The sequence below is a fragment of the Chanodichthys erythropterus genome, chromosome 3 (assembly GCF_024489055.1).
Source record: "Chanodichthys erythropterus isolate Z2021 chromosome 3, ASM2448905v1, whole genome shotgun sequence".
In the NCBI taxonomy this organism is placed as follows: domain Eukaryota; kingdom Metazoa; phylum Chordata; class Actinopteri; order Cypriniformes; family Xenocyprididae; genus Chanodichthys; species Chanodichthys erythropterus.
Window position 1 is genome coordinate 28214938 of NC_090223.1, and position 72089 is coordinate 28287026.

Sequence of the window (72089 nt, forward strand, 5' to 3'; positions counted from 1 at the left end):
GAATGTGCCGCGCTGCCACGCCCATCTCGGGACTCGGCCGTGAAGCCAGTGCTGAAGCGGTCTCATATGAAGCAGACCGAGCGGTGTTACAGCCGCAGCAGCCGCCATATGCCCCAGGAGCCTCTGAAAGAACTTCAGTGGGACCGCTGTCCTGCCATTGAATGTATTCAGGCAGTTCAACACTGACCGAGCACGTTCCTCTGTGAGGCGTGCTATCTGCTCGACTGAATCCAACTCCATACCGAGAAAAGAGATCCTCTGCACCGGGGCGAGTTTGCTCTTTTCCCAGTTGACCTGAAGCCCCAACTGGCTGAGGTGTCTGAGCACCAAATCCCTGTGTTTGCACAACTGATCCCGGGACTGTGCTAGAATGAGCCAGTCGTCGAGATAGTTGAGAATGCGAACACCCTGTTCTCTCATGGGAACAAGGGCTCCCTCCACGACTTTCGTGAAGACGCGGGGAGACAGGGCCAGCCCGAAGGGTAGGACTCTGTACTGATATGCTCGACCTTCGAACGCGAATCTCAGGAATGGCCTGTGTCGCGGAAGAATTGAAACATGGAAGTACGCGTCCTTCAGGTCAATCGCTGCAAACCAATCTCGGGGACGGATGCACTCGAAAATGCGTTTCTGCGTGAGCATTTTGAATGGCAGCTTGTGGAGGCTCCGATTCAAAACTCGCAGGTCCAAGATCGGTCGTAACCCGCCGCTTTTCTTGGGTACAATGAAGTAGGGGCTGTAGAACCCCGACCTCAAATCGGCTGGAGGGACCGGCTCTATCGCGTCCTTCGCCAGTAGGACTGCGATCTCCGCACGCAGGACAGGGGCATCGGCATCTTTCACTGTAGTGAAGAGGACGTCCCTGACCTTGGGGGGGGAAGCCGGGCGAACTGAATCGCAAAGCCGACCCTGATGGTCCGAAGGAGCCAGCGAGACGGACTGGGGAGCGCTAACCCGGCTCGCAGAGACCGTACAAGCAGGACCAAAGGGACCACCGGTGTACCCGCAGCAGGGCAGCGAGGTGGAACACAGGGACGCGGCTCGGGGGCTCTCTTTGTGAGGCGGCCCGAAGCGGCGTCACAGTGTGCTAGGCAACACTTACCTGGCTCCACGGATGGACAGAGGGAGCAGTCGAGGCTTTGGCTGCCCGCTGCTCGCTGCTGTCCGCTGGCGACAGAAGAGGGGGATGAGAGTGGTGAGGTTTTTCTCCTCCCACTGCTCTCCAAACCCTCTTCAGACCTGGAAATGGAGGAACTGCTCTTTAAAATTTGGGTACCGCTGCCTCTTGGGTCAGTGGCGGAACAGAAACAAACCCAATAAAGGATTTACCACCTGGCCCTCCTCCAGGGGTGGAAGAGCAGCCCCACCCATCTGTGGGTCGCCCGTCTCAGGGGTGATTCTCACCAACCAGTTAAACAGCTGCAGAGACGGGAGGCGTCATCTCCCCGCAATGGATACAGCAGAGCCTGCTGGGCCGGAGTTTCTTGCAGGGGACGACACCCTTGGCGACGAGCAGACTGAGGGGCGGCCCAAGAGGAACTCAATGGTTTGTCATGGGAAGCTCCCCGATCCGCTACTAACTGAGGAGAACCGCTGGGCTCAGTCCTCGACAGTGTCACCGAAAGGCCACCTCGTAAGATAGGAGCATTGAGAAAGCATTTAGCTTGACAACCTCTCACACCTCACAAGGTAAGCCAGGGGGCACTTCTGGACCACGGAGGTGGACATCGTCTGGCTGAGGGCCTGCGCCGTGACTTTGATCACGGTTAGTCAACAAGCGCAGCTCAACCCCAGCACAGAACTACCCTCATGCAAAAAGAGTGCCTTGGCCTCACATGCAGGGTGGGTGTGGTCTGTGTACAGCCACCCCATCCAAGAGGGTAGTGAGAGAGGAAAAACTTATGCAGATTGGCACCTTTGGCATTCCATATTTATGGCACCAATATACCCCCATACTGCCAAGTTTTCCATGCACATCTGGAAGACCCAGGAAAGCATGGCTGTAAACTCTGAATCTGAGTCAGCATAAGCACACACCATTACAGTGGGCAGCGTCACCCTCATTTCCAGAGCATAACAGCACTCTCTCCGATGCTGCAATCGACGTCTGTCCCTCAGCTGGAGCTCTGAATGAAATGCTAGGTTCCCCTATGAAAAGGACCAGCAATCCAATCCAGAAACTGCACAGCTTGCAATGCGCTAGAGAGGGAGGGGCCCTAGGGGGTTGGTTCCCCGAAGGAACCCCTCAACCTCATGTCACCCAAGCCATATCAGCAAAGTAGACCTCTTCTGGTGCACCAGAGAGGGCACTACAATGGAGATTACGCAAGGGAACCGCGCATCTAGAGCGCCGAGCGAGCGCTGGGTTGCCGTGACAACCCGCACTGCAGCCCGGCAGCTCGACGGCACACGACACGCAGAGGAGCGAGAGGTTTGCTCTCGCTGATCTCCACGGTCTCCCAGAGTGTCGGGCAGACCCGCGGCTGTGCTTTTACACACAAGCGGCAGCTGGCCAACAACAGAGGGGACTCAAGCTTCCCGGAGAAAGAAGAGTCACGACCGGCGTGTCGACGTGATCATGTTCTCATATGAAAACATGAACACCCACGAACATCATTTCAGCACGCGCCCAGACATGCGAAACGGTGATCGTGGCCGTCAGTGAGGACAGGAACGATCGCATCCAGAAACACAAGTAGGATGTTGTCTTTAAAAAGACGCGAATCTACTTGTGTAAGCTCTTTCAGGGACTTTACTCTTTTAGAAGTGCTGAAGCACGCAGGGGAACGGCCACCGCAACACAGACAGGGATTGTGTGCAGCCTGTCATGTGCTTTCTCTCTCTTTGAAGGCGCTCACTCTTACCAGCCGTAAAAACGGCTTTTCAGCGCTCAAAAGCGCACCGTACCGGCCGTGAGAACAGCCTTCTGACGCTGTCAAACAGCTATTTGCTCAAAAACGGCAAACGAAACAAAAAACAGAAAAAGAGAGGACTTCGACCCCGCTGCTGTGCTGTTCGCCCGCACTCGGAAAAAAAGAGAAGTTCAACCAAAAAGCTTGACTCGTCTTCTAGCAGACACTCGCTTGCAGAGAACAGGAACAAACACCGTTCGGCTCCGAAGCGAAAAGCTGAAGATGCAACGCACCTGCTGCTCATTATATACCCGCGCTGCGAGGCGAGCAGCTGATGCATATGATTGCATGCCAATGTGCATTGGCTCGTTTTAGTTACACTCGAAGTAGATTGGCCTCTCTAGCGAGATTCCTATTCGTCGGTCTGTCCGACGTACGTCGAACGTGACCGACTGAATGGGAACTTGGAGTTTTAATTTCTACCATAACTACAGTAACAAGGCCTAAATATTTATGTAATGGATTCTACAAAATGTAGTTAATGTCACCTAAAATGACGATATAATATTGTCAAGACCTTTTGACACAAGTAGTGTTTCCCAAATGAGCATGATAAAGTATTTTAGTGTATATGGGCACATTTACTATAGAGAAATATGCTAACCAATTAACCGTTGTGATAACTTATTTATATGGTTGTGCCATTAGGGTAAGAAGATTTTCCACTGCTCCAATTCACATTGATCTCATTCAGAAGATAGCATAGCATTACATAATTCACAATTCCTCAAAACTTTTACTGTAATCACATAGTTACCTTTATCTAGCTGTATTGTTCTAATATACTCATATTGTCATTCATATTATTCACCGTTAGAATAGAATATAATTTTTATGTATGCATACAGATATATCATCTTTATGGCATTGTTATGTTTCACTTACCTATCGGTCAGTGGGGCAGCCGATGGAGGGAACAGGTCACTCTCTGCACTTTAAAGGTGCCCTAGAATTAAAAATTGAATCTATCTTGGCATAGTTAAATAACAAGAGTTCAGTACATGGAAATGACATACAGTGAGTCTCAAACTCCATTGTTTCTTCCTTCTTATATAAATCTCATTTGTTTAAAAGACCTCCGAAGAACAGGCGAATCTCAACATAACACCGACTGTTACGTAACAGTCGGGATCATTAATATGTACGCCCCCAATATTTGCATATGCCAGCCATTCAAGACATTACACAAGCCAGTATTAACGTCTGGATCTGTGCACTGCTGAATCATCAGACTAGGTAAGCAAGCAAGGACAACAGTGAAAAATGGCAGATGGAGCAATAATAATTGACATGATCCATGATATCATAAACACTTGCAGTCTGTATAGTTCATAAACACAACTTCATTCTTTATAAATCTCTCCAACAGTGTATAATGTTAGCTTTAGCCATGGAGCACTATCAAACTCATTCAGAATCATATGTAAACATCCAAATAAATACCATACTTACGCGATTAGACGTTGCATGGCGAACACTTTGTAAAGATCCATTTTGAGGGTTATATTAGCTGTGTGAACTGTGTTTATGCTGTTCAAGGCAAGCACAAGCTCCATGGGCGGGGAGCGTGAGGAATAAAAGGGGCCACAGCATGAATCGGTGCATAATTAATGATGCCCAAAATAGGCAGTTAAAAAAATTAATTTAAAAAAATCTATGGGGTTGAACTGAAGCTGAAACTTCACAGACACATTCAGGGGACACCTTAGACTTATATTACATCTTGTAAAATCGATGGCACCTTTAAGGGACCATGTACAGGGTTTGTGGTCTGGAGATGAACTGAGCGTTTCGGTCTGGTGCCGTCGCTTTTTCAGGATCACCTCCATATGGTAAGAGGTGAGGGGGGTGGAGACTGATCCCCAACAAGCACACTTCCTTCATCCAGATTTCTGATCAGCTTAAGCCATTTTGGTAATTAAGGAGTTCAAATCACCCGGAATCAGGGCAGAGCGGTTTATTTGTTAGGCAAGGCAAGGCAATTTTTTTTTTGTATAGCATATTTCATACAAAATGGTAATTCAAAGTGCTTTACATAAAGAAAAATAATAAAAATAGAAAATAAGGAATAGAAATAACAGTAAAAACATAGAATTTTGCTATCTGGATGGATGAGCTAGGAAGTCTCAGAGAGTTTTGTTGTTGTTGTTGTTGTCCGTCAGATTGGATCTAAAAGGATCTATCCATCAGAGCAGATCTGAATGGATCTTCCTCACACGACAGGACTGCTACCTGTTAAGGCACTTCAAACTGATACACAAAGTTTCAATCTCCCCTTTTGCCAAGACATTTCAAACTGCACCACACAGCCCTAATCCCCCTTCCGGAGATATCTTGTCTATGCAACGCAGTTCAAATTTCCCCTTTGGAAATTTCCCCCTTTGGAAATTGTCCTGACTGTAATCCAGAGATATCTTAACCATGCACCACAGATCAAATTTCCCCATGGTTTGTCCCTTTATCCAAATTTACCAAATTTTAACCTTATCACAAATGCTTTCTTCCTAATTCTCCCAGCTCTTTAAACCAGACAGCAGTATTTAAAATGCATTAAAAGTCAGAAATAACAAGATGATACATAAAAAATATAAAATACATTAAAAATTAAATAAAAACAGGAAAAGGAATTAAAAGAATAAAAAGATAATATGTATAAAACAAAATGCAAACAGTTTGGACATAGCACAGTGCTCAATCAGCAAATGCGTTGATAAAAAGATATGTTTTGAGTCTGGATTTGAATGTGGCTACTGTTGGAGCACACCTGATCTCTTCTGCAAGCTGGTTAAACAGTTAACAGCTAAAAGCAGACTCTCCTTGCTTTGAGTGAACCCTTGGTATTTCTAAGTGACATGATCCTGATGATCTGAGTGATCTGTTAGGTTTCTATTCTATGAGCATATCTGTAATGCATTGAGGTCCTAGGCCATTGAGTGATTTATAAACAAGTAACAGTATTTTAAAATCAATTCTAAATGCAACTGGAAGCCAGTGCAAGGACCTGAGGACTGATGATATGTATTCATGTTTTCTGATTCTGCTCAGAATCCTGGCAGCAGCGTTTTGTACGAGCTGCAGCTGTCTTATGGTCTTTTTGGGAAGACCAGTGAGGGGGCCATTACAATAATCCACCCTGCTGGTGATGAAAGCATGAACAAGTTTCTCTTGAGTAGGGTTGGGAACCGAGAACCGGTTCTCATCCGGAACCGGTAGTGTTTTTTTAAATGAACCGGAACCGTGCAAGATTTCTAAGTTTCGGTTCTGAAAACGGTTCTGGTGTCATGGGTGGTCGAAGTGCGGGGAGCGTATCTCATAGAGACGTCTCACATCATGAATATTTTAGCAATGAATACACTGAAAAGCCCTCGCGCAGCGCTACTCATAAACGCAACATTTCAATAGAGAGAGAGAGAGAAAGAGACGTGCCCAAACCTGCACGATTAATCTTTAAAAGACTGCGTTCTCGATTTCATCACCCACATGATCGCCCCTGTATATTAAACCTTTGACAAAAGTAAAATCGCGACATTCAAACCTGCATTCGCGCTGCCGTTGATCTGAAGAGAGTTGTAATGTGTATATAAACAGCTTCACAAACAGTCTTTTCAAAAGCACAGTAAAAATTTTTTCTGTGTGACAAATAGGCCTTTTCCAATTATAACAGAAGTATACAAAAGTTTATTATTCAGATAGAAACGCTGATGTTTATTGTATAATAAATTACCTTCTGTTCTGAAAGTGATGACTGTATCGATTGCATTGTTACACCACTAGGTGGCAACAAATTTACTGTTAAAAATGTGTCTATCAATGAATCCAACTTAAAAAATATTTTTTCACCTGTCTGAATCTCACATGTTTGTTCAAGCATCTTATCTAATTTGTGGTAACACTTTATAAGGTTCATTTATGAAATAACCATCAGTAATACCTTTGTTACTGTATTTTTAATCTTTGTTAATAAATTTAAATTTAATAAAAATACAGCCATTCAGAGTTTGTTCATGTTACTTCACAGTGTATTAACTAATGTTAACAAATACAACTCTTGATTTTAATAATGTAAATGTTGACTTGAAATTAACATTAACAAAGTTTATAAATGCTGTAGAAATGCAGTTCATTATTAGTTCATGTTAATGTAGTTAACTAATGTTAACTAATGAACCTTATTGTAAAGTGTTTGCGAATTTGTTGAGATTAACAGTTTGATAAATTAATTTTACACAAAAAGGACTGTTTGAGACAAGTATTGTGCATTTTTCCCTTACTACTATTTTTTATATATATATTTTAGTTTTGTCAGTTTTGTCATTGTTTAACTGAAGGAAGTTTAGGCACATCCAATTTTTTATTTCATTAATGCATTGGCACAAGGAGTCAATGGGGCTGTAGTCGTTAGGTGATAGGGCTAGGTAAATCTGGGTGCCATCTGCATAGTTGTGATATGCAATTTGGTTCTTTCTCATTATTTGGCTCAGTGGCAGCATATATAGGTTGAACAGGAGGGGTGCAAGTATTGAACCTTGAGGGACTCTGCATGTCAGGGATGTCCATTCAGACTTATGGTCACCGATACTCACATAACCTCTCCCTTCTAAGTATGACCTGAACCATTTAAGGACCATCCCAGAAAGCCCAACCCAGTTTTCCAGCCTGTCAAGAAGTATGTTGTGATCGACAGTGTCAAATACAGCACTGAGGTAGAGTAGAACCAGCACTGATAATTTACCTCTATCCGTGTTTAGGCGAATATCATTTATCTTTATGAGTGCCGTCTCTGTGCTGTGATGCGGTCGGAAACCAGATTGAAAGTTGTCAAAATATCCATTCAAGCTTAAGAACTTGTTCAGCTGATTGAAAACAACTTTTTCAATGATCTTGCCTACCCTTACAGAAAAAACACATGAACTTCACATGTGATCACATGTTTTCCACATGTGATCACATGTGAACTTATATGATCACATGTGAGCAACATGTCACCACATGTGAACAACATTTCACCACATGTGAACAACATGTCACCACATGTGAACAACATTTCACCACATGTGAACAACATTTCACCACATGTGAACAACATGTCACCACATGTGAACAACATGTCACCACATGTGAACAACATGTCAACACATGTGACAACATGTCACCACATGTGAATCACCACATGTGAAAAACATGTCACCACATGTGAACAAAGTTTGAACATAATGGAGTAAGTGGCACATATGGAAAACATGTTACTAGCCTATAGGTTATAATGTGGAGCACATGTGGAATATATTTTCACATGTTGTAATTTTTTGGGCGGCACAAAGTCAGCGGCTTGAAACGGTCGGACCACCGTCGGCACACCATCGGCAAGCTGACCAATCTGAAAATGCCGTCAATCTGACAGCGTTTTTTGGGTGGCACATCACCAGCGGTTTGCCGCTGCTGGGTCACCGTTGGTACACCAGTGGCAAGCCGATAATCGGTCCAGTTTCTACTAAGCGCTTACAGGACATCTTTTTTGATAAGTGTGTATTTATTTTATATTATTTTTACAGTTAAAAAATCTGAAAGTCTGAATAAAAAATATTAAGACTGACTTAATATCTATATCAAAAACTTGGTATAAAAAACTGCCTATGGGCACGCTTTCAAATAAAATAACGTGGTTGAATGTTTGTAAAAAAAAAAAATAATAATTAAGTTATAAAAGTTACACACTTATTAAGTTATAAAAGTGCCACAATTGTCCCACTATGCTGGGGTGGCATTTTGCTCCTATAGGGTCATAAAACTACAAAATGAGTTTTAAATTCATGATTTAATATTAATGAGATTTTTTTATGTAATGTTTTAATTCTAGATGTTTATTTATGTAAGTGCTGCATGACTGTGACGTGTTTTAATGCGTGTGCGCGCCGAACCGCTTTCAAACACTGGAGCGGCGCAGAGTTGCCATGGAAACGGAGAAACAACAACTGACAAGCAGCAAAAACAGCAGCCTCTCGCTGTTGTTTTCACTTCTTTCAGGTGAGTTTAGTCGCTAAAATCACACGAATAACACACACAACTGTTCTTGACACTTCTCTAACATGTAATTGACACACTTATGTTGAATATTTACTTTACAGAAACAGTTTAGTGTCTTCGAAAAACTCCGTTATCATCTCTGTTAGCATCCCGTTTTCAGAAGAGGTAGGCTAACTCTAACGATCGATTTGTTTATAATAGTTTAGGCTTTTAATCACATCTTTATGTGTAGATGATGTGTAGAGGTTTATGTGTAGAGGTTTTGATAGTTTTGTAAAGGTTTTGCTGTCTATGGGTGATTAGAAGCTGGCTAATTTATAAACGTAAATGTAGCCTACTGTTAATCGGTGACGTAACTTGCAGGGAGCACAAGTTTTCAAAAGAGTTTTGATCTCTCATGGTAAACAAATATTGATAAACATTGTTCTGTGATTTCAGCAGCGACAAAATAACCCCTCTACAACAGAGGGAAAGCTCAGAAGATTTCAGCATTTCTGAAGGAACCTGCTGACAGGAAGGAAACACAGGTGAAACTCACCAATTAACTCCATATCCATTTTTTCCACAATATTTTTTACCTATACCATGCATCTGTTATTTTCTTCTTTTATTTTCTCAAATTTACAGTTTTTATTTATTTAATTTGTTTTAAGAAGGCTTTGACATCCAAATGTAAGTGACACTGTATGAGCAATATTTAATGAATAAGTAAACAAAAAAACATAAATTCAGTTTATGTGTATTTTTCTTTTCCTGCTGTAACGTTAGCTTCTTTTCTTTTAATGAACCTGGCATTGAATAATAATATTGTTGGCTCTGTGACAAATTGTTTATGTTCCTAGATCCTTCCCTGTTGATGCCCTGCACCATAGCAGAGTTGGAGCGGATAAAAAAGTTCCTGTCGGACCAAATGACTAGTAAGTAAAGCCTCTTAAACATACACTAATGTTCAAAAGTGTGGGGTCGATAAGATTTTTAATGTTTTTAAAGTATCTTCTGTTCACAAAGGCTGCGTTCATTGGATCAACATACAGTAAAAACAATTCTGACTTTATAACTCGCAATTCTGACTTTATATCTCGCAATTCTGACTTTATATCTCGCAATTCTGATTTTATACCTCGCAATTCTGACTTTATAACTCGCAATTCTGACTTTATATCTCGCAATTCTGATTTTATACCTCGCAATTCTGACTTTATAACTCGCAATTCTGACTTTATATCTCACAATTCTGACTTTATATCTCGCAATTCTGACTTTATATCTCACAATTCTGACTTTATATCTCGCAATTCTGATTTTATACCTCGCAATTCTGACTTTATAACTCGCAATTCTGACTTTATATCTCGCAATTCTGATTTTATACCTCGCAATTCTGACTTTATAACTCGCAATTCTGACTTTATATCTCGCAATTCTGATTTTATACCTCGCAATTCTGACTTTATAACTCGCAATTCTGACTTTATAACTCGCAATTCTGATTTTATACCTCGCAATTCTGACTTTATAACTCGCAATTCTGACTTTATAACTCGCAATTCTGACTTTATAACTCGCAATTCTGACTTTATAACTCGCAATTCTGACTTTATAACTCACAATTCTGATTTTATATCTCGCAATTCTGATTTTATACCTCGCAATTCTGACTTTATAACTCGCAATTCTGACTTTATATATCACAATTCTGACTATCTCGCAATTCTGACTTTATATCTCGCAATTCTCACTTTATATCTCGCAATTCTCACTTTATATCTCGCAATTCTGTCTTTATAACTCGCAATTCTGACTTTATATATCACAATTCTGACTATCTCACAATTCTGACTTTATATCTCGCAATTCTGACTTTATATCTCGCAATTCTGACTTTATAACTCACAATTCTGACTTTATTTCTCACAATTCTGACTTTATTTCTCACAATTCTGACTTTATTTCTAACAATTCTGACTTTATATCAAGCAATTCTGACTATAACTCGCAACTCAACAGACCAAAAAAAAAACATAAAATCCTTAAAAATTTGAGCACTTACAATGAATTATTGTTGAATTAATGTTTTATTGTAATTTGCTTGCTGAGCCAGATGACTGTTGTTTTTGTTAAAAAATTATTATTATTGTGTTAATGTTGTTTACTGAACAATATATTATTATTATTACATTAACTTATGTGTATTAATGAAAGCTTGTATTTTCATGATTTTCATCATAACAAAATTCAATGTAGTTGTAAATAGAATAAAATAAAACTGTATACCAGCACCAGCATCCCATTCCAGCAAGACCAGCATATGTTGTGTTTTGGTGCTGGTATGCTGATGACCAGCATACCAGCACCAGCATCCGGAAACGGAAAAGATTAGTTCATTTCTCGAGTCCTCGGGTCCGAGTCGTTCGTTCAAGTCCCCATAGGCTGAATACAGAAACAGAAATGATTAGTTCATCTCTCGAGTCTTCGGGTCCGAGTCTCGTTCTTTTGTCACGTGACCGCTTCCCGGTCCAGTGTCTTGCAAAATATACAACATTACATTCGGATTATAGACTGTATATTTTACTATATTTAAGAATTATCATAAAATTATCAAAATAAGTCTGCAATAAACATCTGAACAAAAAGAAAGTTCCATCTTGTTTGTGGAAGAATATTTTTATTGTTAAATGTGGTGTTGTTATTATTTAAATTATTTAAAATAAATATTATTACAAACGAGGACTCGAGAGATGAACTAATCATTTCTGTTTCTGTATTCAGCCTATGGGGATTTGAACGAACGACTCGGACCCGAGGACTCGAGAGATGAACTAATCTTTTCTGTTTCCGCCAGTACAGACTGCATATCCGTGCCCTAATATGGAGCTGTGACTTGATGAACGAACGACTCGGACCCGCGGACTCGAGAAATGAACTAATCTTTTCTGTTTCCCGTAGTATGCTTATGAGATGTTGCGCATGCGCGGTCAACACAAAATGAACGAATCGCTCTCTGAGATGACTCGTTGTCCCGAGTCATATTTAAGACTCGTTCAAAATGAACGAATCGTTCATGAACGACACATCACTATTTTACGGTCTATGCTCGCAATGCGGAGCCAGGTGAAAATATAAACGCGCCATTTTATTTCTCCATTTAATAAACAGATAGGTATTTGTTGTAAAAGAAATACAGTTACAATTTCAAGGATTTTCAAGCACTTTATCCAAAATTCAAGCACTTTTCAAACCTTGAAAACACATCATCAAAATTCAAGCACTTTCAAGGATTTCAAGCACCCGTACGAACCCTGCATATACGTAGACATAAATAGAATACTCTGAGTCAGATACAAATCTTTATATGTTATGTTTTCACCTCACTAGAAATCCTTAGAGTCATTAGAACTCCCATTTTGGATGGCTTCTAGAGGGCATGCTGTAGGTGCGCACAGGATATGATTGGCTACTACCAATATAACATATCATATACGATCCTGAAATCCATAAAGAAAAGAAATAAAACTTTACTTTATCAGGATAGTTTACTTTATTTATTAAGTTTACTTTATCAGGATAGATGTTTGCACTGCCCTAATCTGATTGTTTTACTATCCCAAAACAGGAAACCTGCTGAAGGAGACACAGAGGACTGAAACGACATTCCACACATTCAGAAACTCACAATTCATATTTTTATATTTGGTTTTGCTTTTTTTGTTTTAAAAATTCATATTCACATTTGTATTTCTAATTAAATAAAATAAAATAATTGTTTATAAATAAAGAATTGTAAATAAATTTGAATTGTTTGTTTTAATGTTGGGAAACATGGCTATAGGCCCTACATAAGAACATGCTATCATTTTCTGTTGTTGTTTTGTTAGAAATGATTGTTGATGGGTTTCAAATGTTATTCCAAGGATCGCACATGGGAATGTACATGTTTCACATGTGATCTCATGGTTTCACATGGGAATATACATTTCACATGTGATTACATGGGTTTCACATGGGAATTTAAGGGTTTAACACGTGATCACATGGTTTTCACATGGGAATATGCGTTTCACATGTGATTACATGGGTTTCACATGGGAATATAAGGGTTTAACATGTGATCACATGGGAGTATACATTTCACATGTGATTACTTGGGGTTCACATGAGACTTTATGGGTTACACATTCCATCACATGGGTTTCACATGGGAATATACATTTCACGTGTGATTACATGGTTTTCACATGGGAATGTATGCGTTTCACATGGCTATTTTATACATGTTTCACATGTGATTTCATGGGTTTCACATGGGTTTCACATGGGAAAACATGGGTTTCACATGTGTTTCACATGGGAAAACATGTGTTTCACATGTGTAAATGTTCCAAAAGCACACATTTCCCATGTGAAAAACATGTGATCACATGTTAAATTTCACATGTGTATTTTGTCACATGTGATCACATGTGCTTTTCACATGTTTTCACATGTTAAATTTCACATGTGCAAAATCACATGTGCATGTGGTCACATGTGACCACATGTGTTTTTGCACATGTGAAGTTCATGTGTTTTTTCTGTAAGGGTATGAAAGGAAGATTTGAGATTGGCCTGTAGTTGCTCAATATGGTGTTATCCAGATTGCTCTTTTTCAGGAGGGGCTTAACAAATGCAGTTTTCAGGGATTTTGGAAAAGTCCCAGAGAGAAGTGAAGCGTTTACCACTTCTAGGAGATCTGTTTCTGAACAGTTAAACACGCTTCTGAAAAAAGATGTGGGAAGTGTGTCAAGGGAGCAGGTTGATGTTTTAAGGGGCTGTACTGTTTCTTCCAAAATTTTACCATCAATTGCTTCGGAAACAGACATAATAGCTACTTTCTGAGGTTGTGATCTGATCTGTTTTACCTCAGTGCAGCTCAAGGATGTGCTGATCGCCTTTCTGATATTATAAATTTTCTCAGAGAAGGAGAAAGCAAACTCACTGCATTTGCTGTCTGAGAGCATTTCACTGGGAATCTGACTTGGGGGGTTTGTTTGTCACTCTACAGTAGCAAAAAGAGTGCGGGTGTTGTTTAAGTTTCTGTTTATAATATTTGAGAAGAAGGTCTGTCTAGCTTTGCCTAGTTGCATATTGAAAGCATGAAGGATATCTTTATAGATGTCATAGTGGATTTCAAGTTTTGTCTTTTCGCCACATGCGCTCAGCTTTTCTGCATTATCTTTTCATATTTTGCACTGCTGTTGAGTTTCTCCACGGTGTTTTTTGTCTGCTACCTTTCTTCCTGACTTTCACAGGAGCAATGTTATCAATAACATTCTGTACTTTTGAGTTAAAAGAATCAAGGAGAAAATCAACAGAGTCTGCAGATATGCTTGGTGTTAGCTATAGACTTCATAAACAGTGCACTAGTATTCTCATTTAAGCATCGCTTTTTGACAGAGACAGATCTAACTTCAACAGTCGGAGAGATCAATATATCAAAGAAATACAGAAATTATCAGGTAGCGCTACATCCTTAACGACAATGGATGAAATGGCAAGAAACAGGAATACTGTGACATCTGATCTCTCTTTACAGAGGCACAGACCAGTAATATGTGACTGCTGACATGGAGGTCTCCTTGATCCAGTTCCTTGTCCCGTAGCACAATCCACCTAGGTGTGTGTAAACTGACAAGTCACACCATTTCAAAGCATTTCAAATAAAATCAGAATGTTGTGATATACATAATGATGGAGAAATGCACATGTTGACCTACAGTCTGAAGGATCTTATATTTGATATTTTACCTGTGTGATGTATACGCCAATTCAAAGCCTCAATGGAGTGATCTGTTAACCTGGAGACAAGCCTCTTATCTAAATCATCAGCAAATTTCAATATAGTCCTATTTAGATGGTTACTTTGGCATATTCATATACAAAATTTAAAATAAAGTTGAAAGAACACAGCCCTGGGGTGAACCAGTGGATGAACATAATACATCTGACAAAATGCCATTTACTTTCACCCTCTGTGTTCTATTTCTTGACAAATAGAACTCAGAGGGTGAAAGTAAATGGCATTTTATCATGACAAATCATGTCTCAAACTCTACGCTCACACAGGGCAAGTTACATTAAACTTTATGCTTATGTATTTATTTTGAAGCTCTTCATATAAAGCATTCTTGTGTTTAGGGTAACTTAGGCTGTGCACTTCTCCCGCAGCAAGTCACTCTGTTCTCTGTTATTCTTCAGGTGCATTTTGTCCATTGAAATGCTTTTTTCACTACATAAAATGACTGGCAGATGTTATCTGTTCACAGTGCACAGATGTGATTAATCGTTTAATCATTTCCCCAAATTATCAGAACTAAATACTAATCAGTACTTGATACATTTGAGATAATTCTTAAAAAAATGGTGGGCCAGTTTTCTCTCCTCTTCAACTTTCTCTTGAGTCCGGTATGAGTCATATTGTTTCTGTTCCCGGTGTGTCTGGTGACCGATAGAAAGACCCTTGCATGAAACAACCAGCAGTTTTCCAAGGGCATCAATGAAGAACTCTGGAATAAAAAAATACATGGAAAAAAACGGATGGATGGAGATGAGAAGAAAAGGAAGAATTAAATGTGCTAGGAATCAATCAATGAAGATGTTTTACTAAGGTAAAATTTAGAATGCTTACCGGTGTGTCCAACTCTTTTAAGGAATGGGTCAAAGCCAATTTTTTGCACCGCTTCAGTCCTCCCCAAGAAAAAATTTGTGACGCCATCCACAAAAAAGCATCCGTTATAGCCTGAAAGTGGCTGATGAAACCCTCCTTTAATACGCCTTAGACAGCCACCTTCTTTTTCGGTTCCCTCATCATACTCAAGAATGAACTGGAACTGGTCACCTGAGACCTCACCACCAATCTAACCAGAGAAAAAGAGCTTGTTTAACAAAGCCGTTTTGCTCCAAGACTTTTCACCCCCCTAAAGAATATCCTTTCATACTTACAACATCTAGATCTGGAATCGCTTCCATAATCTCCACAAAACTCTCGATCCGTGTCTCCTTCAAGAACTCAAAGTCATCGTCGACCCACAGAAAGTATTTAGTTGTGAGTTGGGATAGTGCCAGATTTCTGCCTGCAAACCAGCCCTGAGGAACCAAATAATCATCAGCAGTGATTAGTTTCCAGGTAATCTACTCTTGTGTGACATACAGCATTAGATCAATTGAAGTGGTAGGGAAAAAGTGTGTACCTGTGCCGGAGGCATGATGTAGTGCTCTATGTTGTTTCCAGACACATCCTCAGGTTTCAGGCTGTCATCTGCAACAATGATCTTGATATTTGGGTAAAACTCTCGGATACTCTCGATGAGGACTTTCAGCTCCTTATACCTCAGAAATGTGTTGGTAATTATGGTCACTTGTGAGTTGATATCTGAATGGCAAGAGAGAGAAATAGGTGCATTTCATTAGCAGGTTTTACAAACTTTACAGATGTTTAGGTATATTAAATATAACACATTTTGTTATAACAAGGATATCTGATGCCATGTCACTGTTTTGTAGTGTTTTAATTAGTGTGTTGTGGTCTTACCTTTTCCGGGGTCATAAAGAACAGGAACGGTTGGTCTCCTAATCATGATGGGAAACATGGCCTCATGGTCCTCAAAAGAGAAATGAACTAAGGAAAGAAGACATTTATTGTAATTTGGCCATGTTCACACAGCAACAGAATATAATTATTGATTACTTAATAAGAAACTTCCTCAGTCTTAAATTTGTCATTTCTGGTGGATTAGTTAATCTGCTTTCCATATTAGTTAATGGTAGTAGCTGAAGTATTAATGTAGTACTACTCATTTTTCCTGCATTATTTACTTATCTATTAATGATGTATCATAAAGGCTGGTTTATACTTTTATGTCGAAACCTACGCCGGAGCCTCGGCGCCGTAGGCTATGCGTCTGTTTTCATTTATACTTCTGCATTATTGTCCACGTCGACATGCATGCAGGCCACTAGTAGGCAGTGTCCGCAGCAGGCCCGGCGTCAAGGGGGGGCTTGGGGGGGGCTTAGCCCACCGTGCAATGATCTCAAGCCCCCCCTTTCCCAAGCCTGGCAGGAGAGAACATAAAAACATAATTAAATAAGTACACTGTGACATAAAATGTGATTTGTAATTTCAATTAAAAACAAAAAACAAAATGTTATTCATTTTAAATTGAATCGAGTTTTAATCATACCATAACCACTAAAAAAATATCAGGCAAAAATATGACATGAATGTAGGACTGAAGGGGCTCGCACACCGGACGTGAAGCTCAGCGCCGCGACACGTCTTTAAAATTTGAACGCATTGTTTTCTATGAGTGTTTTCTATCATCGACATTCGGCGCCTGTCCGCGGCGCCCAGCTATGACTCAGAAAACAATAGAAAACATTGTATTTGAATTTGAAAGACTTATCGCGGCGCTGAGCTTCACATCTGGCGTGCGAGCCCCTTGATGGTTGGCGGAGATTTGTCTCCTAGCAGCTACGACTCTACTGAGAAGTAAAGAGAGTATGCGCCAGAGACTCCAGCTGTTCTAGCAGGTAGGTGTTATATTTTATTTATTATAGAATGCGTTTATAACGTTTGTTTATAACGTCATCTTATTTTAATCCTGACTTTTAAAAAAATGTTTGTGTAAAGTTTGAACCAGTTCTGATGGCGTCGTCAATCATAATACATTTTTCTTCTTTGCGAATAGTGACATAATTAGTAATACTAATCACTTTGTTTTATAGGCAGAATTAAATTATATCGATACCAAATGCCCACTGACACTCATGCTATGTGCCCCCCGGGCAGAAGGGGTAGCCCGCCCTGCTAAAATGTCCTGGCGCCAGGACTGGTCCGCGGTCATGTTGAGTATCAAGGCAAAAGCCGAAGAAGAAGCAGCTTGTCATGTATGTTGTCAGAGAAGCTTACAAATAGAAATGGCAGAGAAGCAGCAAACAGAGCATATTTCATTCTTATGGTAGTTGAAAACACTCGCTCTTGTCTTATTGCTCAGTGCCAGTTCCCTTTCAAGGGAACTCGCGTTGCGTCGAGAAATTGACGCTGTGGGAACGCAACGCGTTATGTCGTCATGAAGCACGTGTGAAATCCGTCCAATGGAGTGACGAGACGTCACAGGCGGGTGACGTCACGACCAGGAAACTATAAAGCACGCTCAAACAAAGCAACGCTAGCTTCTGTGTCTTCAGTAGCGCTTTGTGTGACTTGTCTGTCTTATTTGGTGTTGTTTGTGACTTATATATATCTATATATTCACTATTATGGCGGAAAAGCAATTTAGATCGTGTGTGCATCCCTGCCCTCGCTACATCACGAGTGGGGACACACACAATCTTTGTGTTGCTTGTTTGGGAGCGGAGCATGCACGGTCAGCACTCGAGGGTGCTGGCTGTGAGCACTGTGAGATGCTTCCTTTACGGACGCTCCGCTCCCGCCTGGCGCTCTTTGATGAGGGCGCTCAGGCTCGCGTTCCCCAGGGTTCGGGTCCCGCTGCTGCCGAGGCACAGCGGCGTTCTCTATCCTGGGGCTCGCAAATGGATCTATCAGAGGGGTTTGAGACGGGCCCAGCCTTATCTCAGCCCTCACCTGATAGATCCAGTGCTTTTTCTCAGTGTCTGGAAGCACGCTCTGCGGTTCCTTCCACACTGGGTCAAGCACCGATGCTCAATATGTCCAGTTCCGAGGAGCTGGATGTGGAGAGCATCGATACTATTGAGAGTGAGGACTCGCCATCCCACTCGCCTGCTTTTGAGGAGTTGGTGGAGGTTGTGTCTCGCGCTGTTGCCAGATTAAACATCGACTGGCCAGCAGAGAAGCAGGACGTTCGTCCTAAAAGCAAATTGGATGAACGTTTTCTGCCCTCTAGAGCGCAACCTCCGCGTCGGGGTCTCCCGTTTTTTCCAGATCTCCACACCGAGGTGGCGAGATCTTGGAATAAACCAGCCTCATATCGGGTGCATAGTGCTCAGACCACGCACTATGCATCGATCGTGGGGCTTAAAGAGCACGGTTATGGGGCGATGCCAAAAGTGGAGGAGACGCTCGCGAGCTATCTCTCTCCACAGTCGGCGTCGTCCCTAAAGACCCCGACGCTGCCCACTAAGCCAGTAAGAGTCACCTCTGGTTTAGTGGGCAAAGCTTATTCGGCTTCTGGTCAGGCGGCAGCATGCCTTCACACTATGGGTGTGCTGCAGGCCTATCAGGCTGAATTATTAGGTGATATTGATGAGGGCGGGGGAATCACTCCCGACGTAGTCGATGAGCTACGTCGGGCTTCAGACCTTTCTCTCCGTGCCACCAAGGAGACGGCCAGATCCGTGGGTCGTGCTATGGCAGCACTGGTGGCTACGGAGAGGCACTTATGGTTGAATTTGAGTTCTATTAAGGACAAAGATAAGAACTTCCTTATGGACGCCCCGCTTGCGCCCCTGGCCTCTTCGGCGATGCTGTTAACACGGTCGTCGAGAGGTTTCAGGAAGCCAATAAGCAGGCGGCGGCGTTCCAGAAACTCCTCCCCCGTCGCTCTTTCACCCCTGGGGCTGTTCCACAACACCAGCAGCCCCAGTCATCAAAAGCCAGCTCCTCACAGCAACACCGTGCCAATCAAAAGCGGAGCGTTTCTACCCGTACCCCTCCTCAGAGATTCGGGGGTCGGGAGGGCGCTCACAGCCGCAGCCTTCAAGGGGTAAGACGGATCTGAGGAACGTCATTATCGCCAAGAAGGCTGCAGCGAAGAAGTCCTGACGCTGTGAGTGTCAGGGCTCAAATGAGGGCAGCCCCCGCTGGAGAGAAGTGGCGCACACCTCAGTATACGGTGCCCAGTTCTCTTCAGTGCCCTCAGGGGGCCGTTCTGCCAACCCTGCCACCTCGTGTGCTTCAGGGCGCGGTGGTCCCCAGCGAGCAAACACCCAGGTGTCCGCCCGGAAACGTAGCGGCCCTGGGGCGCTCGCCCCTCTAAGGAGGGTCTCCGAACAGTCAGCTCGGTTGCCCCCTGCTGGTGCGCCGCTTCAGGGCACCGTTTTGGCTGTTCAAATTACACCAGAGGCCAGTCTCGAGAGACTGGTTCCCTTAGTAGAATATCTGACAGCATGGAGGCTACTGCCAAATATTTCTCAATGGGTCCTGCGTACAGTCGAAAAGGGGTATACTATTCAGTTCGGGTCTCGCCCACCCAGGTTCGCGGGGGTCCTGCCCACTGTGGTGGGCCCCGAGCAGGCTCTGGTTATGGAACAGGAGGTAAAAACTCTGTTGGAGAAGGAAGCCATAGAGCATGTACTTCCTCTCGACAGAGAAAACGGTTTTTACAGCCGTTATTTTATCGTTCCGAAGAAGGATGGGGGGTTGCGTCCCATTTTGGATCTGCGTCTGCTGAACCAGTCAGTTATGAAGCTCAAATTCAAAATGTTAACGTTGAGACAAATCGTGTCACAAATCAGGTCCGAGGACTGGTTTGTCACGATCGATCTCAAGGACGCGTATTTCCACATCTCCATCCTTCCGCATCACAGGAAGTTCCTGAGGTTCGCTTTTGGGGGCAAAGTTTACCAGTATCGGGTTCTTCCGTTCGGCCTAGCGTTATCACCCCGCACTTTCACCAAATGCATGGATGCAGCCTTGGCGCCACTGCGTTTACAGGGCATTCGCATTCTCAATTACATCGACGATTGGCTAATATTAGCTCAATCGCAACAACTTGCGGTTCGGCATCGAGATGTCGTTCTCGCCCACATGAGAAGGTTGGGGTTAAGGTTGAATGCCAAGAAGAGTGTTCTTTCTCCAGCTCAGAGAACCACTTTTCTGGGCGTGGTTTGGGACTCTGTTGTGATGCAGGCGCGTCTTTCACCTGCTCGCATAGATTCAATCCTTTCTACCGTAAACCGGATAAGGCTAGGCCAGTCACTCACTGTGAAACAATTTCAGAGACTGTTGGGTTTAATGGCAGCAGCGTCCAACGTGATTCCCTTTGGCCTGCTGTACATGAGACCCCTGCAGTGGTGGCTCAGGACCAGGGGGTTTTCTCCAAGGGGAAATCCATTTCGCATGATCAAGGTCACGCGGCGATGCCTACGTGCCCTCGACATGTGGAAGAAACCTTGGTTTTTATCCCAAGGCCCGGTATTGGGAGCTCCTTGTCGTCGCAAGATGCTAACGACAGATGCCTCCCTCACGGGTTGGGGGCGATCCTAGACGGACGCCCAACTCAGGGTCTGTGGAGCGAACATCATCTCTCCTGGCACATCAACTGCCTGGAGATGATGGCTGTCTTCTTGGCTCTCAGAGTCTTTCTCCCAGATCTCAGGGGCCACCATGTTCTTGTCCGGTCGGACAACACATCGGTGGTTGCCTATATAAATCACCAGGGAGGTTTGCGTTCGCGTCCGCTTTACAAACTGGCGCACCAAATCCTCCTGTGGTCCCAGGGGAAGTTGCTGTCGCTTCGTGCAGCATACATCCCCGGGGTTCAAAACATAGGAGCAGACGTCCTGTCGAGGCAGGGGCTGAGGCCCGGGGAATGGAGGCTCCACCCCGAGGTGGTGGAGCAAATATGGGGGATGTTTGGCCGGGCTCAGGTGGATCTGTTTGCATCTCGAGAGACGTCTCACTGTCCACTCTGGTTCTCCCTCACCCATCCAGCTCCTCTCGGACTGGATGCTATGGTGCAGACATGGCCGAGGCTTCGTCTGTACGCTTTTCCTCCGATTGCTCTGCTCCCGGGAGTCTTAGAGAGAATTCGCCGGGACCAAGTCCGGCTCGTCTTGATAGCCCCGCGGTGGCCGGGCAGAGTTTGGTTTTCGGACCTAGTATCTCTCCTAGACGGCTCTCCCTGGGAGATTCCAGTCAGGAGGGATCTTCTGTCTCAGGCGGAGGGCTCAATATTTCACCCTCGCCCGGAACTTTGGAACCTGTGGGCTTGGCCTCTGAGGGGACCCAGCTCATAGACTCTGGTCTCTCAGCCGAGGTTGTGGGTACCATCCTTCACTCTAGGGCTCCCTCCACGAGGAAGCTGTATGCTTTTAAATGGAAGCTGTTTTCTACTTGGTGCAGTGTTCGTCAGTTGGATCCTTTAAACTGTTCGGTTGGGGCAGTGTTGGAATTTCTGCAGGAGAGGTTCACTGCAGGGTTATCTCCGTCCACCTTAAAAGTCTATGTGGCGGCTATTGCGGCTTACCACACACCTTTGGCTGGTGGCTCTCTGGGGAGAGACCCTCTTGTCACTCGCTTCCTTCGTGGCACACTGAGGCTGAGGCCTGCGGTACGCACGAGGGTACCGGCTTGGGATTTGGCTGTGGTGCTCCAGGGCCTTTCCTTAGCTCCCTTTGAACCCATTGAGGAGGTTCCTGTTAAGTTCTTGACCTTCAAGACTCTGTTCCTTCTTGCTATCTCCTCTCTTAAAAGAATAGGAGATTTGCAAGCTCTTTCGGTTGCCCCGTCGTGCTTGGAATTTGCACCCGGTATGGTGAAGGCTTTCCTTCATCCCAGACCTGGTTATGTTCCTAAGGTCCCCACCAATGTGGTGAGGCCCATAGTACTGCAAGCCTTCTGTCCTCCTCCCTTCAGGGATTCAGACCAGGAACGCCTTAATCTGCTTTGCCCAGTTCGGGCGTTGGATGCTTATGTCCACAGAGCTGCCCTGTGGCGTAAGTCGGAACAGTTGTTCATTTGTTTCGGGTCCCCTAAAAAAGGGGCCCCGGTATCTAAGCAGAGGATGAGTAAGTGGATAGTTGAGGCTATCTCACTTGCTTACGAGTCGGCCGGACTGCCATCTCCTTTGGCAGTTCGAGCCCACTCCACTAGGAGTATGGCGGCCTCTAAAGCTCTGCTCTTCGGAGCATCTTTGCAAGATGTTTGTGATGCGGCAGGCTGGTCCTCACCGCATACATTCATGAGGTTCTATGACCTTGATCTGAGCTCCACTCCTGGGGCCAGGGTTCTGTCTGGTGTTGACGAGTCACACTAGACAGGCATTGGTCATTATGGCGGCGTGGGTATTAACGTTCCCACAGCGTCAATTTCTCGACGCAACGCGAGTTCCCTTGAAAGGGAACGTCTCGGTTACGTCTGTAACCTTAGTTCCCTGAAGAGGGAACGAGACGTTGCGTCGTCCTGCCATACTTCCTGCATGCTTGTCAAGCGACTACTTCAGACACTTTAAGCTAGCGTTGCTTTGTTTGAGCGTGCTTTATAGTTTCCTGGTCGTGACGTCACCCGCCTGTGACGTCTCGTCACTCCATTGGACGGATTTCACACGTGCTTCATGACGACATAACGCGTTGCGTTCCCACAGCGTCAATTTCTCGACGCAACGTCTCGTTCCCTCTTCAGGGAACTAAGGTTACAGACGTAACCGAGACGTTTTTTGACCCGTGGGAGGGGTTCTAGCAGACCAATCACAGCGCTTGCAGTCCGTGTAGAATTGAAGTGTTGTTACATTTTTGAAGAGGTGCACGTCAGGCTACGCATGGTAGAAACAGCCTATGCCATAGCTACGGCATACACTCGGCGCAGAAGTATAAATCAGCCTTAACTCTAAAGTGTGTCCATTAATCTTCTTATCAACACTGTGTGCTTGAGCAACACACTTTACATACTGTAAGAGTCTCTTCTGTGCATTTATATACAGATAGCCCTTACCCATGTCAATTGTATAAATGTGATAGATGGTACTGGTGTATGTCACTCTAGACAGCAGATCATTGAGTTGAATGAGGTTGCTGGATGAGATGTTTAGTTCACTCTGACCCTGTCCATCCACCTGCTGTCCATCCAAAACATTCTCCACTGAAAGCACTCCACTCTTCACAATCAAAGACACCTGCAGACAACAGTGTGTTTAAAGGATTAATTCACTTCAGAATTATAATTCTTCTTTCAGTCGAAAAAGAAATTAAGGTTTTTGAGGAAAATATTCCAGAATTTTTCTCCTAATAGTGGACTTCAGTGGCTACCAAGGGGTTGAAGGTCCAAACTGCAGTTTCAGTGCAGCTTCAAAGGGCTCCACACGATCCCAGGCGAGGAATAAGGGTCATATCTAGCGAAACATTTAAAAAAAAAAACATGCACATGCTCATTAAATCTGCCTATAGAGTACATCACGCATGACCTTTCCAATGTGATTATGTAATGTGTGGCGCATTGCAGAGCTAGTGCAGGGGGGTGGTTAGAAAATGACAGATTTTTTTGCTAGATAAGACTCTTATTCCTAGGCTGGGATCACGTAGAGTCCTTTGAAGCTACATTTGGTAGCAGGTCCACTGTATGGAAAAAATCCTGGAATGTTTTCCTCAAAAAACAGGATTCTAAAGTGCATGCATACTGAATAAATACCTCATACTAGGCATTTGAAAGTTTTACTTATGGAAAAAAAATCACAAAGGGCATTGTTTGATCAAGGTTAAACTAACCTTGTACACCTCCCTCTTTTTTGTTGTTACCCTTCTTTTTTGTGTTTGAAGAGCGAGACCTGAAATTATGATAGAAAAACAATTCACTTATTAAATCAAAGAAAAAAATACAAGGAACGAATCATCTCGGTTATGTATGTAACCCTCGTTCCCTGAAGGAGGGAACGGAGACGTACGTCAGTAGTGACTGACAAATTGGGATATCGCCAGAGAGCCCTATCAGCTTCGAATGAAACTAAAACAAGCCAGTGGAATTGCTGTACGATATTTGCATAATACGCACTGCCCCCGCAAGGCGGGTATAAATAGGGAAGCAGATGCACTCTGTTTTTCAACCTTGAGTCTGCATTACAGCGAAGGCACAGGAACTGTGGCGAACAAGGGTTACATACGTAACCGAGACGTTCCCTTTCAGTCGGTCACGTTCAACATACTTCAGTAGTGACTGACATATTGGGATCCCAAATAAAATGCCATAGTTACTGACCCCTTCCAGTGAATAGCGTAAGCTCCAGCTACCCGGCGCACATGGGGGGCAGAGAAGAGGGTGAGCTTACACTGAGAGAGTCTACTGCTGTTCCGTAAGACCCACTACATTAAGACTTAGACTACACTGGGGAAGTGAACCCATAGGAGTTAACCACCTACGCTTTGGGACTGATAAGCCTTTCCCTTTTGCTGGCCTCTGTAACAGACAAAGAGATGATCTGAGGTCCAAAAGCTTTGTGTTCTAACCACGTAAAGGTGCAGAGCATGGACGAGGCAGAGCAAAGCCAGGGCTGGGTCTGCCTCCTCCGAATATAGCGCTTGAAGGTTCACTAACTGATCTCTGAAAGGATTGGTAGGAACCTTGGGCACGTATCCAGGCCAGGGTCTCAGGATAACATGAGAGTCAGTGGGCCCGAATTCCAGGCACAATTCGTCGACTGAAAATGCGTGCAGGTCCCCTACCCTCTTAACCGAGGCCAATGCAACCAGGACCATGGTCTTAAGTGACAATGTTTTTAACTCCACTGACTGCAAAGGCTCGAAGGGATGACCCCGGAGAGATGTAAGTACCAGGGAGAGATCCCAAGAGGGTATAGTGGAAGGGCAAGGAACCCTCCGCCCATTCAGGCACCTGACGATCAGGTCGTGCTTCTCCAAAGACTTACCATCAACTGCATAGTGATGTGCGGCAATATACACCTTGAGGGTGGAGGGAGACCGCCTTCCCTCCAAGCCCTCTTGCAGGAAGGAAAGCACAGACCTGACCGAACATGATCGGGGGTCCTCTCCTCCAGGGGAGGGAGCGATGAGGGCATTGTCTCCAAAAGAACTGTCTACTTCTGCTCCAGGTCAGCCGTTTCAGGACCGCTTCTCGCTAACCACCTGGCTTGGCTGCAGACTGAGAGGGGTGGGTTTAAGGCCAGCTTGTGAGATGAGAGCATTGAGAAAGCGCACTTTGATGTCAACTCGCACCTCTGCAAGGCTAGCCAGGGGTGTTTCTGGACCACCATGGTGGACATCGCCTGGCCAGGAGCCTGCGTTGTGACTTGCATCATGTGTAGCTCAACCCCGACTCCGAACTACCCAAAACCCAAATGCAATGAGTGCTTTGGCCTTCCACAGACTCAATGGGGGGCAGAGGTGGTGTGCCCGTAGCACTGCCACCCCACCATCAAGGGTAGTGAGAGAGGAAAATTTTTTAATGCAGATTATGGCCCCTTTGGCGTTCCATATTTGGCACTAAAAGACTTCCATACTGCCAAGTTTTTCATGCACATCCGGGCTAAAGACAGGGGGCGGGGCAAGGCAAGTATGTGTCACACTACACCTCCAGGGGCCCGGCAAAGCATGGTCGTCAACTCTGAATCTGATTCAGAATGAGCACACATCACAACTGTGGGATACTCAGCCTGGGGATAGGATACATCAGTGAGGATAGGAAACAACCGCCTCCAGAAACGACAGAATGACATCTTGAAAAAGAAGCAGGGTCCGTCTGTGAAGCTCTTTTAGAAGACGGAAAGAGACAGCTCTTTGTGTTGTGCTGAAGCATACAGGGGATCAGCCACGATGTGACTGCAGGTACATGCACAGAGGAACCGGCCCAAATCGCAAACCAACAGGGCAGAAAACAATGCTGTGAAAACAGTAGTTGAGAGCTGTATAAATAGCTCATGAAAGCTCGCTCTTTGAAAGCTCGCAGCTTCGCTGTAGGGTGCCTTAACACCAGCACGACAAAAGTTTTGGGGCTTGAGAAGTTCACTCTCAGTCGATAGCAGGAATACAACAGGTTTTCTCCGAAGCGAAAGACAGAGATCTGCATCTGTTTCCCTATTTATACCCAGCTGGCAGGGGCTCTCTGGTGATATCCCAATTCGTCTGTCACTACTGACATACGTCGAAAGTGACTAACTGAAAGAGAACTTACGTAAGTTACTGCTAAGCAACATGTTTGGTGAGGTTGTGCCCAGTTAAAAAACTTTCCTAAACAGGATTCAGTTGACAGGAAAAATATACCTGGTATTAAATTTTTCTGCAGAGGAGCTACCCTGAAACCAGTAGGATACTGGAGTGGGCAGTTGGCTTTGGCAATAAGAATTTTTGCATTTGTCTTCATCCTAAGAAAAACACAAGAATACCACTATAATGAGTTTATATACCAAAATACTATGGAAGTCCATGGCTACTGTCAACTGTCTGGTTACCAACATTCTAAAAACATCTTTTGTTTTCAAAAGAAGAAAGAAACTTATACAGGTATGAAACAACTTATTGTATTGTAATGATGACAGAATTTTAAAGGGATGCACCGATATATAAATTTTGGCTAATACCAATAAGCTTGTATTGGTATTAAGCTTGTATCGAAGCTTGTATATATATATAAAAAAAGAAACATCTCACAGTAAAGCATTGTATCGGAGCTTTATTCGTTTTGCCATAACCACATGACCGGTGATGTCCAAAGCTTTGTTTTCACACACAACCACGTGACTGCTTCGTATTCTGATTCACATAACGTGAACCCCTGCGCATATGTGAAGTGTCATTTTTTGCTTTTTAGTAAAGGAATATGCCATAATACGAATGTATATTTATATGTGTTCAGTTTGTATTTATTCCCAGTTCATACTTCATTCTATGACAACTTTGATAATATTTGCCAAAGCTTGCCTATTCCTTGGTATTTTTAAGATGGCCTCTCAAAGTTGTCTGGAAGCTTGTAGAGTGAGTTTGAGCAAAATTGCTGTCTTTTAGGTCAATTTATTGGCATAGCCAAAAGTTTGTTTGTCTGTATAACTTTTGAACAGTTTTTATTTTATTTATTTATTTATTTATTTTTGTACATTTTGGACTTTCACTGTAAAACCTTTATTTTGGCTCCACTTGGAATAAACACTGAACTCTCGGTTTTATCACCACGCAATGTCATTTTTACGCCTCCATCTGCCGGTACATTCAGAGCAGTTGTGGTGCTGCTGCTGTTCAAAACATCTTTGGGTCCCTTCTTGTTGCAGTTGGCACACCACTTTCTTTGTTACAGAGCCTTATTACAAAAACCAAAGTTTCACCATTAAAAGCCATGTCCCTAGTACTTCAACAAAAATCAAACATATACAGTACAGTATCCTAGTCAGTCCCTCCAGAAAAACGCGATTATGCGATCGCCTGATTTCATGCATAATCAGCCAAAGTCCGCATATTTATGCAGGGGTCGCATTTTTTCAAATACGCCGCACTTTCGCCGCATAAATTGCCGATTTCAGCAAGCAAAATATATGCGGGGCTAGCATGATTTCATAATCCCTGCATTTTCGTTGCAAAAAAGTCACATATATCTTAGCAGAAAGTTGAAAAATGTTGCGTTTACTTCACACTAGTAAAGCGCCATTATTTTCCCCCTATTGCCATGGGAACCTTGTGAAGTGACGTAATTACGCGACGTGAACATCATCTGCAAACCATGAAACCACGATGAAGCACACAAATCATTCTCATTTGCCAATAAAAATAAGCGCAAAAGACCGCGCAAAGCAGTTTCCCGGTGTGTTACATGACAGTGGGGGCAAAATATTTTGCACTCCGTGCAACTCAGTGTTGACACTGGAAAACCACTGTCACTTTGCCACCGCCAAGGATGGTTAAAGCAGCAGCGGAAGCAGGCAGGAAGAAGCACACATTTTTAAAAATATTTTATTTATTCATTTTTATAGAAGTTGTTGGATATTAATAATAATACGTTTATTTTATATAGCGCATTTCTACAAACTCATATTCCTTTTGTAAAGCTACAGAACTTGTTTGACTCAATGTTAAGTTTGAGCCATGTGTTAATTAAGGTCTGAAATAAAACAGAATGAGAACTTAAATATTCTGTGATTTAGTATGCTTATTGTGGGACTACCTTCAGACTTCTAGTAGTTCCATAATTCCAGAAGTGAAATTTACAGAAGAGAGATTTACACCTCTCTCAAACTCCTCTGCAAGCTCCATCTGCGGGCCCCATGATCACCACAAGCGGCGCCGGATCCACCAGGTGATGATGCCAGCTCCTCTCCCCTCGAGAAGAGGGCCAAACAAGAGCAGAGCCTCTTCATAGGCAGATGCTCACAATTCACACAGACAGAGCCCTCAAGCACTGTCCGCGCATGCTCTTCCCCAGACAGAAAACGCACAGATTGTGTGTATCACCTGGTGTCAGAAACCTGGGACGGGGATCAGCACACTTTCTGAAACGCTTATCAGACATAATCAAAAGATCTTACCAGATTGAAGTAACTGCAAACAGACAGAACAGTCCCTGAAGATGATGACATACTGACTGTTTCTCTAGGTGCTCCTTTTATACTTCCGGTCGCATCTTTAATGACGTCATAAGATGTTGCCGGCCAATAGGATTGGTAAGCTTGGATAATTGTTTCAGGCAACGGTTCGCGTGATGGCGTTCCCCATAGCATTTCAAACGCAGAGTTGAGACTTTACTACCTCGTTAATTGTTAACCAAACGCATAATCCTATATGAGCTAAATCAGATATAAACACAAACTAAACATAACATTAAAATTTACATTTACACAAAAAAGGACTTGATGAACTTATAGTCATGAAGGTGTAACTCTGTTATGGATGCATTCTTTCTCGCACTAAAATGGTCAAACTAAGAATTCACAGCATTCTTTTACAGTAATGTTTTCATTATAATTTTATGTCGCTTTTATGACAGACTTGCGCTGCACATTGCACTTATTTTCCTTTTCAAAGTGATTCCAATTATATTTCAAGCAATTCAAAACCATCATGGTGAACAGTGGTGCATCTGAAGCATCTCAGCTGAAAGAAAAAAATAATTATTTATCTGCTATATTATATCGGCCAATAAATTGGGTCAATAATGATAACATTAAAAAATGATCATATTTCGACCAACAACGGTTTGGTTGCCAATATATCGTGCATCCCTATAATTTTAATTTTTGTGTGAACTATCCTTTTTAAGGACTGTGGGTGAAATATAGGGAATTCAACCTGAGTTGGTGTTGACTGAACTCCTTTGCTCTTCGTTCAAGGATGTCATCTAGTTCATCTTTTGGAACAAATTGCTCGATGAGTTCACGCGGTGTTATACTATAAACATGACAAAAAGACCCCAAGTTAGGTAGACCATCTAAACTGGAGCTACTTACAGTAATATTAACAAGGAAAATTTGAAAATTTGCTTTGAGAATGTGTCTTGCTCATGGCTGGCACTGTTGAACAGAATAAAGTCAACAGATGTAGTCACTTTGCTATAGATTTGTTGACTTTGACCACATTTATGTCCCAGGGTTTTGTTTTTTGTGCATTATTTCCAATCAAACTGCCATTTCATAAAATGCAAATAGTGTGAATATAATGTTTAATTGTATTTAGTATACATAAAATGCAATGAATTTAGTGAGATTAAATGATGCTTAATAATGCAATGAAATTAATGAGGTTTGGCCATTTTATTTCAAAAACAAATAATAATTTGAGATCTTAAAGAAAAAGAATGACAAAATAGACATTAGTAGTAGTGCATGTGCAGTACAGGCTAATCAAATAAAAGTAAGATTGTGAAAACTAGTTATGTTTTAAGGAAGTTTGTTCTCGTGGCCGAAAGTGCCAGCAGTTGAAGAAATACCCTGTTACTAAAAACCACCATCTATAAACCACTGTTACTCTGAAATCATTGTAAATCATACTGAGAATTTTCTAAATAAAATGAAATCAATCATCTCATTAAGTCTGACTTCATGTGCCAAGGTTTATGGGTCCAAACATTCTAACAGATGCCAAAAGCAAACAACGAACGGTGCTATTAGACACTCGTGTTGTGCTGTAATACTACTGAAATATCATGACCCTGAAATCTGAGATGTCTAAACAGTGATTCATCTTTTATAAATCATCAAAATATTGGTGTCTGTGACTATAATGTACAACTTAGCTTGAATGTATATGAATAAATAGTGCTCATAAACGGCTGTTGAGATAGTATTCTCGACTGAAACAAGTTGAGGCTTGGACCCGGGAACAGTGTTCATTATGTCACGACTTAAAGTGGAAGTGAATGCAGACTGAGAGAAGAAAAGGACATACACGTTTTGGGATGCTAGTATGTTTTTCATGACTTTCAACACTCCACTTTGTAATAAGCAAATGGTCAGTGTAGTACCAAGCAGGATGTAGAATTTGTACTTCATAATCAGGATGATCTGAAAGAACAGTTACACAGCATTAACAGTTACACTGGAAATCTCACACTTCTGTATAGGAATTTCACAACACTTTAATGAACACTAAAAAACACAAATAGAATGTGAGGCTTGCAATGACATGCAAGTGAGTAAATGATTTAAATTTTAGTGTTATAGCTGACATGGTGGACACACACTCAAAAGGTGGGTAGTACTTTGTTACATTTACTTGAGTAGTTTTCTGGAAAATTTGTACTTTTTAGACTAGATTTAAACGTGGGTAGCCTACTTTTAGTTTAACTTGAGTACATTTTTAATGAAAAATCTGTAGGCCTACTTTTACTTCGCTACATTGGGCGACGTTCCTCTCGTTACTTTATTTTAATGCAATACTGTACGTTACGAAAATGCGTAGTTTATTCCAAGCGTGCTGTCTCTTTTTTCATGAACGATGCCCCATTCATAAATCACTCTTTTGAGTCAATTCTGTTCAAAGACTTGATCAAACAAGTTGGTAAAACTGTATAAATTGGTTCGCGAATCAGTTTGAATGATTTGTTCAGTTCCCTGCAGAATCTTCTGAAGCAGTTTCTCACTCGGAGCATTGGATGAAGTGGCAGACGACCTCAAACACATCCTATTGTTTGCCAGTGATGAAGATCTTTATTAGTTGAACTGTGTATGCTGTCTGTGAACAATACCACACAGGTATCGATTTCAATTCATACAGCCAATAGCCAACATTTTACAACCAAGCAGATTATTACGCCACGATAACACAATTATGGAGGTAGAGTTGTAGCTCTCCAAATAAATATATTATGATTTTTGATTATGATTATGAAAAATAAATGTAAAGATATTCACCAAAAAAAAAAAAAAACGATCGTATGCACGAATGAAAAGAATGAGATCCACAAATATATGTTAGGAGTTTCACAAAAAAAATTAAATTCACAAATAAATAAAATGAGATTTGCTAATAAAAACACATTCACAAAAATGTTTTTATGTCACATGCACAACTCTGCATGCATTTATTTGTGAATAACCACCTGTACATTTGTGAATTGCTATCTATGCATTTGTGGATCGCTGCACGCATTTGTGGATTCTGTAACAAAAGGCTTGTTTGAAATGCGCCTAGCCTCGCCTTATGGCGTTATTTTACTGTCAAATGTCGAGAGCGCATTATTGTGACGCGAGAGCACATCAATGTAATGCGCGAGCGCAAATATGTCCGCTCGCGCACGGATTTCCTTTGCTCTCTCACAAAACTGGACGCGCACTCTCAAATATACAGTGCTCTCTTATGAACTGCCACTCCTCTCGCTCAGATATTGTGTGTGCGTGCTCAAACTGTGTCCTGTGTACTTGAGAATCTCTCCATGCTCTTGCAGAAATTAATTTGCTTCAAGATTAAAGGCTGTCAAAAGTTATCAACCAATCAGAAGAGATGACTGATCTATGAAAATGCTACGTGGAATCTTATTGGCTGAGAGTGAACTGTGCCTGGAATTCTTTCTACAAAAATGGATATTTAATTTCTTTGCAATTTAATAATATTCAATAATATTAATCAGAATGTAGGTCATATCTTAGAAATGGCTTAGAATGGGGCGCTTGGATGTTTTCTATATTAACAAGCTTGTTTGTCTAACTGCATCCCATTACAGATCAAACCCCACTGAACAATTTATCAAAAACCATCATATTAGCCAATATCATGGACCAAAACATTAAATTAAACATTCATTTAAAACAAAAGATTAAACAACTAATTTAATGTTATAAATCAGTATATTTAGAAATGTGTAAAATGTTATAAATTACCCTATTAAAATTTTTTTTTAATAATTTAAATGAATTCATTACAATATTGTTTGAAATTAATGAAGACGTTTCATCCAGTGTTTTTTAAACAAATCTATGAAAAAAAATTAATGATTCTGATACATCAAATACATTTTAACAGTCACTGGTCACCACCTACTGGCAGAATAGTGAAATAACATTAGTTTCAATGGTCATTTTCGGACTATAAATTGTTATTGCAATACTTGTGTTATTTAATGTTTGCAACACAGAAGTAGCAATAGTGTGTTGTTGAAAACACTTTGTGAAGCTGTTTAAAATATAGCTTATGTGACCACTGCTTTCAGCGGCAATGCAAAAGCAGGTTTAATTATTCCGGTATGATCGTAATTTCAAATTTAATAGACATAACCGAATCGTTGTTATTTAGGAATAAGATCGCATTCTTTTGATTAATTGTGCATACATAAGTATTTTTGTATGTCATGTTTTACCAAACCTCAAAAGAAATTCACTAGGTGGTATATTTGATCTCCAGATTTTATGTATTTAGGGAATGATGACTTGACCCTGATCTTGTTCTGTCTTAAATCAGAAGATATATATTTTTGGTAATAAGGTTTCATTAACATTATTTAACTGCATTAGTTAACATGAATGAACTAATAATGAACTGCACTTCTAGAGCATTTATTAATCTTTGTAAATGTTAATTTCAACATTTACTAATACATTATTAAAATCAAAAGTTGTATTTGTTAACATTAGTGAATGTGCTGTAAAGTAAACAACCAATAAACAGCTGTATTTTTAACGTTACAGTAATGTACTGTTTGACCTGTAATGTGATGCAGTTAGACTAGCTTACATTTGATTAATATTATTAAATTGTAAAGAAATTAAAAATCCATCTTTGTCGAAAGAATTCCAGGCGCAGTTCACTCTCAGCCAATAAGATTCCACGTAGCATTTTCATGGATTAGTCGTCTCTTCTGATTGGTTGATAACTTTTGACAGTGTTTAATCCAGAAGCAAATTAATTTCTGCAAGAGCATGGAGAGATTCTCAAGGACACATTTTGAGCACGCACACACAATATCTGAGCGAGAGGAGAGGCAGTTCATAATAGAGCACTGTATATTTGAGAGCACGCGTCCGTTTTGTGCGAGAGCAAAGGAAATCCGCGCGCGGGCGGACAGATTTGCGCTCGCGAATTACATTGATGTGCCCTCGCGTCACAATAATGCGCTTTTTATTTTACTGTCACATTTGACAGTAAAATAACACCATATTTCACCTGAAATGTCTCAAACAAGCCTATTATTACGGTTCATCTGAGTTTTCTTATGGATAGGAAGTTTACCAGTGATTATCTGGAGTTAAAAACGGACATTTCATAGTAGCTAATGTACAATAAAACTTCATGAAACTCATCAGTAATGGGTAGGTTAGCCTGTTCGTTTTGAAAATGAACGCCTTTGTGTAGACACAGTTAAGCAGTTTACACGCGCCTGCTGAAATATACATTTGATTGCATTTTGGAGAACAGACAGAAGAAGATCAGTCATTGTGCATTTGATCATTGTTTGTGTGATGTTCAGAGGTTATGAGCGTGAGCATATGTAAATAGTTTCTTCTTTCAGATGTAGCTGTCTACGTTGTTATTATTGTATAAAGCAAAAGACATGCAATTTGGGCTACAGATGTCAAGTCAAGTCACCTTTATTTATATAGCGCTTTTTACAATGTAGATTGTGTCAAAGCAGCTTTACATTGATAACTGGTACATTATTTTAGCTGCACAGCAGCTCTTAAAGAATAGCGTCAATGCAGGCAGATCAAAGCACTGTTCAATATCAAATGTCAAGATGCCATAAATAATGCTTGTCTCTTCTGTGTTTGTTGCAAAGATATCTAATTATGATAATTTCCATAATTTCGACCATCATTCGGACGGGGATTATTTTTGGAGTATATTCTTTATATTTCCATCATCGGGATAAAGGCTATGCATGAATTATGATCATACACAGATCCCCAGCTATAACACATCTACCTGACGCGAGCGGTGCGGCACGGCGCGATGCAGCAAATAAATAGAGGCATTATAATCATTATAAACAAACGGATATTACATTAGTGTCCATGTACATGCAGCTACTGTCTACAAGCGGCACGGTAAGAAACGACGAGTCAGTGGCTATAATACCACACTAGAACAATACCATGTATAATACTGTGATGAATGGAATTATTTGTTATATTTAAATAATTTGAATGTTTGATGTACACGCCCTTTAGTTTGCGTAAGTGGGTGTTCCTTAATGACATGAATGGGTGCAGGTGATGCGTGTTAAAGATTCTTTAAATAATTATTTCGAGGACTGCTGGTATTGAGCTCTTATGTGGGGAATGCTAAACTGCCGCTCGGGACAAATAGTGTCTCCGGCGGAGAAGATAGTAAGTTAGTGGGGGGTAAATGTGGTAGGCAGTCAGGGTGGAACTTCTGATTAGGAGAACTCCTGACTGAAGCCTTAAATAATTCTGCCCCAGGAACTGAGCTGAAGGACACTGAACCTGATGGACTGATTTCTATGTACTGAGTGACAAGTGACAAAAGTCTATGGTGTATCTTCCCTGCTGAGCTGAATTCATCGTCGTGCGATCCTCTCCTGGTTCATCAAGTAAAGGGGGGTAACGTTTTTATGACGTGTGCTGACTTTTAATCTTTAATAAAGAATTGTGTGTTTAATTGCCATCCAGGTGTTCTGTTCTCTGCCCTCTTATTCGTACGGTTGTTACAATACCAAATATGAGCCTGAATGAGCATCAGTGTACCAGTAGGTTACGAGCCTTGGCATCACTGCATGTGTATATATATATATATATAATAATAAAAAAAAATTATAAAAAAAAACTTAAGTTTGATTCATCTGAAACATTTGCGTGCAAGTATTTGACTGCTGGACATTTTTAAATGAAATGCATCTATAGGCTATGTAATTCAGTAACCTGTCACATTTAAAAAGTCTAGGCCTATATCTTCTCTATAAACAAGGGTAAGGTTGTAACTTTATAATTGTTTAAAATATTAATGGCCTGTTAATGTTTAATAGCTGGATCCGTCGATGTTTGATAAACTGGGAAATGATGTGACGTTATGTGATGACAGTTTCATCTATTTTGCAAATTTGCATGTTTATCACAAGGTTGCATCCAGTTAGATAAGTTAATAGCTAATTATTGAGGCTTTTCGTTCAATCTTAAATAATGTGACGCTTCCATAACGTATCTGTATCCAATATAGCTACCTTTGTTGTTCCCATAACAGAGAGATCTGTTTCTCTGGCATTTTTAAATGGCGCATAAAACATAATAGTTTGGCTTGACATACAGTCTAATGGTCTAACGAAATATACATTTTAAACCTCTTTTTACTGTACCATTTACTGTAGCGAAAGTGTGCTGTAATTGGTCAGCACCACGTGGCCGTTATCTGATTGGCTTGAGTTGTCGGTGGGTGGAGTCGACCTATTTGTGGATTTGTGTTCGGTAGTGACGCTAGAATTGTTTCAGAATCCACAAATGTGCAGGAAGCAATTCACAAATGTACATGTGGTGATTCGCAAATAAATGCAGGCAGAGTTGTACTTGACATATTTGTGAATATGTTTTTTATTAGCAAATCTCATTTTATTTATTTGTGAATTCAATTATTTTTTGTGAAACTCCTAACATTTATTTATTTTTATTTATTTATTTTTAAAAGAGGACAATGCACATTAATTAACACAAGAAACAAGTCTCTTATGTAAATGTGCCAGATTTAGCCATTCTGGCTAATTTTCATCTGCAGTCCCTGGCAGGTTGATGGTAAACACACACACAAAAGCAAAAAAATACATACAAGACCAAAAAACAAACAAAGAACCACTATTTATGAATACATATTTGATTATCCAATAACCACCCTTTTATCCTTTTAGAGAAAGAAGAAAGATATGTAATATTTCTTAGTTCTATGGGTATAGTATTCCAAGTATGTACTGCTCTATAAGAAAATACTGACTGCCCAAAAGCACTTCTTCTATGAGGTATTATACAGTCCCCTCTAGTAGTGGCTCTAGTAGATAAGTTAAAATTTTGTTTAATAAATTCATTAAGTGGAGGTGGGGCCATACCATGCAAAATTTTATACACAAGTAGGATATCTGCAAATTTAATCATATTTTCCCAACTTAAAAACCCATATTTAGTTAAAATTTTACAATGGTGATATGAATTAGACCTTTTGTCCAATATTTTCAAAGCCTGCTTATAGAGTCTTTCTAATGATTGCAGAGTAGTCCCACTTGTTTGTGTCCAACTGGTCAAACAGTAATTCATGTGTGATAAAATCATAACATTAATATATAACTTTGAAGCCTCAGTGGTTAAATTATTCCTAATATGTCTAAAATTTACCAAATTGAATTTAATTCTATTTCCAACTTTTTTAACTTGTTTTTTAAATGTGAGTTGTGAATCAAGTACTATACCTAAATATTTATACTCATGAACCACTGATAACCTTCTACCTGCTACTGTAACATCAGGGTCCGGATCTCTATTTGCAGACTTCGAAAAAAACATACATACAGTATATTTGTGGATCTCGTTCTATTCATTTGTGGATATGATTATTTTTTGTGAATATTTATACATTTATTTGTGGATCATAATCTATTTATTTGTAATTTTGCTACAATCCTACCCCCATAATCATTTCGTTACCTTTTTTATGGACATATATCTTAATTTATACATTAAATAAGCTATCATTATTCAGAGAGTATATGAAATGAACACCCGCCATACCACAGTGATTTGTGGTAGGTAAGCCTGTTCGTCTTGAAAATGAATGCCTTTGTGTAGACACAGTTAAGCAGTTTACACGCGCCTGCTGAAATATACATTTGATTGCATTTTGGAGAACAGACAGAAGAAGATCAGTCATTGTGCATTTGATCATTGTTTGTGTGATGTTCAGAGGTTATGAGCGTGAGCATATGTAAATAGTTTCTTCTTTCAGATGTAGCTGTCTACGTTGTTATTATTGTATAAAGCAAAAGACATGCAATTTGGGCTACAGATGTCAAGTCACCTTTATTTATATAGCGCTTTTTACAATGTAGATTGTGTCAAAGCAGCTTTACATTGATAACTGGTACATTATTTTAGCTGCACAGCAGCTCTTAAAGAATAGCGTCAATGCAGGCAGATCAAAGCACTGTTCAATATCAAATGTCAAGATGCCATAAATAATGCTTGTCTCTTCTGTGTTTGTTGCAAAGATATCTAATTATGATAATTTCAATAATAACATGCTATTGTATTTTTATATTATATTTTTTCATTGGATACTTTTTTATTCTTACTCAAGTAATTATTAATTAGATTATTAGTAATTATAAAAGATTATTAAGTTCACTTTTACTTTGAGTAGATATTTTGAGTAAATACTTGTACTTTTACTTGAGTACAGCTTTTGGATACTCTACCCACCTATGCACACACTTTTCTAAGCTATATAATGCTCCTAAACACATACTTCTTGTTGTTTATGAAGGTGGATCTAACCTGATCTGTACTAAAAACTAATAGTTCAGGCAATATCTCTGCATGAAAGCCATTAGATGAATCATTCTACGTAACATCTTTGACATCAGTAAACACAGTCACAACAAAAAAAAATCTTTTCTGCTTCTATGTCATCATCTACCATATAGGTCCAGTCTTTCTTTTACAAACTCATCCACATGAATTAGCAAAATGACAACCATACGTGAAATGTACTTACCAAGAAATGCCTTTTTTTATTAGAAAAGCTATGAGATGGAGTCTTCTCATGCATGCATTGTTGTTGAGGCAATGAACAAAAATACATATCATCTACTCCATAGCATTCCTAAGGTCTCTTTTGAAAGGTGTTGTGGAAAAATTCTTTATTCCTTTAGTGGTGAGAATGTAATGACACAAATATTTAAAATGTCTGTGATGATTTTATTCTTGCAAGAAGGTTGTTCAATGAAGATACAGAGAAGAACACCCTCACACAGTGCTGTCTTATACACCCCTCTTATTGTTCCTTGTTACCCCAAACCAATCATAACACATATTACCATATATGGATCAGAAGAATAAAAAAAGAAAGTAAAACTTAGCAGATGACCATTAAACTCCAAGCTATCTAGGCAAACACATTTGTACCTTTGCCACTTCCTTTGTTGGTTTTCGAAGTAAGCAGTAATTTACCACTGAACAAGCTGGCACAAAACATTCATCATTATTGCAGTCTGATCATTTGATAACCCAGGCCAAACACACATCAGCATCAATATTATCAGGATGATACATAGCCTATACATGACAGCCTTTGTTATCAACCCAGTAATCCATGCCCAGCTCCATTTATCTTTTCCATTTTCCTAATCATAATTTGTTAGCTTTTAATCTTTATTTAATTAATAAGATTTAACCAGATAAAATGTTATAATTTTAATCTATTATTTTAAATGATTTGGTTATTTTTTCCCCAGTTTTTGCCATAAAAATAGCCTAGGCTGCTGACATGGCATTAAATTTTTAAACTAAGTCAGAGCCAGTTTAGGTAATTTTGGCAGAGTGCAATAGTTCATAATATATTGAAACCCATTTCCGCCACATTAGAAAATAATTAAAAGACGAAATTATGACATGACTAATTCGAAATTATGACTCATTGTTGTAAATTCAACCAGAATACCTCTTTTATTTAATCAGAATCCAATTGAATCAAAAGGAGCTTTATTGGCATGTTTGCACACACAAGGAATTGTTTTGGTGACAGAAGAAACTTCTAGTACACAAAGACAGATAGTAAAATAAAGAATAAAGATAAATGAACGTGATAAATAAACAAAAATACAAATTTGTACGTACAGCTGTACTCAACACAGAATAGAATAGAATAGAATAGAATAGAATAGAATAGAATAGAATAGAATAGAATAGAGCTTGAACGTGCCCCTGGCAACCCGGGGTGGAGAAATACTATTGGGTAAATTAGCAACGTGCGGTCTTGCACAGACGGAAACAAAAATAAAAATTCCGACACCGAACGAAAATTTCAAAGTAAAATAACTGCCTGTAGCAATGGTTTTCAGAGAAACGAGTATGTGAATTGAGCATGTTTAATAAATATCTGCAAACACATTATGGTATTTTTATGCTTTAGTACAGTCACAAACTTACATAGAGCACTTTTAAATGTGTTTTTGATTAAATTCTTGCCTTGTTAGCAGAACGGCATTGAAGCTCTGAGCAAACACACTCATGAACGGATTTTAAACAAGAACAAGCTTTGGTGCAGACAGAGCAAAACGGATGTGGCTGCATGAAGTGTCAGCCTAGATTCAGCCACATCCGTTTTGTTCTGTCTGTGAGTTTTGTTTCCAGTTTAACATGTTTTTGATCTTTCCTGGTCTAAGTTTAAGCTTTGTGCTTCCTACATAATTTGTTTTTAATTCATGTTCTGAGATTTATTAAAACAAAAAAACTTTATCAGTATGTCACAAATGTGGTTATGCTATTTAGCCATATAACTAATAATATAATTCTATAAATCTAATATCTGCATTAGAATTTTTTTTCAAACCTTTAAATATCTTCAATAATAGTCCCTATAGTCTACCGCATTACTTAAAAGATTTTCCCCTTTCCAGTTTACACATAACTTAAATATTTTCAAATTAATCAGTAACTGATCAAATCATGAGCTCTGTGTCAATACTCAACCCTATAGTTTGATTGAATCAATTAAAATCATCACACAAATGGATTCTTCTGTTAAACCTAAACCATTGGTTGGTCTACATCTTCTTCCAGGTGTGTTGGTCATCTTGTTTGGCCCATGGACATTCCATCTTCACCAGGGTGACTCTTTGTGAGCCGTTGCAATGGGCTTTCCCTCGTTGACAAGGGAGGGTGTTACCAGAATGCAAGTTTGATCCCCCACTTTATGCTCTGTGGGGTTGCTGAGGCTGCTTGTTGTAGTTTGAGATGAGAGGCTTGGACCCAGGTGTCACACTCTGCAACCATTTTGCTGATCATTGCGAGAGTTTCGCTGAGATCACAACCACACACCCACTGGTCCTTATTGGTGAAGTGAACCATTTCCTGGTTGTTGTCACCTGTGAATGCAAACTTTAAGTATTTTTGTTAGTGATAACATGTATAAATTTATCTGGCCGCTCGTCCTTGTTTGGTGTGACTTGTGGAAAAAACATAAAATACTCAGCAATTTTGCTGACTTATGAATTTGCTTTGTCTTAAAGAATATTAAAAACACTACATAGACATATAAACAACATTAAAAACTTGATTTTTACCACAGGGGGTCTTTAACAGAAACATGATAATATTTTATACATTTGGAACAAAAGCAGTTTGATGAAATTCATCATGACATCATGCTCTAAATGGAAAAAGTTCAGTATGGGGTGGACAGGGCAAGCTTGTTTGCTCTCTGCCTTCCCACGTTATGCGCTGTGCAGACATGGCACTGTTTTATTCCTGCCACAGAAATAACACAGGTCAGAATATTAAGCCAAATTCATTATTTTATTGGGCACATTCTGCCCTGTGGGTCCACTTAATAAATTTAGATACAGCTGTTTTGATTGGAATGATCTCTCCATCCTTCACACACACTTTCACACACTTGCACACCTCTCTGGCCAGAGAATCATACCTTTTTGTCTGCCTCAGCAGATTGTAAAATGAATGGGGAATGTATATATTATTAAAAGTGGAATACCCCCAAGTCTGAATGGTTAACAAAACTTTGCCGATGACAGGAGCTACTAAACGCAGACATGTTGTGGCATTCCCCCTTGCGACAGTGTCTAAACCTTAGCACATTAATTATCACTTGTCTGATGTCAGTCACTATGAGATTCATTTTAACACCATGAATGTTAACCTCACTTTTCAAAATAAAATAGATTAAATAGTTTAGAATAATCATGTAGACTTAGGCCTGCAGTTGAGAAAGCCAGTTTCATTTTCTCAAATGCAATGTCATCCATTGCACAATTACAATGTTTTCATGCTCATTGCTACTTTGAAGAAGATTTGAGATCTCCACTCAGTCTTGGATCCATAGACAAATAACCTATTTCATTCCCCTGGTGATGACAACATTTATGATTTAAAATTATGGAGTCTTTTGTTATTATTCCTAAACCAAATGGAGTGACCAATATTGTTGCTTTTTAGCCTTAATTTTCTCTTTGGGCCTCATTTTCCTTTTCTTTACCAGAAAACTTCTGTGTAGTCAATAATCTATTTGTCTTTACCCCTAGTTGTAATGTAATAACCCTCACTATACCAAATCCAGACCCAGTTTTAATTGATTGGTGAGTCAAACTCCCACTTCTGTTTATGAACTTCCTTTTCCTTCATTAAGATGTACAGTAGGCTGGTACCTATTGAAAGCAGATTCAGAATGTTAGTTTAACAGAGAATACAAAGAACTGCTGTGAGACCAGTGAATAATCAAAAGAAATCAAATTAATATGATAATTAACAGAATTCGAAGCGGTCTCTAGTGATCATTGAGATGCAGCACCTGCCCACAAGGGTGGGAATGGAAGTCCTTCTGTGTGGTTCATCAGTCAGTTGAACTTGTTGGGTTGTTGCATTGGATCATCAGCCAGTGATGGCACTCAAAGGCCTGGTGTTGAGCTGTATGTCTCACAGACAGTATGACTTTTGATCATTCCTGCCACAAAATCGCATAATGCATGGCAGAATTTTCCTTAGGAACAGTCTCAAAAATCTTTCCTGCACTATATCAGTCCTCTCCATGCTGACCCCTCCAGAAGTGTCACTTCCTCTTTTAGAAGGGAAGCTGAAAGCCCATCAGCCACTTCCTCTTCTTCTCTCTGCAGTCATGTCTTGTCAAACAGACTATTTGTTCCCATTTGTCAAGGTGGCAGTTCCAGAAGCTGCCTGGTCTGAAATGTGAAACCTCTTATAGCTCTTATAATTAATAAAATTTATTTATTTATTTATTTATTTATTTATTTATTTATTTATTTATTTATTTATTTATTTATTTATTTATTTATTTATTATTTTTATATTTTTATAACTGTAATCAATGTCCCTTAAATCCAGAAGTCTCAGCTGGTTAACACAACAGCAGTTCTTCATTCTGTTAATAAGCTCCTCTTTGCAAGAAAAAGCAAGCAGATCCTTCTTTGCAAAGTGCAGTAAACAGAAAGTAAAGTACTCTAATTAATATAGAGTATGGTGTATATGAGTGTATGGTGTATATAGGTCTATATAAAATAGTAAAAAGTTATTTGTCTTTTCTCTTTTACTAGAAACTATGTGCTTGCATGTTTAAATCAAAATTTCTGTTTAACTTGGTCACCCAATCTCGTTCTCATTTAACACAATGCACAAAAGTTATCTTAGTTAACATACCAAAATCATAAGATTTCTGCATCTGTATCGAATCTCAAACTGCCTTCCAGGGATATTGAGTACAATTTTCAGACGTCTAATTAACAAAATATAATATAAGCCATATCTTTGATGGCATTCAATTAACATTGTACTTTGTATTCATTTATCTATTTAACTCTTGAAACTTCAGCATTTCATTAAAGCATAGTTTTTTTAACCTATCAGAGCCAAGACATAAATCAAATCTCATAAAAATCTACTCTGTTAAATTATGAATACAGTTGCGCATATCTTAGGTGGTATCTGACTTATTATTCACCATGGATTCGATGGTTTTAAGATTTCAATCTAAGACAGCAGAGACAGAGCGGGAATTAATTTGTTTCAAAACTTCACTTGATCAGAGTGAACTTGGGCTACAATAATCTGCTGTCCATTCTTATCCAGATTGATTTACAGAATTCTAAAAATTGTAATCTATCAATTTATGTTTTAGTGCCTTGCAAGGACTTCACAATACCAATTCTCTTAAATCATTAGACATTCAAACATCCTGAGGATTTAAATAGAATTAATAATTTCTCATTAATAATTTTGTCACATTATTTCATGTGCCATCATTTTCAGTTCATCAACGGTTGAAAGAATAGTCATAATTTTCTTTCCAATTTGGGATTTCTGCCAAAGCTCTATCACAATTTTTTTTTTACATTTCTTTATAAATTGGACTAGTAAATTTTTGTTTTCTGTTTCCAGACCCCATCTTCTGTGTCACTGAACCTCGGGAAATCCCTTTTTCCTCACCCTGCAGTCGTCACCACAGTGTGTCTTTGAACAGACTCGGCAAAGAAACCCTTTTCTGCACAGACTTGGTAGAAAAACACTCTCCTTTGAGTCAGTACTTTGACTCAAATCAGCTTATTTCTAGTGCTTTAGAAATATTCACCCTCACAGACTCACAGAGAGGTGCGCAACACAGAAAAAAGGGGTCTGAAAATATCAAAAACTTTATGGTTTCAAAACAGACTCACCGGGCAAACATGCCTTCTTCCTTGCTGAGGATTCTTTGAGATTCCGGCGGTGAATGTCTGGGCCCTCAGACGCTTGTCCCTCTTCCCTGAAGACTTTGGGGTTGGGAGTCAGTCTTTGGAGACCAGGGTGATCAACCTCAAGCGTTTTCAGGTCCAGACGAATCACACGCGGAACCTGCACTTCTGACACCAAACTGGAAAAATTCTTTATTCCTTTAGTGGTAAGAACAAACATTTGAAATGTCTGTGCTGATTTTATTCTTGCAAGAAGGTTGTTTAATGAAGATACAGAGTTCTACATAAAAGAACACCCTCACACAGTGCTGTCTTATATACCCCTCTTATTGTTCCTTGTTGCCACAAACCAATCATTACACATATTACCATATACGGATCAGAAGAATAAAAAAGAAAGTGGTCTAAAACTTAGCAGATGACTATTGAACTCCAAGCTTTCTAGTCAAACACATTTGCACCTTTGCCTCGCTTCCTTTGTTAGTTTCAGAAGTGATTCTTAAAATACAACAGCATAAGCAGTAATTTTCCACTGAACAGGCTGTTTAAAAATGTCACATAAGACAGAGAGAAAACAAATATAAATGCATAATTTTATAAATCAAAAAAATAAATGATAAACAACTAATTTGTTCCCGTGTAGTTATTCATTAATGAAAGAATAGCATTTTAAAGTGTTGCCAATATTAGGCTTGTAATACAGGGTTTACAGAATAAAGGTATAAATGTATACATTTTTGTATTATCATTCTTCTTTCTACATTTTATAAAAGTGCTTTCTTTACCTACCTGTACAGGGGGTAGCACAGGCATTTGATGTTGAGTGAGAATGGTTTCAATATTTATGATCATCATAATTTCCACTTTCTATTACCCTAAATGCACAGAATGGAAAAAGTAGAGATAATTACTGACTTTGACTTTTGACTTTGTCATAAAGTCATAATCCGTGCCAGCATATTTGGTATTATAGACCCTTTTACGGTTTGTACACAATGATGATGTAGCAACGTATGCGCGCGCATTTTGGCAACGGAAGTGGTGTTGTTCCCCATAGGTTCTAACGTGTTAGCAACTCCGAAAGTGATATATATATATATACAGCTTCGCGAGCGGATTAAGCAACACAGACAGATAAAGTTATTTAAAAAAGTTGACTTTATCAAATGGTATCCGGCTATCAGATCCGTGTAGTCGAGTGGATAGAAGACGTTAGCAGATAGTCAAATATGTATATATACATAAACCAGGGCTCTCAAGTTTTAAAGACCGGCAAGAATAACAAATATCCAACAACATGACATGATTTTTAAAGTGACCAATAACATCGATGATGTAATACACTATAATTTATTTAGTGCTAATAAAATTATTAAGCCTATTTGGAGAGAGAGATGTTTAATGTGACAAAATGTCAGTCATCGTGTGATAACGAAAATATAACTTTCAGTGAACAGGCTGTAAAACTGTTGACTAAGTTCAGACATTATCTGGGAAACATTCTCTAACAGCAGTCAAGTTGTCATTGTTTGTGTCAAACAAGCTGTGAATTTGTTGAAACATTACAATAGGAGATCATGACTTATTCTGTGCTCAAAGTGATGCTCAGAGCTCCAGTGTTTTCCTCTGTGGGTGAACGAGGATGATGGCGAACAATTCCAGGATATGTTTTTTTTTTTTTTCATTGGTTGTTGCGTTAAATCTTACCCAGATACAATAGTGCTATTTTCTGATTGGCTACTGTGTAGCCTCTTTCTTTTTTTGATTGGCTGATAAGTGGCAGGCTACTCCAGGGGAGACGCGCTTGATTCCTGCCCGACGCAGCAGCATATTAAATATATGTTAAATTGTTTTTCTGCGTGAGAAAAACAATGTGTGGCGGGAGTGCGTGACAAAAGACCGAAATGAGTGACTGTCACGCTCAATGCGTTACACTTGAGAGCACTGAAAAACTTTCAGAGTTGCTAACACGTTAAAACCAATAGGCAACAACACCACTTCCGTTGCCAAAATGCGCGCGCAACTGCTTGATCACGTGGGCTGTAAAAGGGTCTATATTTGCTACTGTTCGTGCATCACATTTTTATAGCTTATGCAACAGAACGTAACACCGAATCTTACTGATATGGTTGTGTATCCTGAACGTGTAGTACAGAGTCAGGAGTGCCAGTAGTGCTGAATCAATGGAAAAGAGTCATCAGATGGCCAGAAAAGACATAAAAAAAAAAAAAAACAAGAACTGTAAAGAGAGAAAACTGAAAGGAAAAAAATAACACCGTAAGTTGAACCAACAAGAAAGAACTTCTGTAGGTCTTCATGTATGTATGCAACAATAACATTGAGCTCTCCTGGCCATATTGAATAAACATAGGGACCAAAAACTTCACTGTGCAAGATTATTCATTGAATTATCATAATTATCATTCATTAAATATTTTTAGTTTTCCAACACAATTTATAGCAGTCCACATACCTGCAGAATATAATATCATTTACATTTATATATTCTTGATGCATTGACAAAACTTTATCCTAAAGTTCAAAAAATTTGGAGTGGATTATATATAAATTGATTACAAAATATTATCACAGTATAATACTGACCAAACATGTTTAGCATAGTGTGTAGAGACATTAATTCAGTCACTGGAATCTTATACATACATTAACAGAATATCATCTATTATTTATTCTAGAATATCATCTGTTCATCTATTATTTAACAATACAGACACAGTGCTGCAGACTTCAGCATGCAACTTGTAGCCAACAATCATCTCAATCATTTTTCTGTGGAAAAATCTGGATTTTTGGCAACATGATAAAGCTATCTATTTCAGTTTATTGCTGTTATTATGTAATACACTCTAAAAAATGCTGGGTTGTTTCAACCCAAGTTTGGGTCAAAAATTGACAATTTTTTAAATGCATTTTTTAACCCAACAGTTGGGTTTGTCCATATTTGACCCAAATTTGGGTTGAAACAACCCAGCATTTTTTAGTGTATGTGTAATACCAATGGTATTCAACACAAATTGTGCACATCTAACAGGCAAAAAAAAAAAAAAAAAAAATCAATGAGGGTGCTCAACTGCACAGGTGACATTTTGACAATGATTGTCTTTGACCTTGTCTGATGAAGAGCCACTGGGCCAACTTTTCCCTCCTTGTTTACGAAAAAGAATTAAAAACTGTTGTAAAAACTGAACATTAAGCCAAAGCAAGCAATGGCTATGGCTTAAGCGCTTGTCACTTTGATTTGAAAATTTGACATGATCCAGGATTGTTTGGTTTTTCAAAGCTCATCCCGGAGTTGCTGTCATAGCATGAAGTCCATAAGCTCAAACCTGCTTGGAAGCAGGCTTATTTCATGTAAACAGGTTTAGATTACATCTTTTTTAAGCGGAGGTGATACTTAAAGTCTGCTAGCTTCTGCTACTGTCTTACAAGAGTAATAAAACAATAAAAGAGTGATAAAACAATAAAATAAAATAATAATAGCCTAATAGTAAGTTATCAATTGAATTGAATTGAATTGAATTGAATTGAATTGAATTGAATTGAATTAATAATAAGTTATCACAATTAGAAGATCTGGTATCTGGCAAATCATCTCAGATTTATAAAGCGAGGTACTAAGAATTGACCCCTGGTCAAAAACAATGTCTATATATTGTTAAACAACAATTCCCTAAAAGAAGAGACAAAAGCTTTTTAAAGGGAGAGGAGGACAAAAGCTCTTCAGAACTTGATGTATTGCAGGTAGTTCTTAAAGAAATTAGACACTTTTCTCTTCGCATCAGCTTTCTTGTGAGCCCTGAAGGACAAATATTTGCCCTGATGCTTATGTTTCTGGTGGCCAATGGAAAGGCCTTTACAAGATGCAACCAACAGCCGGCCAAGTCCATGAAGAAAGGCAAGAGTTTTCCTGCTCTTTATTAACATGCAGCTGCTTTGAAAGCTTTTGTATTATAAAAAGTAATAGGCTTTATAAATAAATGTGATTTGACTCAACTAATACAGTAATAGACCAACATGAAATAAAATAATAATCCCCCCCCCACACACACACACACAAAAAAATGCTCAGATGTACTTCATAACATAAATTTAAATATTACATGCACTTAAAAGACTCAGACAATTCAGGTACACACTGGATGTATCCAGAAGAAAGAAACCCGCGCTCAAATGAGTTTACAATACCAACAAAATTTAGGTAATACATACCAGAGTGACCCACTCTTTCCAGGAATGGGTCAAAGCCAACCCTTCTCACTGCATCCCGTCTGATCCAAAAAATAATTTACAACTCCATCTACTAGAAAGCAGTCATTGAAGTGCGGAAGTGGCTGATGAAACAATTTTTTAACACGTCTTAGGCAGCCGCCATCCACTTCATCTCCCTCGTTGTACTCAAAACTGAAATAATACTGATATCACCTGATACCTCACCACCAAGCTAGACAGAAAAAAAAAAAATCTGTCAAAATGAGAATGGATTCCCAATACCTCAAGCAGTAATAGTTTCATTAGTAAACTGCATTTTTTAAATTCTTATTATTTAATTTACTTAAATTACTGATACAGTCAGCCTTTGTCAGATCATATGTACCAATAATAATAATTTAAAAAAAAAAATGCTTACTATATCCAGTTCTGGAACCGCCTCCATAATCTCTACAAAGCTCTCAATCTGGGTCCCATTCAAAAATACAAAGTCATCATCAACCCACAGGAAGTATTTGTTGGTGACTTGTGATACAGCCAGATTCCTGCCTGCAAACCAGCCCTGAAAAATCACATCAGCAGCAGCGGATAGTAATCATTAGTCACATATCAGCTAACAGCAGGGCAGAAAGTACCAATAAACCACTGTAAATGTAGAAGATTTGTTGAAACAAGAGCTTTTTATAAATGTAAATCCAGAATATTTTGATTTATACCATGGTCTGTGAAGTGCGCATTCAAATCGTGTAATGCACAAGTATAGTTTACTGATGACATGTTTACTGGCGCGAGGCTGGGAAAACCTGTCACTCACATGACATCACAGCAATGGCAAACTACAATTAAAGCTGCAAGCAGCAATGAAAGGGCCCTCGCACCTGTGCCACTGCCACCCGTTGGCTTTAGGAAAAAAGAGGACGGTGGGCAATATGCATGTAAGTACATAAATATCGGAGGATAATGTCAGTAATTTGTATTTGCCACACTTCCTGTTACCAGCTGGTGGCGATATGACTATAACTAAATTTTGGTGTGTAGCTGTCTTCAGGCCAGGACTAATTATCAATCATGTGAAGTTTGAGGCAGATTGGACATTGTATGCTTGAGTTACAACAACTTCCTGTTTCATGGCGTTAATCACATACATTAGCACTGATTTAACGTGTTTCTAACATGTTTGGTACTTGTTGGCATATTTAAATGCGTTTCAGACCATATATGATGTTGTTCTGGTTAAATCTCTATGAGGAGTTAATCACAGTGTAAAACATGTAATTTCCTTTTGCCCGGAGAGAGAAGGGCTTTCCGAGTCGATTTGTTGCAGGGTCTTTTCAGGTCTGGATTGTGTTAGGTAAAACACACTCACGTTTGAGCTTGGTGGCAAAATGAAAGGAAGTCTCTTTGTCATGGCTGTAGTTAAAGTTGAAGCAGCAAAAGTCGTTGGTTGAACTTTGTGGCAAAACTTAGAACGTGAGACTCTCAACTGGAAAGAAAATTAAGTAAAAGAAAAGTGAGTGAAAGCTGGATGGCTTGAATGAGCTGCTTGTCTGTCCTTTGTTATCTTGGTCTTGTTTTTGTTTCTTCTTCTTGTTACTCCATGGTTACTCTTTATTCTGCTTACTGGTTCTTTGTCTTGGGATATGACTATTTAAACTTAGGTGTTTGTCCCACCTCTGAAAGAAGTTCTGGCCAATCAGATATAGTCTTGTTTAAAAAGGTGGCTTTCTCCACCCCCAATCATAAAATAAGTGTCATTTTGTGGAATTGTTATTTTGTAGCGTTATTCTGGAATTGCTGGCTTTGGCAGAGAGTACCGTTTTAGACATAATATCTATTAAATGGAATATGATACATTTTACACAGATTTCATTCAATCCATGATTTAAACATACCGTAGAGATTTAAATTCATTCCAAATAAAGCATACTTTAAATCAATCATTCAAAAGTTATCACATTTACATGTATTGTGGGTGTTCTAAAGCATAACTGGTTGCAGGTAGTATGTGTGGACATGATATAAAATGTATGCAGTTGAAAGATGTTTGATAAGTCTGTTTCCAATTGTTTGGAACAATTCGATGAGTTTTTCTGTAAAGTTAGGTCACACAGAAAAAACAGACCTGCATTGTCTCGGTCTCTTTTGATCTGGAGATCATAGACTCTTTATCTTCTTTTCGACCATTTGGTTTTTCACCTCTCCTTCGTCTGGAAGCATGGTGCCATAAAAAGTACCTAGCAGGGGTTTTCTGTAGATGGACTGGAGCCAAAAATTAGATTCTCTGAGTTTGGGTTTCTGGAATTGTGTTTTGAAATAATCATCTGAATGATTCATTTGTCTGGTTCGTCCAAGGTTCCTATACCCGAGTTACAACTACTTCCTGTTTCATGGCGAAACATCTAACTTTGTCAGGCCGCCACAGACACGCCCTTCAGTAAAAACTGAAGATCTTCCCAATTTAATGTTGAAAAGGCCTTTAGATTAGACTGACCAAATATGATGTTGATCTGATTAATGCTCTAGGAGGAGTTCATTAAAGTACAATGACACAGCAGCTCTTAAAGAAAATGGTGTCAATGAGATGCAAAGCACTGTTGAATATCAAGTGTCAAGTGTCCCCAACTAAGCAAGCCAAAGGCAACAGCGGCAAGGAACCCAAACTCCAACAGGTGACATCAGGTGGCAAATAGGTGTTAAAATGGAGGGGGAAAAAAAACTTGGGAGAAACCAGGCTTAGTCGGGGGACCAGTTCTCCTCTGGTGAACAGTGCTTTGTTACGATTCAGGTAGCCATCATAAGTCTGATAGGATCGCAACATTCAAAGTATTTATTCGAGTTCCATCAAGCTGAGAATCGTATTCATCACGCCAATATGGACGGTTGTTGAGAAGCTGTGCTACTGGTTGTGTCAATGAGGCCTTCACAATGGACGATCTAGTTGACTCAATCTCTGCTGACACTTCAGGGCTGCGTTGTGGTCGTGTCAAGGCGCAGGTCCTCGATCTCACCTGGATACGGCCCGGATCCGGTTGACTACGGTAAACCTTGGGATAAACAGAGAGACTAATATTAGCATAGATGCCATTCTTCTGATAATGGCCAGCTTAAAACGTTTTGGTACGTATCCTAGTGATAAAGATGAATTAACAATAATAAAAAGAGGATCTATGGCCTCTGGAAGCATCTCTTTCAATAGTTTAGTCGGGTCTAACATGTTGATTTTGACGATTTAACAAGTTTAGACAATTCTTCCTCTCCTAAAGCGGTGTATGAATTGAATTTTTCCTCAGGGACACTACGATGCACTCTGACACGATACTGTAGTAGACATTTGCATGGTTATAATTTTCTCTCCAATATTGTCAATCTTGCAAGTAAAGAAGTTCATAAAGTCATAATGATACTGCTGTACTCTTTGGAAACATCAGTTGAAGTTTTATTTCTTGGTAATGTATCCACTGTATCAAATAAATACCTAGGGTTGTGTTTATTTTCTTCTAAAAGATTTGAGAAATAAGCAGATCTAGCAGTTGTTAAGGCCTTTCTGTACTCAATCATTCTCTCTCTCTCTCCACTAAATGCAAAAAACTTCTAGTTTTGTTTTCTGGAGCGCAGAAAAATGGATTAATAGACTTGACTAGAGAAAAATAACAAGCAGATTCGCTATAGCGAATAGTATCCTCATCCAGACCCAAACGAAAACACACAAGGAGTAAGGCATCAGGCCAGCTCACCCTATGGGGAGAAACAAGAAACTCCTCCACATACTTCTCCAAAGGACGACCACTCTGCCTTAATCCCCACAGACAGTCCTCAGCCTGGATGGTGTTTTCAGTTGCAAGATCCAAATCCTTTTGGGTCTGTCCTTCTGTCACGGGCGCTGGTTGCAGCACAAATGAAAATAATCAGGATCTTGATGCAGCAGCTTTTTTTATTTAAACAAACTCAAAACTCCACCAAAAACTAGGAACAGAACAACCAAACTTTACAATGACAAGGACAAATAGAGAACTGAAGGAATCACAGGGTTTAAGTACAGAAGCAAATGAGAATAATTAACAAGAACAGCTGGTACAGCTGAACTAATGAACTAATGATGATAACCATAGAAACGTAGATATGGCGGGAAACTGAACAAAAGAAAACATGTGACTAAAGACAAACCAACTAATAAATGAACAGATCAGGGAAACAGATCCAAAACAAACTCAAAACATGTATAACCTTGACAGGAGTGTGTTTATGGGAATTTGTGTGAGGTCAGGCAGTGATTTTGGCGAGAAAGCTTGGCTCGCAGTCTCCGCTCTAATTCATCCCAAAGGTGTTCTATCGGGTTGAGGGCAGACCAGTCAAGACCAAACTCACTCATCCATGTCTTTATGGACCTTGCTTTGGGCACTGGTGTGCAGTCATGTTGGAACAGGAAGGGGCCATCCCCAAACTGTTCCCACCAAGTTGGTAGCATGAAATTGTCCAAAATGTCTTGGTATGTTGAGGCGGTCCGTGTACGTTTTGATAGTTTGTTTTCCAATTTGAAACGAAATACGCAGAAACGAGAAAACGGTCGTTTCCCGTTTTTTCGTTTGTTAAAAAAACGGAAAAAACGAGATTTTGACTCGATTTTCGTTTTTTCGGGTCACGGATAGAAAACGGAAACACGACTTCAAAACTCGTTTTCCACATGTGGGCGGTCATTACACGCCCCTTTCAGCCGATTGGTCAATCAAATCTGAGCCAGTGACGTCGTCTTCAGTTCGTTCTACAAAATAACAGTCCTCTGCCGCTATATCAGTAGATGTCATAAATCGGCTTTCTTCTGCCTAACGCGTATTTCACAGAATATTTATTTCAGAAATGTTAATCAGCACACAGACTGTTGTAATGCATAGTGAAACTGCACTACCCACACATAGGAGCGGATGAAAAGAGCAGATTAAAAAAAAAAAAGTTTTTATTTTATTCTATTTTGAATAAATAGAATAAATCACAATAAATACGTAGTGTAAGAACTTTTGAAAAACGAACAATAGCTCATCTCTCTTTATTTATTTATTTTATATGGCCTAATGCCTGCTGAATATAGGCTAATGTTAATAACCCTTTGGTTAAAAGATTGAGGGAATATGTAAAGATCAAACATTAAAGATCATAATTACAGCTACATAGCTATTTTAGTTATGACAAAAATAATATATAAATGTTAAGCCAAAACGAATTAGTTTAAAGCTGAACTGAAACAGAAACCGGCGTTATAACTAGGCCTACCTCTCTAATTTGACAAATCCAAATGTTTCAATATTCACGATTTGGAGGCTAAACTATAGCCTATTTATTATTTAAACGCTTTTATTGTAGCCTACACAGACTACTTAAAATGAGCAGTATAACTTTTTATATATTTGGTTGAATGTAGGCCTATGTTATTTTGACAATTAACAGACTGTGATGTCAAGTTACTAAAACTGATGTTGTGTGAGCGCGTGAGGCGCCGACGCGTTCACTTGAATTTTCTTATAAAAGCTGAAACAACATAAAATACTCAGACATTTATGGTCAATGTAACACCATTCGAATCTGTGAAGGGTTAAATAGGCCTATTATTTTTGTACACTCACAATAAAAACAAAACATTGCTCGTAAAATAAAGAAATTTTCTGCAGTCTCGGTTTCCTTTCTGAACTTCTCAAAAATGAACCGACACTCATATTGTCGCATTTTTTCCCCTTTCATTTTCGTAATATGTTAATTACTTAAGTGAAATAAATTTCGCGCATAGACATATGCTATTTATTCCTTTTATATAATTTAATCCTTTTTTTTTTCGTTCACAGAAGCGCGGCAGGTGGTAATGATGTTCTGTTGTTTTTTCTGCTATTTGTTCATGTAGGCTAAAACTAACCCCCTTGGATTTTTTTTGTTTTTGTTTTATGATTCACAGACATTTATCAAATTTCGTTTAATTCTAATTTAATATAATCTTGTCGGTTAATGAAACGATGATCGCATCAGTTGAAAGTCAGGGGGAAAAACAGAAATTATATTGACAAGGCAACAATAATTTTCGTTTAGTTTAAGTTTTTCAAAACATGAACTGCATACAGTAAATTTTCCCGCTGTTTAAGCCACGGATATTTACGAAATAAAATAATTATAAAGATGATAAAATATAATAAAAATAATTACAAGGATAATAAAAGTTCTATGTTTAATATACGGGAGTTTTTGTTTTGCTGTTGTCCACTAAAGCAATTGACGCAGAATCGCCAATAGCCGTTAAATCGAAATTGAAAGCAAAATGTTCAGGGCCATAGCTAATTCATTCAAAAGCGAAGGAAAGACAGAAAAAGTGAGGATAGCAAGTAAACTGTGACATATGATAATGTTCACTGTGTTCATAAAAGTGTTTAATTTAAGAGATAAAATCAGCATGGCCATTTATAAGCTAAGGGAAACTAAAAAGCCCCCCGATGGTGATACCGTTATTAGGTGTTGCCACCTAGTGGATAGCCTATTTTCTAATATGACTGCATATTTTACTGCAAGGAATGCATCTGCTAAATGATTGAATTTAAATGTATAAAATATAAACACAACATTAAAATAAGAAAAAAAAATGAGTGCAGTAGCCACTGATCTATAATAGAGAATAGTCTATCATTATAGCCTATTGATCGGTGGTAGTAGCCCAAAGGATGTCAATGTCATGCGCTTGGTAACAGATGTAGAGGAATTTACATTTTAAAAACACAATGACAGCTTAAAAACAGACAATTAAATTTACTGTAGTTTTTTTAAACTACTTTTATCTGTGCAAACATATTTCTGTGAAATACGCGTTAGGTTGCACAGAAGAAAAAGCCGATTTATGACATCTACTAATATAGCGGCAGAGGACTGTTATTTTGTTGAATGAACTGAAGATGACGTCACTGGCTCAGATTTGATTGACCAATCGGCTGAAAGGGGCGTTTAATGACGCCCACATGTGGAAAACGAGTTTTGAAGTCGTGTTTCTGTTTTCTATCCGTGACCCCAAAAAAAAGAAAATCGAGTCAAAATCTCGTTTTTCCGGGTTTTTTTAACAAACGAAAAAACGGGAAACGACCGTTTTCTCGTTTCTGCGTATTTCATTTCAAATTGGAAAACAAACTATCAAAACGTACACGGACCTGAGGCATTAAGAGTTTCTTTCACTGGAACTAAGGGGCCAAGCCCAACCCCTGAAAAACAACCACACACCATAATCCCCCTCCACCAAACTTTACACTTGGCACAATGCAGTCAGGCAAGTACCGTTCTCCTGGCAACCGCCAAACCCAGACTCGTCCATCGTATTTCCAGACGGAGAACTTGTGTGATACACAATTTTTCACAAAGCTCTGCACGGTAATAAATATGTGGTTGTTACCTTGAAATTAAATCATATTTCTGATTTGATTAAAATCACTTAATTTAGATGTTTTACCTGATAAAGCTTTTACAGCATGTAGTGTTGTCTGAAAGAAAGAAAGAAAGAAAGAAAGAAAGAAAGAAAGAAAGAAAGAAAGAAAGAAAGAAAGAAAGAAAGAAAGAAAGAAAGAAAGAAAGAAAGAACAGATTCTAGCCATGAAACCACACACACATGACAGTTATTACAAAGACCATCCAACAGTAGAACATTACATTTAAAGCTGTTTGGTTTGACTGTTTTATTTAAAGAGTCCACAAAGAAACAATGATATTTGTTGTTCATGAAGCTTTAAAGTCAGGAAGATAGAACTTATTGAGAACTAAGCAGCATTGTCAACTGCAAAGGATTAACTTAAAGGGATAGTTCACCCAAAAATTAAAGTTCTATTCCACACCCATTTCATTTTCTTCTGTGGAACACAAAAGAGGATTTCTGCAGTAAGTTAGGGTCCAGTGTCTTTGACTTTTCATTGTATAGTATGAAGAAAAAAACATTTGTCATTTGTGTTCAACATATCAGTCATAATGGCAACTTGATGTACGTCGTATCACAAACTGCCTCGACTGAAAGCCTCAGATTTCTCTCGGAGAGAAGGAAAAAGGGGAGGACTGGAGTTTTGTCTCTGACAATGTCTTCATTCATCTCAGGCTAATATTATACATGTTTCAAAAGGAAATGTCCACTTAGTCCTCCAGAGCACAGGCTCACAACCACACCTTTGATTCCAGGCCTTGTCAAAATAGTCATCGGAAGATTTACAAGGATAACACCATCAGTCTTGAAAGTAAGTGTCGGGCCCCTGGAGGCCCAGGTAAATAAATTCACAAGTCAAAGACAAACTGGTATCCATCAGGATTCAGAGGACTCGACAGATAAGCTGATTTCTCACCACATTCTCAAGGATTGTTAACCGAGATTGTTTCTAACACATGATGAGAATGGAAAGATATTTTTACTTACAGGTTGGAACAGACTTTTCAATGTTAGATGTACTGATGTAAATGAGATGTTGAGTCTGTAGATGGCGCTCTAGAGCTACAACCTGGTCACTAATGTTGGAATCTGTTCAGCAAATAAGCTGGTTTTCCTGTTTTGGAATGATAATTTAAGAATGAAAGTTTTTAATTCCTGCAATTCATTAAAAAAAAAAAAAAAATAGTTGCTTGTTAATTTATGGTTGTTGTTTTTTTTTTAATTTGATGTTTTTAGGGGCCAATCACCGAAGGTGCTTTAGCCCCTATTGTATCTGTTAGATTCATTATTCTTCTTCTTCCCCAATGGGAGTCTATGGCAGACCTATCAACGGAACATGAGAAAATGATTAAATTTGGCAGACTTGTAGAGATGCTCATGAAAAGTGATTGGACCAAATTTGGAGTATGTAGAACCAACTCTATAGCGCCACCACCAGTTCAAAAATTCACTATTCTAAAGGTTATAACATTTCAACAATTTGCTCTAGAAAAAAGTAATTAAGTACATCTGATTTGTCTCGACATACTCATGCTATTTAACATTTTACATTAAGTCTCTGCCCATTACAGTAGCAGCCATTTTGAAAAGTACAGTATTCCCTTTTTTCGCTACTCCTCCTTCAAAATTTGTCCAATTTTGTCCAAACTTTGATCAGATGATCTTTGGACTGAGCTGCACAGAAATGACTGAACAGAATTTTTTTAACCTACTGGTAAAAAAAAAGTTGTCATGAATTTAACGAGGTGGATTTGTCAACATCGGATGAACCATGTTATCTCATCATATTAGGGCTGGGCGATATATCGAATGCTTTTGTCACGCGCATTTCGTCAGTAAAGCCGGTTCCCTGATTGCCGCTAAATCGCCATCACCTGCTTTCAAATATAGCGGCATTTAATAGACAGAGCCGTAGTTCACTGATAAGCCACGCAATATCGCGTTCAATATCGATATGAATCGCCGTCGATATTGAACGCGATATTGCGTGGCTTATCAGTGAACTACGGCTCTGTCTATTAAATGCCGCTATATTTGAAAGCAGGTGATGGCGATTTAGCGGTAATCAGGGAACCGGCTTTACTGACGAAATGCGCGTGACAAAAGCATTCGATATATCGCCCAGCCCTACATCATATAAGTGATAACTGGCATGGTGACATAAGCGATCAATAAATTGTTACCACTCATTATTAAATGCATGTTTTTCAAGGCAAGGCAAGTTTATTTGTATAGCACATTTCATACACAATGGTAATTCAAAGTGCTTTACATAAGGAAAAATAATAAAAATAGAACATAAGGAATAGAAATAACTAGCCTGGGTGCCAGCCCGAACCCCGCCCACAACATTTTTTGGACGGGAAGTTCGGTCTGGACTCGATCCATTGTGGAGTAATTATGCTCGGCTCCCAGAGGAGCCAATCAAATTGCCAGGGCGGGCTTTAATCGATGATGGACAGGCTATCTGCGGTTACGTAACCACCCACATCATCAAAGAGCGCTTGGGTTGAATTGGTTTTCACCAAAGATGACTGCAGCTGGAGAAGTAAGATGTTTATATTCTGCTATCACGTCTGTAATAAAAGAAATCGACAGCGCATTAATTTTAAAAGATGAACAAAGAACCACAATCACGGCATTTGTCGATGGGAAAGATGTGTTTGCCGTCCTTCCAACGGGATTCGGCAAAAGTTTTAGTACAAGTTCAACATACGTCACTTACTGCGTTGCTCTGATTGGTTGTAGGTCTATCCAATTGAGTGCAGAGTTGTTTTTTTTTACTGGTTCGGTTAAGACACACCCCATAATTCAAGTGCAATGGAGCAGTATCAGACTCACATTCTGCCTAGAATATGAGTATGACGAAGTCAGGCTAAGAAATAACAGTAAAAACAGAGAATTTTGCTATCTGGATGGAAGAGGAAGTCTTAGGGAGTTTTTGTTGTTGTTGTTGTCCGTCAGAGCAGATCTAAATGGATCTTCCTCACACGACAGGACTGCTACCTGTTAAGACACTTCAAACTGATAAACAAAGTTTCAATCTCCCCTTTTGCCAAGACACCTCAAACTGCACCACACAGCCCTAATCCCCCTTCCGGAGATATCTTGTCTATGCAACGCAGTTCATATTTCCCCTTTGGAAAGTGTCCTGACTGTAATCCAGAGATATCTTAACCATGCACCACCGCTCAAATTTCCCCATGGTTTGTCCCCTTATCCAAATTTACCAAATTTTAACCTAATCACAAATGCTTTCTTCCTAATTCTCCCAGCTCTTTAAACCAGACAGCAATATTTAAAATGCATTAAAAGTCATAAATAACAAGATGATACATAAAATATATAAAATACATTAAAAATGAAATAAAAACTGGAAAAAGAATTAAAAGAATAAAAAGATAATATGTATAAAATAAAATGCAAACAGTTCGGACATAGCACAGTGCTCAATCAGCAAATGCATAGATAAAAAGATATGTTTTGAGTCTGGATTTGAATGTGGCTACTGTTGGAGCACACCTGATCTTTTCTGCAAGCTGGTTCCAGCTGTGGCTGGCGTAACAGCTAAAAGCAGACTCTCCTTGCTTTGAGTGAACCCTTGGTATTTCTAAGTGACTTGATCCTGATGATCTGAGTGATCTGTTAGGTTTCTATTCTATGAGCATATCTGCAATGTATTGAGGTCCTAGGCCATTGAGTGATTTATAAACAAGTAACAGTATTTTAAAATCAATTCTAAATGCAACTGGAAGCCAGTGCAAGGACCTGAGGACTGATGATATGTGTTCATGTTTTCTGATTCTGCTCAGAATCCTGGCAGCAGCGTTTTGTACGAGCTGCAGCTGTCTTATGGTCTTTTTGGGAAGACCAGTGAGGGGGCCATTACAATAGTCCACCCTGCTGGTTATGAAAGCATGAACAAGTTTCTCTTGAGTCTTGACTGGAGACAAAGCATCTAATTCTTGCAATATTTTTGAGATGATAATATGCTGATTTAGTTATTGTCTTTACATGGCTACTGAAACTCAGGTCTGACTCCAAAATCAAACCAAGATTCCTGACGATTTTTAGTTGTTTGACCCCTTAGAGTGAAGGAACATGTTCACTTTGAGAACTTCATCTTTGTTTCCAAACGCAATGACTTCAGTTTTGTCATTGTTTAACTGAAGGAAGTTTAGGCACATCCATTTTTTTATTTCATTAATGCATTGGCACAGGGAGTCAATGGGGCTGTAGTCGTTAGGTGATAGGGCTAGGTAAATCTGGGTGCCATCTGTATAGCTGTTATATTCAATTTGGTTCTTTCTCATTATTTGGCTCAGTGGCAGCATATATAAGTTGAACATGAGGGGTGCAAGTATTGAACCTTGAGGGACTCTGCATGTCAGGGATGTCCATTCAGACTTATGGTCACCGATACTCACATAACCTCTCCCTTGACCCTTGAAGTATGACCTGAACCATTTAAGGACCATTCCAGAAAGCCCAACCCAGTTTTCCAGCCTGTCAAGAAGTATGTTGTGATCAACAGTCTCAAATACAGCACTGAGGTCGAGTAGAACCAGCACTGATAATTTACCTCTATCTGTGTTTAGGCGAATATCATTTATCTTTATGAGTGCCTTCTCTGTGCTGTGATGCGGTCGGAAACCAGATTGAAAGTTGTCAAAATATCCATTCAAGCTTAAGAACTTGTTCAGCTGATTGAAAACAACTTTTTCAATGATATTGCCTATGAAAGGAAGATTTGAGATTGGTCTGTAGTTGCTCAATATGGTGTTATCCAGATTGCTCTTTTTCAGGAGGGGCTTAACAACTGCAGTCTTCAGGGATTTTGGAAAAGTCCCAGAGAGAAGTGAAGCGTTTACCACTTCTAGGAGATCTGTTTCTGAACAGTTAAACATGCTTCTGAAAAAAGATGTGGGAAGTGTGTCAAGGTAGCAGGTTGATGTTTTAAGGTGCTGTACTGTTTCTTCCAAAATGTTACCATCAATTGCTTCGGAAACAGACATAATAGCTACTTTCTGAGGTTGTGATCTGATCTGTTTTACCTCAGTGCAGCTCAAGGATGTGCTGATCGCCTTTCTGATATTATTAATTTTCTCAGAGAAGGAGAAAGCAAACTCACAGCATTTGCTGTCTGAGAGCATTTCACTGGGAATCTGACTTGGGGGGGTTTGTTTGTCTCTCTACAGTAGCAAAAAGATTGCGGGTGTTGTTTAAGTTTCTGTTTATAATATTTGAGAAGAAGGTCTGTCTAGCTTTGCCTAGTTCCATATTGAAAGCATGAAGGATATCTTTATAGATGGTATAGTGGATTTCAAGTTTTGTCTTTTCTGCATTGTCTTTTCATATTTTGCACTGCTGTTGAGTTTCTCCACGGTGCTTTTTGTCTGCTACTTTTCTTCCTGACTTTCACAGGAGCAATGTTATCAATAACATTCTGTACTTTTGAGTTAAAAGAATCAAGGAGAAAATCAACAGAGTCTGCAGATATGCTTGGTGTTAAAGATGTATCCTTCATAAACAGTGCACTAGTATTCTCATTTAAGCATCGATTTTTGACCGAGACAGATCTAACTTCAACAGTCGGAGAGATCAATATATCAAAGAAAATACAGAAATGATAAGGTAGCGCTACATCCTTAACAACAATGGATGAAATGGCAAGAAACAGGAATACTGTGACATCTGATCTCTCTTTACAGAGGCACAGACCAGTAATATGTGACTGCTGACATGGAGGTCTCCTTGATCCAGTTCCTTGTCCCGTAACACAATCCACCTGGTGTGTAAACTGACGAGTCACACCATTTCAAAGCATTTCAAATAAAATCAGAATGTTGTGATATACATAATGATGGAGAAATGCAAATGTTGACCTACAGTCTGAAGGATCTTATATTTGATCTTTTACCTGTGTGATGTATACGCCAATTCAAAGCCTCAATGGAGTGATCTGTTAACCTGGAGACAAGCCTCTTATCTAAATCATCAGCAAATTTCAATATAGTCCTATTTACATGGTTACTTTGGCACATATTCATATACAAAATTTAAAATAAAGGTGAAAGAACACAGCCCTGGGGTGAACCAGTGGATGAACATAATACATCTGACAAAATGCCATTTACTTTCACCCTCTGTGTTCTATTTCTTGACAAATAGAACTCAGAGGGTGAAAGTAAATGGCATTTCATCATGACAAATCATGTCTCAAACTCTATGCTCACACAGGGCAAGTTACATTAAACGTTATGCTTATGTTTTTATTTTGAAGCTCTTCATATAAAGCATTCTTGTGTTTAGGGTAACTTAGGCTGTGCACTTCTCCCGCAGCAAGTCACTCTGTCCTCTGTTATTCTTCAGGTGCATTTTGTCCATTGAAATGCTTTTTTCACTACGTATAGTGACTGGCAGATGTTATCTGTTTACAGTGTACAGATGTGATTAATCGATAATCAGATTTGTTGTCCATTATTTCCCAAAATTATCATAACTATATACAAATCAGTACTCGATACATTTGAGATAATTCTTAAAAAAAAAATGGTGGGCCAGTTTTCTCTCCTCTTCAAGTTTCTCTTGAGTCCGGTATGAATCTCCTGTGTGTTGTGGTCGTAAAGAGACGGCTCTATAAATAAATAAAAAAAAAGAGATAGAAATGGTGGCCAAGCTTAGTCCACCCCTAAAGCTATGCCATGGGCCAGAAATTGTAGGGCATGTTGCCTCACATAACAAATAACCACCAGAAAAACAAATTTTGTAAAACTGTAATGTAAAAGTATAATAATTTCCCAGCACTTAATAATGCACACAACATTTATGTCCTATAAACACCATATATTCCTCATCCTAACATCCTGTCAACCCATTTGCACATTGCAAATATCTTTTCTATATTCTCTGTTGAGTCAAACTTGCCAAAAATGTTTTTGGAGGAGACAGAAACAGGATTATAGAATTACTATTTATTCGCACGTCTCCGGCCAGAGCAGAAATACAGGTTTGGGATGCAAATACCATGCACAGCTTCAACCTTTTGTAACTCTTGCATTGTGCAGTCACTGTAGACTCACACTTTGTCATTACATACATTTGAAAAATGAATAATAATAAAAAATACATTTGTCATTGTTTAGTTAAGGGCAATTCACACCACACAGAAAAACACCCAAAAAACACATTTGATGGGTTTTGTCTGATCAGTGTGTTACCCCTGTTGGAGTTGGTCTGAGTTTGTTTTCACCTGACTGACCATGTTCAATCAGTGTTTGTTGGTGTCTTTTGGGGCAGTGTGAAGAGTTATTTTTCATAAAATTCTATTTTATGACATATGCTAAGGCACTTGGCATATGTTTTAAGTATTTTATATTGAACCTGAATAAAACTTTACATTGTAGCACTGAAATCCCAACTGTGAAATCAGAATTGTAATTTATGAAATCAAAAGTCTTTCAAAAACAGAAGGACCAATCTTAGAATAGGCTAAATAAAGTAATTTAGCCTATTCATCTACTCATGTTGACACCTTTCATGAGTAGAACACAAAATAAGATTTAATAAAATGCTCAATCTGCTTTTTCCCCATACACTCTTAAAAATAAAGGCTCTTTATTGGCATCCATGATCCCGTGAAAAAGGTCCTTCAGATTTGTATACTCTTCACAGTAAAAAGAGAAAAAGGTTATTTTATTAGAGTTAGTTCACCCAAAAATGAAATTTCTCTTATTAATTACTCACCCTCATGTCGTTCCACACCCGTAAGACCTTCATTCATCTTCAGAACACAAATTAAGATGTTTTTGATAAAATCCAATGGCTTAGTGAGGCCTCCATTGACAGCAAGATAATTAACACTTTCAGATGCCCAGAAAGGTAGGACAGACATATTTAAAACAGTTCATGTGACTGCAGTGGTTCTACCCTAATATTATAAAGCGACAAGGATACTTTTTCGGAGCCAAAAAAAAAAAAAAAAAACTAATTTATCCAACAATATCTAGTGATGGGCGATTTCAAAACACTGCTTCTTGAAGCTTCTAAGCTTTATGAATCTTTTGTTTCGAATCAGTGGTTCAGAGCGTGTATCAAACTGCCAAAGTCACACCCCCCAGTGGTGAACCATTGAAATTAAAAAACACTTATTATGTAATGAAACCTCATTTACTGAAATCAGTGACTTTGGCAGTTTGACATGAGGGTGAGTAATTAATGACAGAATTTTCATTTTTTAGGTGAACAAACCCTTTAAGAACTGTTCATGGAAAGGTTTTTCTGTGACACAAAAACTGGTTCTTCTATGGCAGTGATTTTCAACCAGGAGGCAGGGGCCCACAAATTCAGAAGGGGTCTCAAGATAAAACCAGATTTAAAACCAGACAAAACAAGCATTAAAATAAGCTAAAACAACTAAATCTAAACATTGCTTAATTTTTTCCCTTAGAAACTGTTTTAAAATTGTGATTTCTAGACCTGAAAGAATCACGTAAATTAATACAATTTTAAAAATTACAATTAAAGTACAATTTTATAATGAATAAACATTATACTATTTATGCAAAGCTTTGAAATATTTTATTGGGTAGAAATTGAGAGTAAAAAATATATATATTTATATATAAATATAAATTCTTCTCCAGTAAATCATGATCAACTGGAAGAGTCACTGGGTAAAAAGTTTGGGAACTCTGAAGAACACTCAGCTTTTAAAACCCCTGGAAACCTGAAATGTTATTATTTTAATTATAAAAACTAGATTAAAATAAGTTTTGAAAACAGCACTAGGGCTAGGGGGCCTTTGAATATTGTTAAGGACAATGCAGGACCTTGGAGTCAGAAAGGTTGAGGTTCACTGTTCTATATGGTATTGCTGTGAAAACCCCTTTTTGGGAACTTTTCTTTAAAGGAAGTGGCTGGGGGCCAGGGGCAGATGACGCAAAACTCTTTTTGTGTTCAAGAAAGGAAGTCAAAACATGGGTTTGGGATGACATTCGAATTGTTCCTTTAATCAACAAATACTCAAAGACAGTGTGAAGATATGATGCAGCGACCTCACAGGGCATGAGATTAGTATGATTTTAAGACCCTTGGGGTTGCTGAAGGGGTTTTGCTTCTGTTACTGTTTGAGAGCCGAAGGAGTCAGGAAGGCACTTGGCATACTCCACCAGCTCGTAAGACTCACGGATGTCTGAAAGGCCAAGCCAGAATACAATCCAGTGACCATTTACAAAACTGCCATCACAGTGCTTGAAATACCTGAAGATTTGAAAGCAGAATGAGTGATGAATAATGGATGGGCAAAAACTGGGAATCACAGCAGTGCAATGTGGAGGATGGGACACACCAGGGATTGATGCGGTTAGTAGCACGGGATCTCCAAAAGAGCTTGCCCAAGTCCTGACGAATACACTCCCACAAGATCTGGCCAGTTCCTTGCCCTTGTTTACTGCTGCTGACCACAAATTTGTCCAGGTATGGAGTGCCGCTGTTCACAGGCTCTGTGGTGATTATAGCAGCCGCACTGTACCTGCAATAAAATACAAGCACAGATTCAGTAAGCTCATATTCTGAAAGCATAAAACTATGAGTGTGATTTGCTACAAGGGTGAAAGGTCAATTAAAACTAGCACAACTGTGTCAAGAATGTAAAGAATTGAGAGGGGTAAGATGTGTCAGTGAGTGAACTGTGTTAAATCCTGAACTCTTTCCCTGCCATTGACGGAATTTCATAGCAATCCATGTTTTCACTGTTATACGGTAGGGGGCGCTATTGCAAATCTTCTGAAATAGTACAGAAAAAACACAGGTGAAGATGAAGCAGAAACAAGTGATAGAAGTCTTGCTTATGAATATGTAAAATAACTAGTGCTGTAGCTGTCGCTGGTAGGTCAGCTGTGGGGTTCACATGTATCACATACTGGTGATTTCAGGGGTTAAAGTTTTTTTAAATTATTTTCATAACCGTATCATTTAAATGTGTATTATTGTGTGTATGTGTGCCAATTTCATCATTTTGTTGGCACTGTATAGTATTATTGTCGTACTCACCATTTGTCTAAATTGAGTGTCATGTGACTCTTCCTGATTTAATGGATGACAATATGTGAATTCACATATATGTTAGTGCTCCCGACTATTCTTCAGCTGGTTACCAGACAAACACGGTAAAAGTGCAACTATTTTGTACATCCTTTATTTGTTTTTTTGTTTTAGTGGTGTTGTGTGTAAAACTGCATTTGTTGTTTCTGTTTGTGTCTAGTTTTCACGGTGTTCCATAATAAATAAAAAAAACATGGAGATCAGTAATGTAGTTAATAAACTTAACCTTACAAGTGCTGTCAAATCGATTAATCGCGATTAATCATATCTAACATAAAAGTTTGTGTTTTCATAATATATGTGTATGTATATGTATATACAAACACACACAGAGACACACACACACACACACACACACATGATACATATATATTATATATACACACATTATGTAAACACAAACTTTTATGTTAGATGCGAATCATGCGATTAATCGTGATTAATCGATTTGACAGCACTAAAATAACGCAATTATCAAACATTAATCAGCATATAAATCAATACTGCCTAATTTTACTGAATGAAATGCTGACCCAGCAAGAGTTATAAGAACTGTGCAGTTTTGGAGGTGTTGATGGACACAACCTACTCCATCTGGATGTTTTGATCATCGTTCTGAATCTGATACGGACGTATTCTTTGACAAAAACAAACTTTTTGTTCAAAATGTTGCTTAATTTTTTTGAAACTTACCAACATTCAGGTGTTGATAAAAAAAAAAATACATGAAGCTAGAATTGTTGAAAATGCAATATATCAAAGTTTTTTAAAAAAAAAAAAACAGTTTGTTTGTTCAAATTTTGATATATTGCATTTTCAGATATTCATACAACAGAATATTCTGGGGGCCATGAAAGTTTTGTGAAAATGATCAAAATTGCTGGCATGCGCCAAAAAATCTTGCAAATTCCATAATGTTTGTCACATGACTGATTTTAATTGAGGCTTGACATGTAGAAACAACTTGTTCTTACCCTTCAGACAGGTAAATAGAATGCAGTCTACCCTTGAGAGATGCTATGTAATCCTCTCTCAGGTTCCTCTCAAAAGACTTGTTAATCAGTGCCAAGAGACGGCCAATATCAATGTCATCTAGGCTGCTGTATCTGTGAAGAGTTAAAAATCCTCACATGACATACACTGGTAAAACAATGAATTTCAATCCTGTGTGCTGATATATATTATTTTATTAATGCAGCAAACAGCAGTGTAAAATGTTCCATATGGTGGATGGATAGAAATTTGCACACACAAAAAAAAAAAAAAAAAAAAAAAATCATGAAAAGGAAACACTAAAAGAAATAAATCCCGAACATCACATACCTGTGGATGGGATCTCCATTTTTAAACAGGGTGCCTGCGCCTGAAAGACGGATAAAACCATACAGACATGTTTCCTTATTGTCACATTGTGGGTTTAAAAAATACAAACAGTAGAAACTTTTCTCTTTTTTACTGGTCCAAAACATTCTGTTATCATTAATCAAACTCTAAACCAATAATAGTCGACCTAAAATCCGCCATATTCCGCAGTTGCAGCGGCCGCAGCAGTGTTAAAAAAACAAAAGATGCTTGTCACCAAGTGGGTGAGCCTTCTTGAAGTCACGTCCTTTGACTTTTATGAGAGAAAAAAAAAGTAAATATGTGTCTTTTGTCTTCATAGGTGTGTGTGTTTTCTCTCTTATCTCACCTTTATGGCTGAAGAGCTCTGTGAGAAGTGTTCCTGCTGAGGTGAGTACGGCCGAGCTCTCGACCGGCAGCAGGTTGAGCAGCTGTGCAATGGTACTGATGCGCCTTTTCTCCACGTTACTCAGCCATTTTGCAGAACTCAGGCCTGGCAAATCTCCCGGCAATGACACTAAACCCATCACCTAAAAAAAACAAAAAAGAAAACATTAATTTAACAAGAAGCACTTTAACCCATGATTTCAAATGTTTATTCATATGTGTGGATTTTTATTTGAGAGAAAGAATAATTAAATAGAAAATATTTGGCATCTAGATTAATACATGTTGCATGGAATTAAATTTGACTGCTGCATACCTTCCTGAAATAAAGAAATTGTAACACTACCACCTTGTGTTCAGTTTAGGCTACTGAAGCAACAATCATTTCTTGAACCCATTTCTCAGGTCTCTCATTAAACCACTCTTTACTGAAATTTATAGTCATGTATTTAGGTAATAAAACCTAAATTAACTATATAATTTTATAAACTTTATGAAAAGCAAACCTGTGCAATGTATTTAAATATATTTTGTATATTGAGATACATAATTGGTTAGTGGAAAGGCTTCAAATATTAGTTTACATTTTATAGCATTAGAATGAATAAATAAAATATTATATAAGTGCAATAAAAATATAAAATACTGATGCATGTGAACAAATTTATCTGTAAAGCTCACTTGGATTTGACAAAATTACTGTAGGCTATCCTGAAAGGGGACATTTAAGGACATTGCAGGTAAACCTTACTCCCCAAGGCCTCAACACACACACACACACACACACACACACACACACACACACACACACACACACACACACACACACACACACACACACACACACACACACACACACAAAAACACATGCCTCCATTAATAAAATAATACAAGGATTTCTGTTTGACAGATTCACATATTACTCCAACCTTGTGGTTTTGGTTACGGAGGCCCCCTGAGCTGTTCAGGAATATGACTTTCAGAGGCTGCAGTGACTGCGAGATGGCTGCCGTCACCTGGATCGGGCTGAGAACAGAAGAACGACCACCTGCATCGCGGCCCACTGGACAGACCAGCGGAATGACTCTACAGTCCAGAGTCCACTGCAGAAGAGCGGAGTCCACAACGACTGTGGGACCACTGCTGATAGAGGACACAGAGACAAAGTGTGTGCGTGTGAGAGAGAGAGAGAGAAAGGGGAGACTTTGATGTGTACTAAAACAACATGGTCCGTTCACACACACTTGTACGAATTCATACGACTTGTCTAAACTCCAGCGACTGGTAGGTTTAGGGGCAGGGTTAGGGGTAGGTAATTCATACAAATTCATACAAATTAGCCACCTTGTAAAATACATACAAATTGCCTAAACAATGGCCTAGTTTAAAAAAAAAAAAAAATCATTCTTAAAGGATTAGTTCACTTTCATATTAAAATTTCCTGATAATTTACTCACCCCCATGTCATCCAAGATGTCCATGTCCTTCTTTCTTCAGTTGAAAAGAAATTAAGGTTTTTGATGAAAGAAGGACACAGACATCTTGGATGACATGGGGGTGAGTAAATTATCAGGAAATTTTAATATGAAAGTGAACTAATCCCTTAACTTAAAAGAATAGCATGAATAGAGTCCACACCACAGCTATAACAGCAATATCTCTGGAATCACATTCAGAACATTTTTCCCCAGCTGATGAACGATAAAAACATCGATATCCATTCGGTGGGACTTAGTCCACCATATTGCGCATTGCACTTTCTCCCATTCAAAACAATACAAGTGACGGGTCTTGTGTTATTCTATAGTCTTGATGCAATTAAGCACTAAAAGGTGAACTGACAACCGAATTTAGCTGCAGTGTGTACGTGGCCCTAGTTTCAACCTCAGACGTCATGCCCACGGACAGCTGGCTGAACGTCTGATGCATATGGTACACTTAACTGGAAACACTTCAGGATATTCAAAGTCATCATATGATTGGTTGAAATCTACAGGATGTCCGGGAGACGTGTGTGTTGCGTTCTTTAACGGTCCACCTGGAAACACATGCTGTTATGCCAAACCCCCTCATGGAAAAAGAACGCTGTGTTTACAAATGTGACAACGAGCGCTGCAGGATCAACTAAACACGCCAGTCTGTTATTGCAGGGACATCGACTTTACATTTTCATGCCCCTAAACTTGACGCGAATTAAAAAGAAATGTGATTGGTTGCATTACATGTCAAACGTCCCCTTGAACGGTCCTTGGCTAATGACAGCTGTGATAGAGTCCAGACCTTATGCCATCAGTCTGAAGATTTGGCTACGTGAGTGAGACTAGAATCCAACAGACTTTAAAGCAAAGAGCGCAATTTAAAGCAGCAGTGACAAACCACATTTATAATAAACAGAATGTTATCTAGCATTGGAGTGGACGCTAATAAAGTATATCGCTTTTGGTGTGAACGGGCCTTAAAGTGGCTGCTAAACCTGCTCTTATCCTGAGGGTCCTGCAGTTGTAAAAGGGCCTCTGAACTAAAGAAGGGCATCACATTGGCTGAGTTGTGCTGAAGTGCTTCTGTTAAAGCCTGGCAATGTTTCACCATCACAGTCCTGGCAAGGGAGGAAATAGTCCCAGTTTTAGTGCTGTCTTCTTTCTCCATCTCAGGAGGCAATCCCATCACCACCACAACCTTCATATCCATCCGCTGCAGGAACGAGAGCCCAGAGGCCAGGCTCTGAACCATCTCACGGCTATCAAACACTGATGTGTCAACCTGGGGACAATACAAAAATCAGCTGTCATGACCCCAAGGAACAGCTGTGTAGATCACCTGCCATCGAAATGTAAATATCAAGTGCAAGTTTCTTACAAAATAACTACAATACAACAAACATAAGCTAACTGTTATTTATAATTCAGACTACCAAGTCAGAAAGAGTCTGCTTTTTTTTAGGGCTATTAAGGGGTCAAATATCTGTAGTGTATAGCAGCCTACCTAATTAGGTTAATTTAGTTTGACCAGTGATCCTGAAATAGAAAAAGGCTTCAATTGTCTGCAGAGTCAACAAACCAACAGAAAGGATCTGTACACTCGTGCACAATTTGAGCAGCGGCATAGACTGCAGTTGTGTGTGGCCAAGTCTTCAAATGAAACGCTCAAATTTGGCTTCTGATTAAAACCGGTTACATGCCATTTGAAATAATGAGACCATTTAAACAAATGTAAATGAATTCTTTTTATTTAAATAAATTATGAATAATAGGCCTATGTAGAAGGGTCACTGAAGGTTTTTAAAAGTGTAAACATGATGGAGACATAATTAATTTTGAAGTTTTATTAAGTGTTAATAATGAGATTATGTGGTTTTTATAATCAATTAACACTGCTTTTGTAATTTTTTACAAGATGGACAAAATTTGTCAGCAAAAAAGTCATTCAGTTTAACCAAAACTTCAGTTTTACATAATGACACTTTTGGTTATACCGTCTGATGATATTTTCAAATGATGCTAACAGACTGATATCTAGCTAGCTAGCAAAAGGACAATCAAACATTTTATATTTAGTACAAGTTTTTAAAACATTACAAAATTTTCCATGTTTTATAGCGGTTGTACCGAATGATCTGATGTTTCGGGACACGTATGGGTAAGTGAAAATATGAATGTTTCAAATAGTTAGTTACTTTGCTTCATGACCATGTGGTCCTTTGCAGGTGTCTGAATGATGTCACATCCTGTCACATGATATTTACACATGATATCCAAAATAGTCCCTTTATATTGGTTACTCCAAATGACATCAATGAAATTCATTTTTCTGGACATGTTTTCTCATAACAAAGCAACGACTTCTACACATTTTAATACCATTTTGCACTATGTTGATATATGATGTTATAAAATCATGCCAGAATAAAAAATATATACATTTTAAGATGTTTTAATCACAAATGAAATGGCTGTATTGGCCTTTGGACGGTTAAACTGAATGACTTTTGATCCTTCAAAATCTTACCTTTACATGTAGCAAAATATAATTAAAACCTTTTGGTTTCAATGAAAGAGATCAAGTTGTACTACCTTACATACTTTGGATATCATATCTTTGTTTTTTATTATTATTATTATTATTATTATTAAATAAATCAAATTACAAATACAATTTCCTGCTTTGAGATATC

At 39.1% G+C, this 72089-nt stretch overlaps 2 protein-coding genes and 1 pseudogene across 2 annotated transcripts in view; all 3 read right to left on the reverse strand.

Moving 5' to 3' along the window:
• Positions 1-15296: 15296 nt before the first annotated feature.
• LOC137004294 (beta-1,4 N-acetylgalactosaminyltransferase 2-like) lies at positions 15297-44653 on the reverse strand. Its single transcript, XM_067364490.1, has 11 exons — positions 44419-44653; positions 40905-41103; positions 29886-29984; positions 26877-26977; positions 24372-24430; positions 23602-23782; positions 16504-16590; positions 16163-16344; positions 15915-16058; positions 15601-15829; positions 15297-15478 (listed from the first exon to the last, which is right to left on the reverse strand). Exons 1-11 carry the CDS (start codon positions 44651-44653, stop codon positions 15297-15299), a joined length of 1698 nt encoding a protein of 565 aa, XP_067220591.1.
• Positions 44654-48174: 3521 nt separating this feature from the next.
• LOC137004298 (beta-1,4 N-acetylgalactosaminyltransferase 2-like) lies at positions 48175-55993 on the reverse strand (annotated as a pseudogene).
• A 9176-nt stretch (positions 55994-65169) lies between these two features.
• nags (N-acetylglutamate synthase) overlaps positions 65170-72089 on the reverse strand; it is a 7888-nt gene continuing 968 nt past the window's right edge. The window contains exons 2-8 of the mRNA XM_067372797.1: positions 70392-70678; positions 68848-69058; positions 67881-68061; positions 67514-67553; positions 67165-67296; positions 65436-65618; positions 65170-65347 (exon numbers count right to left, since the gene is read on the reverse strand). Coding sequence (XP_067228898.1) covers positions 65170-65347; positions 65436-65618; positions 67165-67296; positions 67514-67553; positions 67881-68061; positions 68848-69058; positions 70392-70678 — 1212 coding nt within the window. The remainder of the gene's footprint in view (positions 65348-65435; positions 65619-67164; positions 67297-67513; positions 67554-67880; positions 68062-68847; positions 69059-70391; positions 70679-72089) is intronic.

Excerpts from the sequence above, each read along its gene's own strand:
- LOC137004294 (XM_067364490.1), bottom strand. The coding sequence starts at position 44,653 with ATGTTTGTTCTTACCACTAAAGGAATAAAGAATTTTTCCAGTTTGGTG. Across the intron at positions 41,104-44,418 it reads GAAGAAGGCATGTTTGCCCG|GTGACAACAACCAGGAAATG; the intron begins GTGAGTCTGTTT and ends TTGCATTCACAG. Across the intron at positions 26,978-29,885 it reads TTCAGTCAACACCAACTCAG|GATGAAGACAAATGCAAAAA; the intron begins GTTGAATTCCCT and ends TGTTTTTCTTAG.